The 60,948-nt window shown below is 52.5% G+C and overlaps 3 protein-coding genes across 3 annotated transcripts in view; 1 reads left to right on the top strand and 2 right to left on the bottom strand.

Moving 5' to 3' along the window:
- Nucleotides 1–1,813: 1,813 nt before the first annotated feature.
- Nucleotides 1,814–24,765, top strand: PITX3 (paired like homeodomain 3). The gene is made up of 4 exons (XM_076338636.1): nt 1,814–2,056; nt 16,579–16,719; nt 21,997–22,202; nt 23,212–24,765. The coding sequence occupies exons 2-4, from the start codon at nt 16,611–16,613 to the stop codon at nt 23,773–23,775; spliced, it is 879 nt and encodes a 292-aa protein (XP_076194751.1). The 5' UTR covers nt 1,814–2,056; nt 16,579–16,610; the 3' UTR covers nt 23,776–24,765.
- A 7,824-nt stretch (nt 24,766–32,589) lies between these two features.
- Nucleotides 32,590–36,467, bottom strand: ELOVL3 (ELOVL fatty acid elongase 3). The gene is made up of 4 exons (XM_076338065.1): nt 36,355–36,467; nt 35,464–35,595; nt 33,604–33,755; nt 32,590–33,011 (listed from the first exon to the last, which is right to left on the bottom strand). Exons 1-4 carry the CDS (start codon nt 36,465–36,467, stop codon nt 32,590–32,592), a joined length of 819 nt encoding a protein of 272 aa, XP_076194180.1.
- A 13,232-nt stretch (nt 36,468–49,699) lies between these two features.
- The window catches only part of LOC143160343 (2-hydroxyacylsphingosine 1-beta-galactosyltransferase-like), a 13,392-nt gene continuing 2,143 nt past the window's right edge, over nt 49,700–60,948 (bottom strand). The window contains exons 2-6 of the mRNA XM_076338064.1: nt 55,467–56,314; nt 52,483–52,622; nt 52,225–52,301; nt 51,623–51,842; nt 49,700–50,654 (exon numbers count right to left, since the gene is read on the bottom strand). Of these exons, the coding sequence (XP_076194179.1) occupies nt 50,339–50,654; nt 51,623–51,842; nt 52,225–52,301; nt 52,483–52,622; nt 55,467–56,312 (1,599 nt within the window). The 5' untranslated portion in view covers nt 56,313–56,314 and the 3' untranslated portion in view covers nt 49,700–50,338. The remainder of the gene's footprint in view (nt 50,655–51,622; nt 51,843–52,224; nt 52,302–52,482; nt 52,623–55,466; nt 56,315–60,948) is intronic.

Below are 60,948 nucleotides of genomic sequence, written 5' to 3'. Positions count from 1 at the left end.
TTCGTATTTCCAATTGCCCAAGGGAAATAGGTAAAAATACCTTTGTTTCATTATTACTTGAAAGCGTAAGTACTAACTGTATTTGCTGCGGGCTGCTGATGGTGAAAGGTTTGGGGGGAGGGGGAGGCAATTCAAAATACGGTCCCTTCGTTGCTGCAGACCTTGAGCAGGGGTTTCAGCTTCCCTGCGGCATGTGGTGATAGAGATGGACTGCACCGTGGAAAGTGCTAGTGCTGCTATACTGTGTCTGCTTCTCTTGACGGAGACAAGCCTATGCTGGGATGGATTAAAATCTGGGCTGGGAAAAGATGTGGTCTAGCTTGCTGTCATTTTTGGCGGGCAAAAAAGCAGTAAGGCAAACACAAACCCCAGATTACTACCATTAAAAAAACAATGGTAATTTCTCATAAGCATGTCAACATTGTGGCTCCTTTTAAACTCTCCGCGTTTCTACTGAATTAACGTGTTTGTGCATGTTTTTGAACTGTAATCCATAATGCCTGGGTCTACTTAACCTTTCTTTACATCCTGTGCTTCTTCGTGTGCATTTTTCTTCCCATACACATCTATATGCCACGTTATGCATTTAGCAGGCTCCCTAAATACGGTCCGTAAATCACCCAGGGTTAAAATTCACTCCTCAATTCTCACAACATTATTTCCTAATCTCTAAAACATGTCAGTGGAAGAGCTTGAGGGTGACCTTTGGCATCATAAATCGGAGAGCAGGTTGACATGGAAATGACCTCAAGAAAATCAGACCGTAGAGTCACGCATCCAACTCGGTAAGAGCCTGGCAGGGATAAACCTCTCCCCTGGGCTCAGGCATCCCCGGGCCGGACGGAGAGGCTAAGCCCGACTTCTGCAAACCTCTCCCCGGGAGCACTGGGAGAGAGGGGACGTGTCTGCTTGGAGTGAAATGTGAGTGCAAACACGTCCGAGGCTTGCTCGCAGGGGGGACGAGCGTTCGGGAACATTTCGGGGAGGGATCGCACCCTGCACCACCGCACCGGGATTTTGCCGTGAACTTCGGTAGGAGCCAGGCTGGAGCCTAAATTACATGTGGCTTCCCGGAGAGCCATCAGCGGGCGGGAGCGCGGCGTTTCCCGCACAGCCGGCAGCCCCCGCGTCCCGGGAAAAGCGGCACGGTATTGCCAGAGAAGCGCTTCTCGGTACGGCCGAGAGCCGGGACAGAGCGTGCGGTAATTAGCCCGTAATTAGCATCCCCTGCAACTGCTGCTCCGTCGTGCAGGGGAACGCTTCCAGCAGCCGACTACGGACTCGGCTCCCCCCAGAAAACTCTGCCTGGCTGGTGGCTCTAACTGTACAGCCCGAACAGGCTCGCCGCGCCGGTACTGAGCGGATGCCCAGCACGGGCTCCAGGGTACCGGATCGCCAAGCGGTGAACAACGCACGCGGGCAACGGGGACGGCAGCGGTAACAACAATATATGTGTACATATACCTATATACATGGACACCCCCTATGTGCCCTCAGGGCTGGCAGAGCAGGGAGCCCAGCGCCCGGGAGATGCCCCCGGCCCGCCGCTCGCCCTGCCCGGCGCGGCCGGGGCGGCGGCCCCGGCGGGGCGGGACGGGGGCGGGGCCAGCGGGACGGGGGCGGGGCCTGCCGCCCTCCTCGGCGAGTCCGGGGGCCCGGGCTGCGGCGGGATGTAAATGAGGCGCGGGGCGATTGGGCGGTGGGAGCGCCGGGCGGGGCGCGGGGCGGGGCCGGGGCGGGCGGTGCTGGACGGGGCGGGCGGCGGCGGGCGCGCAGCTGGAATGGGGCGGGCGGGAGCGGGGCGCCCGGTGCAGCTGGCGGGGGGCGCCGGCCGCCCGCCATAAAGTGAATGGCCAGGGTGAATGGGAGGCAGTCGGCCGGCGCCCTCCGCCCTCCCCGTGAGCCGCGGGCCGGCAAGCGAGGCGCAGAGTGCCCGGGGAGCCGGGGGGATTTACTTTCTGACAGCGGCAGAGCAGCCCGGGCCGCGGGGCGGGGGCCAGCTTCGACCCTCTCGCAGGATTAAGGCCGCCCAGCCGAGCCCGCATCTGGAGCCGCTGTAAGTGCCTCTCCGTCCCCGGCCTCCCGGGCAGGGTTCTCCCCTTATTTCCCCGTGAGCCCCTCGGTGCCAGTCCGGGCGTGCGGCGCCGGCCGCCCGCAGCCCTTCCGACGCCGGCGCAGGGTAAGAGCATCCCCGGCGGGGCGGCTCGGCGCGCTCTGCCCGGCAGCGCGGGGGCAGCCCCGCTCCCGCCCGGGGCCCGCTTTCCGCCGCCTCCCGCGGGGCAAGGGGCGGCAGCCGGGGTCAGGGGGAGAGCGGGCGGATCGAGCCCTGCCCCGCCATCCAGAAGGGGTCCCGGGGCCGTGTGCGGCGGAGCTGCCCCCCCCCCCCCCCTCGCGCCCCGGCGCTGCCGGGACCGCTGCCCGCCCGGCGGCGGGGCGCGGCGCCTCCCCCACTCTGCCCTTGCAGGGCCCGTCGGTCCCCTGCCCGCCGCCGCCGCCGGGGTGCCGCAGCTCCGGCCGTCCCCTCGGGGCCGCCGCGGGCCCCTCCCGGCAAGCGCTGCCGGAGCTTCTCGCCGTTGCTAAACTTAGTCATTTTCCACTCGGGCGAGCGGGGCAGCGGCTGTTTAAATTAGCCGGGGCTCGCTGTAAATAACGGCGCTGCGGGCTGCGGCTCAGCTGTCTGCAGGGTCCGGGGGAGAAGGGCGCGGGGAGCAGAGGCGGGGAGACGCCGCCGGAGGAAAGGAAGGCAGCCCGACGGCTTTTGGACAGTTGGATAAATGATATTTATGTAACGGGCTGGCTCCTGTTTACAACACAGCCGACCTCCCTGCAGCGCCGGGGAGAGGGCGAGCCGGCCCCCGCGGACGGGGCGAACCTGCCCCGGGACGCCGCTGGCTGCTGCTCCCCGGCGTCCGGGGGCCCGACCGGGAATAACAGACCTGGCCGGGCTGCGGGGGAAGGAGCGGGGGGGGGGGGAGGGGAGCGCCGACCTCCGCGGCGGCTCCGCCGGGAGCTCCGAGCCGCCCCGGCGGAGCGCGGCCGCCCGGCGCTGGGAGGCTGCGGGCAGAGCCGGCTGTCGGGCCTCCGGGCGCTTGTGCGGGCTCCGCCGCCTCCCCGGCGCCGGGGGCACGGTGCAAACCGGCGTTCCTCCGTCCCGCCGGGTGCCCGGGAAGCCCGGCCGACCGCAGCGGGCGCCCGACGGAGCCCGGCACCGGCCGCTCCCCCGGCTATTCCCCGCTCAACGAGTGCGGCCCCGGGGGAAGCGCTAGCCCGCCAGCGCGGCACCCGCATGTCCTTCCCCCCGTCCTCCTCCTCGGAGCGGAGGAGAGGGACGGCTTCGCCGCGGCTCTGGCGGGGGAGGGCGGCCGAGGCGGGGGCCGACGCCCGCGCTCCGCCGCAGCTGCTGGAGCGGCCCCGGGGGGGCGGCGGGGCCCCGGGGGGCGGCGGGCCCGGTGCCGCCGAGCGGGGCACACCTGTCGGCCCCTCTCCCGGCGCCCCCGCGGCTGGACAGCTGAGGGGACGGGCTGGGGAGGGGGGGCGGGGAGCGGCTCTGCCCCCCCAGCAGCGCCAGGGCCCTGCAGAGGCGCTGGCGGGGGTCGGTGCAGCCCCCCCCTCCCCGCCGGGGCTGAGCAGCCCGGAGCAGCAGTCCCCCGGCCGGAGCTCCCGGGGCTCCGCACACCTTTCCCACCCGGCCCGGCGGGTTGTGAGATGCAGAGTTTGGCTCTGCGCAGGCGGCCGCAGAGAGGCACGCTGTTGCAGGACCCCGGGGCCCGGCAGAGCCCGGGTGTAAGCCCCCAGTCACCGCACCCAGATGATGCTTTGAGCTGGCGGTGCAGGAATCAAAACCAGTTCCTCACCTGCCTCCCCATTCCTTCGCCTTAGAGGGAGGCAGCCTCCCGACCGATGGGCCCACGATCCGTGCACTTTCCAAGTGGAGACTAGTGCTGAAGGCAAGGAGGGGAATTTGGCATCCCCCAGACAAGCTTGTGGGTCCTCCACGCCTGGCCCGTGGCCTGGAGGATGCTAGGGATGAAATGGCTCTATCCCCTCTGCAATTTTGGGAGATGCTAAAAGCAACAGCTCAGGAAGGTGCCTTTCAGGAGCGTCACCCCCGTTCCTGTCCCGCCTTCCAAAGGCAGGGAAAGGACCACCTTTCTGGTGATGGGATCAGGGTCTCCCTGGCTCCCCGCACTCCCTTCCAACCCCTCGGCCTGTTGGTGAGCCGGAGGGATGGGTGTTTGTGCAGGCTTCGATGGTGCCTTCCTGTGAGGGACAAAGAGCTGCCTGCTGGCTCCTGAGGGACCAGCAGAGCATGGTAGCTGCTTTCAGTCTCCACAAATGTCTGCAGAAGCAGAGCAGGGTTTGATTTTTTTTTTTTCATTAGCTAACGGTCGCACCATGCCCGGTACTCTTTACAGGGAGCCCTCGCGGGGAGATGTCTTTCCCCGACAGCCTGGAGCAGGGTCTGGGCAAGGGCAGTGTTGTTTCTGGTGTTACTGGGTTTGCGTGACCTGCAGCCCAGGCTCCCCCCATGAAAGCCCACCTATATTCCTGAGTTGTCTCCTGTCCGAGGCACTGGTTTAAAAAACGTATCTCTCTCTGGCAGAGAAACTGTTGCAAGCCTCACTTAATATCTATTACATTTCTATAAGGGCTTAATTCAGGCAATTAATAGATCTGAAAATTGTGACTGGATTGCAAAAGTATTGGTTAATGTACCCTATGGAGAGCTGGCAAAAAAGAGTGGCACCTTCTCTCTCTGTCAGATGCTACCCAGACCCTTGAGATTGAGAGGTGAGGCTGACTTTGGAGACTGCCAAAAAGAAAAAGCCAGAAACCTGATCTAGGAGACCGCTCCAAAAGGAAGATGAGATGAGCTGGGGACATGAGGTCTGTCTCGTGACCTGGCACATGTGCCCCGGCTCCGGGGACAGGGGAGGTACCTGGGCTGGGAATGAAGTCCCAGATGGGGAGAACCGGTGGTTTCATGCTGTGTGCCCTGTGTTGGGAAGGCAGCGGGATGAGACCGCGGGGCCGTGGAGGGAGGGGTGTCAGAAACGGGAGGCTGTGGCGTCTCCGAGCAGGCTCAGCGATTATATGGCTGTTTGAAAATGGGAGATTGCTATTTACTTAGGGCTTGACGGCAGAGGGGGCAAAGCTCTCCCTCTTGCCGTGGGCCGCCAGGGCCGAGGGCATCGGGCTGTGCCAAGCCTGGGCATTTGCTGTTGGCAGGGGGACAGCCTCCACCAACTGGCATCGAAGTTAGTGCTGAGACCGTAAGAAAAACCCTCTCTTGTCAACACCCGGCTGAAATGGGCTGGGGTTTCAGACAGCTGGAGAAAAAGGATTTCTGAGGCCAGCCCGCTGCGCTTCCCTTCCTCCCCTTTGTGTGCCGCTCCCCCTCGCCAGCACCCCTGCCCTCCTCCTGCCTCACCTCTGAATATTAATGCCTCTGGCAGATTGGATAATAATGTGACTGGGAATTGAATGAAGCTGGTTATTAGCTCTGGGCTTCCTTGGGGCATTTAAGGGAGTCCACAGGCTGTTCCTGGAGGCTCGGCAGCGTAAGTGACCGGGGCCAGACTCAGCGCAGAGGGGTTGCTTCTGTGGGAAAGGATTTGCTTGAAATCCTCGTCTCTGACCCTGGAGGAGGACAGGTATGGCAGCCTGGCTAGAGCCGCAAATTCCCGTGGGATGGTTAGCGATGGATCTGCCATTTTTCAGCAACAATTAAATATTAAAAGTTGTTTTCAGGAAGGAACTAGGAGATCTAGCTGGGCAGAAGCTGAGAAACGTTTCTGTTGTTATTAGGCTTTAAAAAGAGATGGGGAGTGAGTGCGGGAGGTCCCCCTCTTCCCCCCCACCGGTGTCGGAGTATTGCCCAGCAGATTCGGGAAGAGGGCCAATCCCCCGCACACTGAACAGGAAATTTCCTGCTAATTTGCAGGGTACAAGTTCAAGCTCGGAGCCCCCATTTCTGAAGAGCTGCACCTTACGATGTCTCTCCTCGGGAGCTCCCTAGCCTTTTCATAGGTGGATCTCTGGATGCTTTAGCACGAAGGGAAATATCCCTGTTGCGCAGAGGAGAAACTGAGCTCTGGCAGAATTACCTGATCTGATCTGAGCCAAAAATACAACCTCTGTCCCTTGACCCTCAATCCGACGCTCTTTGCTATCTCCCAAACCGCAGCTCCACCAGAAAATAAATATTTACACCCTGTTAACTAGTGCAAAAGAGGAGGGAAACCAGAGCTGAATTTGCAGAAGCTGCTATTAATTTAGTCCATCTGATTTTTCAACCGTTCCAAGTGTTCAGAGATGCATTAATGGGGCTGTAGCTGCTGGGGATCTCAGCTGATGTGGGGAGCTGGGTCCTGCCTGCATTAAATTAACCCCTCAAAAATCACCATCAGAGCTACTGTGATTGAGACACCAGTTTGTAAACCCCTGTCAAAGAAGTTCCATAATCCCAAATCTGAGAGCCTAAGAAACGCTTCTGTCTGCAGGATGTAGCACGTATGCTGCTCTATTTCACATAGCCCTGATCCTGCAGACTACTCTTACTAAATAAATGCATTTATTTGCTACTTAGGGAGCTTCAGTGGGTTGGCACGGGCTGGAAGGCTCAGTGCCTGCAGAGCTGCCTGTAAAAACTGAAAAAGTACAAAGATGAAATAAAACGAATGACGGGGGAGTTCGCAGTTACTTTCGCCTCTCTTTCTCCCTCTTCGTTCCTTCGTCCTCCCAACCTCATTTCACGCAGAAGCACCCCCCCCCATTGCCTTTTCTCCCCCTTCCAGTGCTGCTATTTATGCAAATCTAATTTTCTTAAAAAAGCTTATTATAAATGACCAGCAAGAAGCATGAGGATTTAACTGTAAATCAAGTTGACCTGTCTGTGTGTGGACATTTTTATTTACTCCTCTTTCTGAAAAACAAATAAACAGAGAATCCCTCCCAAATAAAGCAGCAGCTCCCCACTTAGATTTGAACACACTTTAAAAGAAATCTCTTTTGTTTTAGCCATTTTTATTTCCTGTTTGTTTCTGAGCTTAGACTTGACAATGAAAACCACATGAAATTCCCTTTTTGTTCCATCAGTTTTATTTTTGGTGCCACAATATCCCAACTTCTTTTTTGTTTTGTATGCACTTATTGCAAGGTTATTTTTTAAAGTAAATTCATGGAAGTTTTCCTCCAAAATAAAATAAGTAAGACTTTCTAGAGGACAGGAGGTACCAGGATGATTAAAAAAATAAAATCTAAATCTTTAAGCTAAATTAATCGATCCATAAAGGTCAGTCTGGGTATGGATCCATACCTAACCGGGGAGAAATTCCAAAGTGATGAACAATACGCACTTTTGTGTCCCATTTTAAAAGGGTTTTGCAGCTTAATTTGTGTCGGGTGGGTTTTAATAACGGTGTTTAAAAAACCCAGTGCTTGAGCTCAGATGTGCCCCCCGGTCCCAGGCCACGGTGGCCGTTCCCGCTGCCCTGGAGCTGCAGGTGGGGTTTGCTGGCAGGCGGGGGGGGGGGGAGGCAGAGGTATTTCTGGGTGTAAGGTCCCTGTCCCCAGAGCAGGCAGGCTGGGCCGGGCAGCTGAAGGGAGGCGGTGTGACCCAAGCGGCAGCGTTTTGAGACAGCTCGCTTCCCTCTGCCCCATCCCTTTTCTCTCTGAACCGCTTTGATGGGATTGCCCGGGGGCCAGGCTGGATGAGTAATTAGGCCTCTGCAGCTTGCTTTCCTACCCACCCAAACTGCCTACCTCCCAAGGCTCCGCATGGGATGCAGCCTCTAGCAGATGGAAAAACTAAGGATTTGGGGGGGGGGGGGGGGGGGGGGGGAGAAGAGACAGACTTTGTACACAGTCCTTAGGCAGCACAGTGCATTTCAGGATCCTGAAATTCAAACCTCTCGTTTTGCTGCTTGCGATGTCTGTTGTGACCCCAAATTTAGGGACGTGGGGCAGTTTGCCACGGCCCCGAGCGGGGCACCTGGGCGAGAGGCTGCGGGCTGCCAGCCCTCCCTGCTCGCCCACCTGCCGTTCCTCCTCATTGCCCCCGATACGCGCAATTTAACCGTTCACTGCGGGCACACGGCACGAAAACCAGGCGATGTGTGGGCCTGATCCTGCCAGCGCAGGCCGTTTGCAAACCGCTGCAGGATCGGACCCAGCGGTGTTTGCGGTGGGGAGGGCTAATTGCCTCCCTCGGCCCCCTTCAAACAATGTCTGGGTAAACAGGCTGACCTTCAGGGCATGTTGCAAGGTCCATAAAGGCGGAGTGGGGGAGAACGAGCTCCAGCATCCCTCCCAGAGCCACCGTCCCCCTGCCCCAGCCCTACCAGCCGCAGTATCCCGAGGAAGAGGGGAGGGATACTGTGGGCTGAGATCATCCGCTTGTTTTATTTACGGCAGCCTGCGTCCTGCAAGGGTTTTCCTGCCAGAGAGCTTTAAAAAAAAAATTTAAATATAAATTGCTTGGGGGGGAAAAAAAAAGAAAAAGACAAATCATGAGGAAACCTTACAGCCAGGCGCAGCAGACATCGGCTCCCTCCGGCGCTGCGGGTTTGCACTGTGAGGCAACACATCCCTCGGAGCGAGCCAGCTGCTTCTGGGCTCTTGCTGCCTTAACCAACAGAGCCGCTCGTTGGCCATGGTGGCTGGTGGGGCCGTCACGGCACCCTTAGCAGTCGCTACTTTTCCCTTTGCAGCCCTGCAACCCTCTGGGTTCCAGCACCACCACCACCACCCCCCCCCCCAAAAAAAAAAAAAAAGCTCCTTTCTAGCTGCTGGTTTTGCCAAGTTTTGTCACAGAACAAATGTTTATGATCAAGTCGAACTTCTCCAGAAAGGATTTCTAGCAGAAGTGCTGACGGATGGCAGACGCGGGCAGCTCTACGGTGCACTGAGGTCAGCCAGCCGTAAGGGTGTGACGTGCCGACGGCATGGCGGGATCCTTCCTGACCTTCAACCCCCTGCATCACCCGCTTGATTAGGGGCTTTCTTGAGCTTGTTTACTAATTGTGAGAATCATTTACATCTTCGGTAATATCTGAGTCATCCGCCGCCCTCCATCTGCATACAAAACTCCTGACAGCAGCTGGAGTCATAGAGCTCCAGTCCTTGATCTCACTATCTGAGTGTCCCTAAAATGAGCCAACTTTATGGCCGCAGAGATACAGAAATGACCCTGCCATGCTGCTGCGAGCACAGCCCCCACGGGAATCGGGCCAGTTTCCTTTGACTGCTGGAATAATTAGTCAAATTCATACAATCGCCCAAATAAATACAGCAACGCATACCGATCTGCTGATGCCAGCCCCTGCTGTCCTTTGCTGCTGCGCGAGCAGCGCGTGCCCAGCGCCCGAGCTGCAGGCAGGCTGCCTGTGCCTCTCACTCCTGCCTGGGATCCTAGTTTGCAGCTGTCTCGTCTCATTCCCGGCTCTGCTTCTGCTCAGCTTGCAGGTGCAAGGGGAGATCACAGTCCCTTGTACGCTGGGGCTGTGCAGCTATTTCTCCCGTGCAGACGCAGGCAGATCACGCAGCGCTGGCACGGGTCGCTTTGGAGCCAGCCTGCCGGGGCTGCAGGAGTGGGCAAGGGCAGGCAGGGACAAGCAGCATCGGTACGTCCGGGCCAGGCAAACACCGGTGCTCTGCTTTAGCGGGTCCTTTGTTTCGGTTGTGAGATTCTCCCAGGTAGAGTTTCTTACTGAAATCAGTCTCTTTTCTCCCTTCCCTAAAGCAAAGGGATTAATTTCTCCAAAGGACTTTTCTCCCCCTGTGCTCACACTCCCAGCACTCCTGTGCTGTGGAGCCTCACTGTGCCAGCAACTTTGTGCGATCGCAATTTGTTCGGGCAAAACTGAGCCTTTGCTGATTTATTTTGTTCCAGATGCCTAACAAACAAAATAAGCCATAACAAAGCACGGCTTTATTAATATAACTGCATAGCCTGTCAGAAAGAAAAAACCTAGTCCTGGCTGACGGAGCCAAGGTGCCGAAAGCCTCACCGAGGCAGGGCATTCAAGGGATACCAGAAACCCAGCTGGACACAGCAAGACCTGCTGTGCAATGCTTACAAGAGTGCAAGAAGCATGAACATTTAGTTTAGGAAAAAAACAACTTTGCAGAAAGTCTGGCAGGACTTTCCTTCTGTGTTAGCATTAGCTCTTCGTTTCCAAATTGCGGGCGCCATTTTGAAAACCAACCAGGTAGGCTAAGGGCAGCACTGGGGTCCAAAGATACTAAGGCAAATAGCTTAATTTAAGCCAAGCCCAAGTGTGTTGCCCTGTCTCTGCAGGCCCCCATGCTTTAGCTCAGCGGGGTCTGCACCGGTCCAGTCCGGGGGCTGCAGATGCACCCGTTGGGGAGGACAATGAGTTATGTATGGTGCACGGTTACAGCAGGGCGCTTCCCCGGCGCAGCCCATCAAATAAGCGAACGGGACACATTCCATTGTGGGCTTTTTTTGCTGTGGACATGGGTATGGAGCTGTCAATCCTTGGGACGTTTCCACTGTGATAATCCTCCGGAATACAGGCGATTTATTAACCCTCTGCTGCTCAGAGCAGAGGTTTTGGCCATCACCCTCCTCCACAGCTGGAGGCTCCTGCCGAAGCAGAGGAAGCAAGCGGCTTGCTCTCACCTTGCAGGCTGCTGCCAGCCCCCAGGGAAAGCATTAGGCAGTGTCCAGCAAGGCTGGGCATTTCCCTAGCACCTCTTATCTGAGGATCTGGAAGCACTTAGAGGAATTTTGCTTCATTGCCTCTACCAGCTCAGATAGGCTCATTAGCATCATTTCTGAGATGAAGGATGGAGTCTCAGAACAGCCGAGTGGTTTTACTTACATCATAAGCCAAGTCAGCGACAGTGCCTTATCTCCCCATCCTCTCACCACCTCGCCGTTATCAGGAACTTCTCCGTGGAGCCATGCACAAAAAGAGAAGAGAGTGGAAACAACCTGGACACCCTCCTCAGAAAGCCAGCCTGTGCCGCTGGCTGCGGGTAGGAAGCCCAGCAGCAAGGGCCCGGGGCTGCTGCGGTTAGCGTGGCACCACGCACTGCTGGCGACACTCTTGCAGCCCACACTGTGTGCGGGGTAGCGCCAGCCAAGCCAGGCAACTTGCTCTGACAGCAATAAGACACCAAGCACCTCAGGGAGCTTTGGCAATGCCTACTGATGGGAGGAAAAAAAACCCAAACCACGTTCCAGACTTCAAAGCAGCACACACTGCTACGAAACCACCTAGCGCCAGAGTTCAGGGGTTAGTGCCCAACTGCAAGGACTAAATCGAGAAATAAAGTTTATTATAACCTGTGACTCAGTGCTTGCTGGAGGTCGATGATCCATTTCTGAGTGTGCGCCCGAAAGTGCTGCTCAGCCAGCCTGGGGCTGTGCACAGCCTGAAGTTTTTGGAGGCAGGCAGCTTGCTCTCCTGTCCCGTAATGGCTCTGTGCTCTGGGTCACCAGTTGGCTGCTGCTGTTTATCTTCCAGTGATTAATGGTCACTCTTGGTTCCTGCTGCAATTCCATTAAGATTAGAGACTTAAAGCTACACCGAGACATTTAGCAGTGGGTAACCCTGTCTCCCCATAGCTGTATTTCTGTAGTCTTGAGAAAACGAAGATTAACTCTTGTCTTGTGTCCCATCCTTTTTGCTTTCTAGCTGCAGGGAAAGAGCCCCTCACAGGCAGCACTTGTGTCAGACAGCAAAGAGAGCCTGGCTCTCAGGTCATCGTGCGATTCATGTGCTGTGCACGCTGTGGCATTTGAAATCCCAGACTGCAGGCACTCTGATGGCACCATCCCCTGAACAAATGCATGGATCCGGAGAACAAAATGCCCTTCCAGGAGGGGACAGGCACAGCCTCAGCCCCTTCCCCTTTAACATGGGGCAGAGGAAGAGGCAGGGGCTGCTCCACCTTAGCTCAGCCTCCCCGGGGACCAAAGTACAGAGGCAGATCATCTTCCTGAAAATGTACAGTCAAAGAGAGTCCCAAATGTTTATCTCTGCTGAAAGTAAGCCAGCACACAGGGAGTGCGAGTATGAGAGGAGTGAAGCAATCGGCCAGACTCCATTGGGAATCTAGTTACTCCCAGCAGTTTGACTTCTGGGATTGATGGAGCAGGAAGAGACAGCTCTGACCCTAAGACATCTAGTGTAACATCATACCTTCACCTCAGGGGATGGAAGAAAGAAAAGACACCGCCTGCCCCCCCCCCCCCCCCCCCCCAAACTGGTTGCAGAGCACCTTTCAGCCTGAGGGATAACCCTGAACCCTTTGTGGAGATCAGCAATCCCAAGCAGAGGCTGCGGCTACCGCGGCCCTGGCTGGAGGCACAGGCGGTGGGGGAAGCTCACAGGTCTGCGGGGCAGTGCCGATCTGCTGGAGGGAGCCCGGCTGGCTGGGCTTCCCCCCTGCCCACAGGTCACCAGCGGTCCGTGTGCTGCTGCCTAGGGATCCCAAGTACCAGGTCCCTGCTGAAGCACCCCTGCTTGCCCATGGGAAGCCAAATAACATCAAAACAACCCAAGAGACAGCTTTTCCCCTTCAGATCAACCTGCAGAAGCAGGTTCAGCCGGTAGCCTGCTCCCTGACGGTAGCGCAGGGAGTTGAGCAGCACGCACTTGTCAATCTGAAGGCAGCTCTCAGCAGGCAACATCCACATCACAAAAGCCACCACTATAATTAGCCTTACTTGGCTCGCAGTCAGCCTTTATGTTTCCTTCCCGCCCCTCCAAAAAAAACAAGCAAAGGCATCTTTGCTCCCGGGTGATGGAGCAGCGTGTTACTGAGAATCAGGAGAGAGGTCACGGGGACCCTCGCTTGCTCTTTTTGGGTAAACAAGGTTGCCCTCCTCGTGTAGAAGTGCCCTCCTCCTCCTGCCCCAATGGCCCTGGCTTGGGCAGCCTGGCACTGATGCAGAAATAGAAAGGGGGTGAATTTGAAAGGAGAAAAAGCCTAGAGCCAGAGCTGCTCTCTTCCCCCTGCCCTCTACCGTGCCCGCGGGGCAGGGACGGCAGCTCCCCATCAGCTGGAGGGACCTGCAGAGGCAGCCACCGGCACCATCGCACAGGAGCCAGGGAAAGGATGCACACGGGTAGTGACTGGAAGAAAAGGCGTGTTTGTTACAGAGTTGGGAACCTTTATCTTGGGAGCAATTACATATGTCAATGGAAGGAGTTACAGGTGCCAGAGCAGGCTAGGAGCCAGGGCTAGTGTTACAAAACTGAAACCTCTGAGCAAGCCTGGCTGCATGTTGCTAGTACAGGAGCTGTCCCTAAAGAAACCGTTCTTTTACGTTAAAAGAAAGTGAGATGAAGACTCAGATGGAGATGATAAATTCGATTTTGTTGAAAGACATTTCTGAGGTGCCTGCCAATATCAGTAACTCCCTGAGACCAGGCAAACAACTTGGTAGAAATACCATGAAGGTTTAGCGCTGACTCTCAATGTCTCTGCCTACAGTGAGATCTAGCCAATGTGGAAGAAAGCTCCTTTAATTAAATCCGAAAAGGCTGTATAATCTAGAATAATACCTACAGCCTTTTGCGTCAGTGGCATGGGGTTGCCTTTGGGTAAATACATTGGTACAGAGCTCACGTGCTGTCCCCATTGCCGACTTTTCCTGCGGTCCTTCATAACCGTGCTGAGCAGATCCCCCTCTCCCTTTGCTTTTGCTTCTCTGTGACCTGCTCACAGCGAGCTGAGAAGGCCTTCCTTGATGCCACCATGTAGGGCACATGCAATAGGTATGTAATTATATATACGTACAAAATCTCCTCTCTGAAATCCTCCTAGTTTTAAATTCAGTTCAAAAAGCCAACTTGTTCTGAGCCGCAAGTCCCAGTTTCAACTTGAATATGGGCCACACTTTAAAATCAGTTTCAAACTAGGTGCCCACTGCATCTCTGAGGCAGGCCAAGCACGCTATGTTGTGCCCAGCGGCTTGGATCAACCTCATAACCACTGCACGGCTGCGGTTCAGGATGGGGCATGAATTTTCAATACTGGGACTGGGTTCCCCTGAGCCTTGTACCTTGTGTTGTCATTTACATGTATGGAACCAGCTGTAAAATACTCCCCCCTGGTTTTCCCATCTCTGCTCTAGTTTGCACAGATCAAAGCAATGCAAGATGTGCAAAAAGAGTCTCAAAGCAAACAGGACCCTGTGCAGGAGGACACTGTCCTTCAGTTACAGCAAGGCAGGAGTCTGAATTCCTCCTTAAATCTGGTCCAGTACAGAGTCAAGCCCTAGAAGAGAGGAAATTGTGCTTGACAGATGCAATCATATGCAAATGGCTGTAGAAGAGGGGAAATTATCATCTACAAACATTGGGCAGAAATTCCATCTGCCGCCGCCTCAAGAAGGGCTCTTAATAAATTCTGAGACAGCAAAGTGACACACATCTTAATCAAGACTTAATCCATGGAATTAATTCACTGCGCGTTTCTGCATAATTCCGAGAGTAATGCTAAAAGCCATGGCAATATCAGCAGCAGATGGACTCCCCCTACTCCATGCAAAGGTATTAAAGAAAACACAGCCCCTATCACATCACTTCATGTACGTACACATGGCAAAAAGCAACAGGGCTGTGCCCTGCTTGCTGCCAGGAGCTCACGCAGCCGGCGGACATCAAAGGTCAGGCTCGCCGTGGGGTAGAAATGGAAACCAGCCTCCCGGCAAAGATGGAGCCCCTGCTACTTCTCTCCCACAGGAGAGGAGAAGCCTGGAGCAAGGCAAAGGTCTGGGAAACCAGCACCAGGTCCCTTCATTAGATGCTGCTTTCGAAGAGCGCTGATTGAGGCCAGTGTCAAGACAGATTCGTCGGCACCTGGGAAAGGCTGGGGATGGAGGTCAAGTGAAAGGGAGAGCGAGGGAAACTGCTGGGGGTTTTGTGAGCAAGATCTGCTGCAGAAACCAGGCGGATAACCATTAGAAACGGCTCCCTGCCCTCTCACCACGGCCTGGGAAGCACGCTGCAGGTTTTGGGGTCAGCCTTGCCAAGGGCCCTAGCGGCAGCCCTGCTCAAATTGGCAGGAGGTTTTAGACAGCTCTGAAAATACATTCTTAGTCACTGTCATCCATCTCCAAAGGAGGTGCAACAGCTATGTGATTAATCTCTTGTTTACATGTCTAAATGCTAGCGCAGTCCAGACGAAATACTGCCTTCAGCAGGCACCCTCCCCAACACGTAAGGATTCGAGGGGCCGAGCAATCCTTCACCAGCCAGAATCCAGTCTTCACAACTGACCTCCACCTGCAGTTTGGAAGTCCCAAACCTAAACCCAGGGGTCCCAGATCCTGGCATGGTGCATCAGCTGCTGTTATGTTTTAGAGTGAGAGGCTCCCTAGCTGGGAAGGTGAGGTATTAGCTGGGATGACCAGAGTTTCAGGAGCTGCTGTGACCCCCTCAAAGCGGTCCAGACTTCAGAAACCATTGCACCTGCACTGGTGGCAATGCATAGTCCTGTATACGGCAGGGTTATGATCTGAAACCCAGATCATAACACAGGGCCAGCTCACCTTTCCAAGGTGATGTGGCTGGGCTTGTAGCACTTACTGCTTCATGCCTGCCTCTTCAAGAGCGCCCAGTGTGGTCCAGAACAAAGTGGTGCTCTCAGCCGAGCTCTTCTGGGCAATACAGGTGGAGAATGCGGGGGCCTCGAGGAAGAGCATGGTGAGAATAATTGATCCTGGGACAGAGAGGTGTGGAAAGAGGTGGTAGAGGAACCCCAGTGGTGCCTGCAGTTGTGGGGAGCAGCACTGCCAGCTTCCCAGCTGGGATACTTTCAGCCAGGGGACGTGGCTCATGGGCACAGGACAGTCACTTGAGGGGACACGGGGAGCCTTCAGCCAGGATGACCTAAGGCTGGAAGCAAGCTGCTGCTGCAGCCAGGATCACTCATTCCCAGTCACCCAAGGGCGTGTAATGTGATTCCCATGTTAATTCAGGCTCCAGAGGTCCTTATGCACCCCAAAGGAGTCCACTTGCGCTGCCCCAGGTCCCTGCTCGCAGCAGCGGCTGTGCAGGCAGACGTGCCCTTCCTATCAGTGCCACGCACAGGACTGCTTTTCTTTTGGGATGTGCGCGTGTACATCTGCGTTAGTGCTCTCTGGACAGCTTTACTTGGGCTTGACCGGTTTATGGAGAAGCGAGGGAGAAAGAGGAGTGAAGCTGGGCAGGGAGGATGGGAGAGGCGGGATGTCTGGGGAAGGTGCTAACAGCCCTTGGCTGGCCCAGAACCACTTCCTCAGATCTCCGTTACACAGCATGCTCCCGGCGTTGCTATTTCAGTCTGAATGTCACCTATAAATTGGAGGATCTTTCTCTGAAGGCTGCAAATAGAAGTGTCACTAGATGATCTTTGATTTATAGGGAAGCTCAGCAGAAAGCCTGGCATGTCCATTTTCCAGCCAGGAAACTCAAAGGGGTCCAAGGATCACGCAGAGATCCTTTGCTTTTCCTAGACCTTTCCTCAAGGGTTGGCAAGTCCCTCCCAGGGCGGGTGGGGAGAGGTCACACACAGAGATTCATCTCCCTAATCAGCCTGTGCCTGCTGCTTTTTCAGATTCCTCCTCCTCCGCCACCCATCCCTGCCCCATGGATTTCAACCTGCTGGCAGATGCGGAGGCTCGCAGCCCAGCCTTGTCTCTCTCGGACTCCGGAACCCCTCAACACGAGCACAGCTGCAAAGGACAGGACCACAGCGGTGAGTGCAAGGCTTAAGATGCAAGAGAGGCCCCGACCCGTCCTTGCGGGTGGATCCGGGTGGCCAGTGGCTTGCAGGAGCTGGCTGCGGTTCTCCCGGGGACATGCTGAGCTTCCTCTTGTACCGCGAGCCAGCACAGTGCCGCAGCCACACAGCCGTCCCAGCAAGCAGGGGGAAGGCATAGGGGTGCGTATCACAATGACAGCCATCGGGAGGGCAAGAGCACCATCCTGGCGATGGGGTTGCCTGTCCCCAGCTGCAGGAAGCCACAGCTGACAGAGGGCGTGAGTCAGGCAAGCCGGGTCACTGCCCAACCAAGATTTTATTGTATTTGCCTCAACTGGGTCCCCAGAGCAGGAGAGCTCTCCCCGCAACATTGGAAATCTCATCCAAGGCACAGAAGGCTGCACCTAGTTACAAACTGCCCTTTTGTTTTTTTAAACTCTGTTTAAATTGCTTAGCTTGAAACTTTCCATGCTGCGGGTTAACCTTGGGCTGAACTTTCCAGGTTCAGGCAATAAGAAGGAAGAGAAATACTGTCTTGCCCCTGCTTTAATTGAAAAAGCCTGGTTGTCTGTGCCTTGGTGCAAGGCTCCACAGTGGGCTGCTCTTGTCCCAAGGAGGTGCCTCTGACCATTCCCAAAGGCTGAACAAACCCCAAGCCTACCGCATTCTTTATCAGGCTCTGAAGAAGAAACACCACCATTCACACCTGCTCAGAAATCAGCTACCAAATGCTATGGCTTCCCCTGGATTTTGCATCTGTCCTGTGACTGCTCCATCCCTTGTTGCTCTGGATGCAGCAGGACAATGCAAAGCTGCCAGCGCGAGGGGAGGCGAGGGCCGGGGACAGCCTGCTGCTCCCCACGTAAAGCCTCCAGGCTCACCTGTGTGCAAAAGCTAATAAGCAGAATCATAGAATCATTGAGGTTGGAAAAGACCTCTAAGATCGAGTCCAACCATCAACCCAACACCACCATGCCCACTAAACCATGTCCCTAAGTGCCTCATCTACTCGTCTTTTAAATACCTCCAGGGATGGGGACTCCACCACTTCCCTGGGCAGCCTGTTCCAATGTTTCACCACTCTTTCAGTAAAGACATTTTTCCTCATGTCCAATCTAAACCTCCCCTGGCGCAACTTGAGGCCATTTCCTCTCGTCCTATCGCTTGTTACTTGGGAGAAGAGACCGACACCCACCTCGCTACAACCTCCTTTCAGGTAGTTGTAGAGAGCGATGAGGTCTCCCCTCAGCCTCCTTTTCTGCAGGCTGAACAACCCCAGTTCCCTCAGCCGCTCCTCATCAGACTTGTTCTCCAGACCCCTCACCAGCCTCGTTGCCCTTCTCTGGACACGCTCCAGCACCTCAACGTCCTTCTTGTAGTGAGGGGCCCGAATGAATGATGCAGATTAGAATTCTCCAGAGCAAGTATCATGAACAGAGTTACGCTGGGATAACTATGGTCAGAGAATCCACCCGCCGAATTCCCCAGTGCACACGTACCTTAGTTGGGCACATCCCCAAGCTCAGTGGCTCCTCGTCAGCTGCTTTGGATGCACGGCGGTCGTCTCCATTCAAGTGGCCTTCCCGATCAAGCCCACCCTGGCACGCCGCAGAACTGCCAATTTAGGAGCTGATTTTTTTTTCCATTAGGCATGAGCAGCTAATTCCAGCTATGACTGCAGTCGTTTCATTGAGTGGGCGAACGTGCACGAGATATATTCCACAACCTATTTTGGGTTGACAATAAAGGCTGGGTGCCTGGCTATGTCACTCCCCACTGTCTTAAACGGTCTAGAAGTAAAATGGTTCCGGGAGGTGGGTGTTTGCCAGCGCTACCTGCATGCAGAGGCTGGCAGCTTGTGCATTCGCACCAGGCAGGCCAACGGCAGCCACAAGTCACCGGTGTCAGGCAGAGCAGAGCACACCACCGAGGGCTGCCCGGGACGGGGCAGGGCTGTGCTTCTGGCACTTCTTGCCTCTCCTCAAGAGAGCAGCCTCCCTGCTCCTCCTTGACTCTGAGGATGAAGGAAGCAGAGCAAGAGATCCTGAGGAAGGGAGCACAAACCTTGTTTGTCTGGGCTCAGCTCTCGGAGATCCCAAGTGTCCTCCGATGGCGTGGCGTGGTTTGTCACACCTTCTGTCAGGTTTCAGGTCAGGGGGAGAGCGAGGATGAGGAGGGAGGAGGTGAGGAACTGCCCTGCATCTGCCCGTATTCTGCTCCTCAGCATGGATTCAGGGCACCCACAGGGTCTCTCCTTCTTGCGAGGTCCCTTGTTTCCCTGTATTGCCACACTTTTGGTCCCCGCTGCGACGCCTAAGCTCTGCACCATTTACAGAGGGCGCTTTTCCCCTGCCTAGAGAAGAAGCAGAAGCAGACATGACACTCCCTATAAGCAATGCTCAGGAAGAGCCACAGGTAGCAGGTACGGAAACGGAGAGGACAATAAGAAGAATGTGTAGCTGCAGAGATTTTTCCAGGCTCAAAGTCAGGATTCCTACATCTCCTTGGACTTCACAAGATTTATGGAAAGTTCTACACCAGAAGGTGTGGAGAAGACAAATACCAAAGCAAGATACTTAGTGAGCTCTTCCACCCAGATGCAGCCCATAAGCCAGTGGTACCTCCGCTCCGTTCTCCTTCCCTCTTGGTATAGTTTCTTCCTGCGTGAAGAAGGGCCGTCCTGAGCAGGAGCTCCTGATTAGGGCACAGCCTCCTGCTTCGCAGCAGCCCCTTTGGAAATCCGCATTTGTCAGGGGCTCTTGTGGGAACATATCCCCTGGATGTATCAGGCTCTTAATTAACCCAGACTTAGCAGATGAACAAACAAACCAAATGTTGTCCCTTCATCTGTACTGAGCCATTCCTAATAACTAGCTCAAATGTGGTGGCATCGCTCCCCTTTTAATCTGTTTTAGAGTTGGATAATGCAGGAATCTCCCTCTTCCAACACTGGCTTAGAGCACTGAGCTAGAGAAATCAGTTTTATCTCTTTGGCAAGAACCACTGTAAAAAAGATCCCCATTAAGAGCGTGCTTCCAAGAGTTCTGCTGAACGTGGGATCCCCACATGAAGATGCTCATGGGAACAAGGAGAGTACCACGAGACCACAGCCAGCTCCTACCGTTCCACTTTTCAGGCCCTATGGCTTCGTCTGTTTCAAGAGTGCACTGGGAAAGTTCTCTTGCGGGTACACCCTGGATGGAAACACAAACTGGTCCTGGCACTGGGAACAGCAGACAGCACCTTCCTGCTCAGCAGAACCAGCTTGCACCCTGCTGTTGTGAGCAACAGCCAGCTCGCTCTCCTTGCGTTAGCTTTCCTGCTGGTGGATAGCATTAAACGTGCCACAGAAGCGGAGGCGGTTGGTGGGGAGCCTGCGGGGAATCCACATTGCTTCAGTCAATGCAACGCATACCCGTAGAAACAAACCTTTTCTGACCGCACACAGGTTTTCCTCCATGAAGAGCTAGTGCATGTCCTGCAAACGCTCTCTGCGACTCCAGCGTTGCTCCCTTTGGAGAAAAGCGGGTGCAAGGAGGGTTTTCCCAGGAACAACAGGGAGAGGATTCTGAATTAACACGCTGCCACGGGAATGGGGTAGTGGCACCAGGTTCCTGGGACAGGAGTGTCTCCCAGGGCCGGGCTCCATTAAAGCACCTGCTGTTGGGTACGGCGCTGCCCTGCAGCAGAGTCCTTTCTCTGTCGGGGCTCAGATGCTTTTCAGCCTCTCTCTTAGGCTCTCTCTTTCCCATTTAGCTTTTATGGGGCATATTTTTCCAGAGCACATCCATCTGACTTGAGGAACCCTTTTTTTCCTCCCCCAGCTGTATTCCAGGTTACTGTTTTCTCGCCTCCCTGCTTTTTAAGGGGCTGTACAAGACACCTTCCACGTTAGGATTTTTCTGAACTTTGAAGCCTTTTAAGCTAGCTTCCACTTAAAAAAAACCACAACCAAACAAAAAAAATCCTTTTAATCTGAATCTCAGCAGAATGATGCCAGAATTTTTTAAAGGTTCTTCTCCCGGATGCAACAGTTTGGCAACTGTTTGCAAGGATTTCTACTTAGTTTAGCTGAGTATTTCCCACTGTAAAAGACTACCTCCCCTCCCTGCTGAAAACCTGATTTTCAGTTGGAACTGCTTCACCTTGCTTCTAGATCAGAGGAAGGAGGCGGCAAACATCAGAAATTATTTATTTTCACTGGAATAATTTTCTTCTGTGGTGACTTGTCTTGGTTCCCAGCAGAATTAAACACGAGCTATAGCTTTCCTCCTTGTCGTTGTCCTCCATAGATTGCCCAAGTGCTCAAATGTGACATTTTCTTTTGATGATGGAAGATATTTATATTTGCATTCTGCCCCTGTTTGCAGAGTACCGACAGGCCCAGGAGGGGCTGTGGCACAGAGAAGTACCTGGCTGCCCACCTCCAGCCACGGCAGCCCAAGGCTCAGCATTAAGGCCCGGGCTTAATGCCTAGGAGGAGGCTGAGCTGTACTTTTCATTTAGGTACCAGCGTGAACGCTGGAGAGTTTAAAGATGTTCATTTAAGGGGCAACGAAATGAGGGATCTCCGAGTGAGGAGGTGGGCAGGGGCAGAAGGACAGGGAGATGCTGGAGTACTTCATGGCAAGGTCTAGGAGAGGCCTTTTCCTACTTTTAAAAAATAAAAATACGTGCACCTAAGTAAGGAGGTAGAGGAGTAAGAAGGGAGGAAGGATAAAAATTTGTGCTCCTCAGGTTTAGGCAATTTAAGAACCTCAACTTGCTATCATTGGCAATTTGCCTTTTCCCATCACTTGTCCACAAAACCACTACTGGATCTTTTGCTGTGTCATAAGTGGCAATTTCCATTCAGTTTTTCTAAAGGGCGCCTTAGGCAGAGAGTTTTAAGCAGAGTAGGAAACTGCCAGCCTGGGTAAGTTCTGCCACTATCACCCATCTTAACTGCGACTACTGAAAACCAGCGATTGGAAGTTTGGAAAATCCAAATCCAGTCACTTGGAAGCTGACATCCATTACAGCAGTTAAATGAGGGCAAGCCGTGCTGCATCAAGGGGCCGTGGGTTTTGGTGCAGGGTGGATGCCTGCTCGCAAGGGCGAGGGAGGGAGACAGGACCACTCCTGTGGGTGCAGCTGGAGCTGCTGGTGGCCGCAGCAGAGGGGGACCTCACTGAGCACGCTCTGGTTGCCCCAAGGACGGGCTTCCCAAATGCATCCAAGCCTCCGAGTTAACTCAGGGGATCTCTCCCACCTTTCTGTTTTCTCGCACAGACACTGAGAAGTCCCAGCAAAACCAGACGGACGACTCCAACCCTGAAGACGGCTCGCTCAAGAAGAAGCAGCGGAGGCAGAGGACGCACTTCACCAGCCAGCAGCTCCAGGAGCTGGAAGCCACTTTCCAGAGAAACCGTTACCCAGACATGAGCACCAGGGAGGAGATTGCAGTCTGGACCAACCTGACAGAGGCACGAGTTCGGGTAGGACTGCAGCCCTCCCACCTTCCCGGGCTCGAGCTTGTGGGGAGGAAGCCAGCTGTGATACAAGCCACCAAGCTGTCCCCAAACCAAGGAAGGAATTAGGGGCACTAGAAAATGTCCCTGTCCTGAAAACACCTCACCAGGCTCTACACCCAAGATTTGACACATCCAGCCACGCACACACCCCGTGCTGGTGGTGCCTTCCCCATCCAGTGCCACCTTGCAATAACACAGGGAGATGCAAAGCCCAGGCTCTGCCCCACAGAGCCCCACCAGCTGGCTGCCCCGACCCGGCAGACCCCTTCCTTGCAGTGCCATCGTCCCCCAGCCTTAGCCTTGCTGGAGGGCACTCTTTGGCGTTCCCAAACCACTGTGCAGTCACAGGCATAGCGTGGCAGGGCTCCAGCTGGAATGAGAGCTTCTCTCTGCTACTAGAAATATGAGATAGCACCATGAATAGCCTTCCAGCAGCTTCCACACTCTAGGAAGTTATATTGTTTGAGTCCCTCCAACACTAACAGATTTTCCTGTTAGAAGATAGACTTCTAACACCCCACCCCAAGCTGGTCCTGAGGTGAAGTCAAAACAAGAGAGGTTATTTCCTCCACTCAGCAGCTCTCAAACCACATCCCCCAAATACTTTGCTCCCAAGTCACACAACCCCAACCCCTCCTCTTGGGCTGTGGTCACTTGGAAATATGGCAAGTATTTTCCTCCCTTTTCCCCTTGTAAAGGGCATCCGTTTGTTGAGTGAGGTGGGTTATTCTGTGCGTTGTAAAATGGTAGTGGTTGGATTTTGATCTAGGTGGTGACTCTCACTGGGAGATGACCCTGCAGCCCAGACATCTTGCTGCAACACTTCCCTGATGCTCAGCTTCCCAGGTCCCTGGGAGCATCCCCGGCCCTTCAACAGCTCTTGCCTTGCTGGGCAAAGGGACTGGGGCAAGGCCCCTTCCAGGGACAGCCCAGAGCGATTCCCATCCCCTCCCTCTCTCTCTCTCTCTCTCAGGTCTGGTTCAAAAACCGCAGAGCTAAGTGGAGGAAACGGGAGAGGAACCAACAGGCCGAACTGTGCAAGAACAGCTTTGGAGCCCAGTTCAACGGACTGATGCAGCCTTACGACGACATGTATTCTAGCTATTCCTACAACAACTGGGCCACCAAGGGGCTCGCCACCAGCCCGCTCTCAGCCAAGAGCTTCCCGTTCTTCAACTCCATGAACGTCAGTCCCCTCTCCTCCCAGCCCATGTTCTCCCCACCCAGCTCCATCGCCTCGATGACCATGCCTTCATCCATGGTCCCTTCCGCGGTGACTGGAGTACCGGCCTCCAGCCTCAACAACCTGGGAAACATCAACAACCTGAACAGCCCGAGCCTCAACTCTGCTGTCTCATCCAGTGCCTGTCCTTACGCCTCAACAGCCAGCCCCTACATGTACAGGGACACATGCAACTCCAGCCTGGCCAGCCTGCGGCTGAAGGCCAAGCAGCACGCTAACTTCACCTACCCGGCGGTGCAGACGGCAGCTTCCAATCTGAGCCCTTGCCAATACGCCGTGGACAGGCCCGTATGAAGGGCTGCCCTCCGCCAACCAGGGACTTGACCTTAGCCTGATAAAAGGAGACCTTTAGCCCTACAACAGCGTACGTCCTGCAGAGAATGAGAGTGAACATGAGAGAGCAAGAGAGCGAGAGAGAGCGAGAGCGAGCGGTGAGCAGGCAGACGGACCTCTATGAAGATTTGTCTAACTATCGTATGGTGAATTTTGACTGTCTTTCCCCTCCCAAACCCCTTCCCCTCTTGCCCACCAAACCTCCTCCTTCGTGGTAAAGAAACCAAAACAGTCTACTGGAAGCCCCATGGGGAAATAGGAGCCCCGACGTGCGGGGTGCCTGACCCATGGGCAGCAGAACCAAGTGTGTTTCAATCTGCCCCCCCAAGACCCCAGGGGTGAGCTCCCCAGATCCCCAGGACAGCACGGGCAGCCAGATGCCACCCCTGCAGGGAACAGCCAGGGACAGGGCAACGCAGGGGCTGCCATTTGGTGCTTGGCTGACCCCTTCTCCCTGCATGCGTGCGAGATTTCAGTTAAAGAAGTCTTGCCCACTTATTTATCACACAGCCAGTAAGGAAAGCCGTGTCTCAATCGATTGGCATCTCTTTTTATAATGCATATATACACATGGCCCTTCAGACTTGAAGCCTTTAGGAACTGGGAGTTGTAAGGATATAAAATATGTGTGTGTATATATATCTTACATATATACAAATACATATATAGACATTAAAATATGCTTTTTTGTTTTGTACGTGAAATAACCTACAAAGTAGACCTTAAAACAAAAAACCCATAAAGCAAGCACATCCACCGAGGCAGCATCCTGCCTGTCATGCTTTACTGCTTCAGTCATTTCCAGTCAGACAGGAACACCTTTGCCAGTGTACATCCAAAGCATCCCCTTTTGCAACAATCAGCTCCCCCTTGCAATCTCCTTCCCTTCCCTTCTCCAAATCCCATTTCCAAAAAAAGATAATAAAATAAAAGTTGGCACAATCCCTTTAAGGCTTCTGCCTGTCTGGTTATTGAGAGCACAAACCTGCATCTGAAGACTCAGAAATCAAGCGCCAGCAGCCCAGGCGAGAGCGAGCATCCTTGGGAGCGCCAGCACGAGGCAGCCCGAGTCAGAACAGGGGCCTGGGGTTTGGAGGGGCCATCTCTCTTCCTCACTTACAAATCAAACACCTGGCTCCTCAGGACAGCAAAAGCCCGTGGAGGGAAAACAAGCCTGCTCCCTGTCTGCGTGCACCCACTGCGGCAGGAAGGTCCAGCCTCTCCTGGCTCAGGCTTCCCCGCCGTGCGGGATGGGGCCAGTGCCTTTGATCTCCTGGCAGCCCAGGGCAGGGGAGCCCCTACAGGCACTCCCACTCTGAACAGCCGTCCCCAGTTCCCCCTGCGCAGTTTCTGTTGGGAAAGCTGTAAAACAGAGGTGGCTCTCCTGAGATGTACAGGCACCAGGGGGACCTGCTGCTTCAGCCAATGCAGAGGGATGCAAGCGGGTTCCACCAAGGGCCCAAGGAAGCTCCACGGGCAGCAGGGGAGCAGGACATCCCTACCCAGTGCAGCTTCCTTTCCCTTCATCAGGCACACGCTCCAAGGGGAAAGCACAGCCCCAATATTTTACTTTTCTCTTAGGAAAAAAAAAAAACCAAACAAAAACACATCACCACAACAAACTATGTTCTTTGGATGAATGGACAGGCAAACCTGGCATAAACCAGGTTTCTGCAATGTTGTTAACATGCAGAGAGGAAGTAAGTTCTTCGCTAAGAAGGGATCCTCACTAGGACGCAGTAAGAGGTCCCTCACAAGCAAATCATATGAACCACTCAGTCTTTGCCAAAGCCTATTCCACAGGGAGCCGCTGCTGCTGAAGGTATTGATGAGCAGATGCTGAAAGCAGTCACAGATGTCAGCCCAGCTTCACTGTAACAAAATTATTCTTTGCTCTGAGTTAATCCAAAATGAGGGAGCCAAGTTACCCTGCACTGGAACAGCTACTGCTGGAAGCACGACCCTATCTGCAACGTGCATTCAAAGATCAAGCATAAACATCTAAAACATAGACATAGCGCATCCAAGACAAGACCATTCATTGTAACCTGGATCCTACCTTGCCGCTGGGCACCAGTGCTGCTGAGGTAGCTTCAGTGGTTAGTCTCCATTCTGTGCTGGAGCCTCCATCCAGCAGCCTTCCACCAAACACATGCCTTGTCTTGGTGCTATTGTGCTTAACTCCCTTCTCTGCTATGGCTCTTCCCCCTAAGGGAAGAAAGAAGGACCTGGGCTTCTCTCTAATACCCTCTCCTCCACTGAGCCTGACTCGCAGCTGAGTCTAACTCCTCTCCCTGATAACCCAAGCCAGGTGGTGCCACAACCCTCTCCTACTCCTTGATGAAGGAGCTGAGCTCTTTACACACCTGGTCCTTCCCCTACACCCTTTCCACCCACCCTGCCCCTCCACTCCGTGCTGGTCTCAAGCACAGGTGGGAACATGGCAAAGCCAGAACAAGCATCTCTCAAAAAGACGCAGCTTTGCCTGGAGAAGAAATTGAAGGGAGACCCAGCTTCCCTTTCACTTGGGTGATGTGTCTATGGAGGGAAAGAAAATTCTCCCTTCTCTTCTCCCCAGCTGAAGCCAAGAGCAACACGAGCTCCTCCTTCCCTTTTAACCTGCTCTAGTAGCTGCGCTTTGCCTTGAGCAGTTTCTGTGCAGCTTTGGTTGTTCTCCGTGTTGCTATGATGCTTGTGAAGATCCTCGACTTGTCCTGCAGAGAAGATGAGGTTCAGTTGGGGTGGGGGTGTATGAGGCTGGCTGCTGCTGACCGTTGCAGGATTCAGCCGATGAAAGATATGCCCAAATATACAGAGCAGAAGGCCAACTCCAGCACACTGTTCTCATAAGCTCCTGTTGGAGCCAGTGGGGAAAAGTCAAACCTAGTTTAGGTACTGATTTTTCAGCCTGAGGTTTTCCATGCAGTTACTTCAATTAATGTTATGCCAGACCAGACTGATTTCTGAGCAGGACAGACTCGGTCAGTACCCACATGAGGCAACTGGTGTATGCAAGTGTGTGGCCAGTGGCTCTGCAGGCTGGCTAGTTGGTTCAAGTTTCTCCTTCCCAATCCTGTACGGAGAAGATGGTGGGGTCTGTTTCTGCAGTCAGAGGTATTGCAGCATGTAGGATCCAGACCAGATGGCAAACCACGCACCAGCTCTGAGCTGAGAGCGCTTTGTACAATGGCACCAAATAACTGACACAACCTCGGGAAAACCTTAAAATCTGCAGACACCAGAGATGGCCAACAGTAAATAAAGAAGTGAGCAAGTTGGCAGCAGAGAGCTCTGGGAGACGTCCCCTGCTTTCCAAATGCCACCTGCCTTCCTGATGCAGCTGAGCCAGTACAGCCTCCTACATTTGGCTCCCTCCCTGTGGGGCCAGGACATAGACATCACGCTCTCTGGTCCAGCACAAATACAGCAGGTGTCCTACAGATCTTCTCCAGGACCTCTCTCTCTCACAAGTCCCCAGTACCTCCCTAGCTGTATCTCCTTGGTACTGCAACCCAAGCAGGTGGTTTTTAGCAGGGTCCTGCTAAAGTAACTTTGGGTGGGGTCCCGGCAAGTAACTTTGTCACTGGATGCTTCCCAATCTGCAGATTTAGCAAGTGCACATTCTCCTCCATCATCCAGGTCATTAATGGAAATGCTGAACAAAACCAGACCCGGAACAGTTGTCCCTGAACTTCATTCAACAGACCCCTTCCTTTTCAACAGTGAACCATAGATAACTCTCTGGGTATAATTATCGAATGGATTTTGTACCTACCCAACATCCCACCTACATCATCCTTAAGAGCCACTTAAATGGCAGCCAGGGCTCTTCTTCACCATGCCCTTACCCTGTCATAGAGGAAAATCAGATTATTTTGACCAGATTCTGTTCTTGATGGGTCCATACGGCTCCTGCTCATCTCCAGTGCTTACAAGTAGTCATATTATTTGTTCCAGCATTTTTTGGACTGTGGGTGGGTGAGGGGATTTAACTGTCAGCAGTTCCTGGCTTTTGACCCCAGTCCCCATTTTGAAGGGGGGGTACAAAGCTTGCATTTTACAGTCTTTCCATGCCTCACTGTCCCCCAGTAGTTCTCAAAGATAACAGCAAATATTTCTGGGATTGCTTTGCGTGAAGTTCACCACGCCCAGATGGTCTGAAAAATTCCCATTTACCTAAATACTCTCTTACTTGCGCTTTCCTTATTCAAGGCCAGTATTTTAGCCCCCAACACTGGCATGGCTTGTGCTATCCATTTCCTCATAGCTGTCTTTATCTGAAGGCTAATGCAAAGTGCACCCAACAGTTGGGTCTCCTCAGTGGCTGCCGTCAGCGTTTCCCCTCTCTGCTGAAAAGCAGCACACCACCGTCTTTGGCTAGTCTCCTACCGTCAACACAATGGGGACCTGTTCTCTGCCATCTCTTGCTTGGTGCATGCTAGCTTTTACCAGGGTCTCTCAATAGAGCTCCAAACTGCAGACTGGATGTGAGCATCCAAGCTCCTGCTGGAGAGACTAAAAGCTGGGCTGAGGTAGATAGAGAGCTGTAAGAGGCGGCTCTAATTTCTGTCTTAATCGCCTTGTAGGACCTGGTTGCAGCCAGGCACGGGAAAGCCTGGGGCGGGGGGTTACGTTCCTCACCGCCCGCAGCAGCGCTGGGGCCAGACCCCCGCGGGGCGAGCCGGGCTGCCGCGCCGCAGCGCGCCGGGAGCGGGCGGCGTCCCCCCCGCCAGCCGGGCCGGGCCGGGCCGGGCCGGGCCGGGCCGCCGGTGGAAGCAGGTGAGGTGGTGTCACCTAGCGGCTGCTAGCACCCAGGGCAGCCCGGGGCTGGCCCCGCCGCTCACCGCCGGCGGCAGCGCCCGGGCAGCGCAGGGCTGAGGGGTGCCGCGCTCCTGCCCGCGTCCGGAGGAGGGGAAAAGCCTCCGGAAAAATCCTTCGCCTCTCCCGGTCCCCGCCGGCTCTCCAAGCCCTGCTTCACCGCTTCTTGCAGCCTGGGGCTCCGTCTCCTCCTGCTCTTGAAGTCTTTCCCCTCTGCAGCGCGTCCCCCGCCCGGCCTGCGCCGGAGCTGCAGGGCTGCTCTCCTGCACCCCGCGTCCGCCCCACATCCCTTCAGCCGCCCCTAAGCCAAGCTGCTCCGGCTGCACAGGGGTCCTCAAAGGCGCCTTCAGTGGGGACCAGGGCTCCCCCTGAGCAACAACTCCCGCACAAGAGCGGCAACTAATTGCTGTCTGTGCCCTCAAAGTAAAAAAATAACAAAAAGAGACAAAAACTCAAGATACATCCCTTCCAAAACAGGCCTGCCAGCTATTTCAGCTCACCAGCAACACGTAACAAAGACTTTTCTCTTCTTCACAGAGTACCAGGAGGAGTCATTTCCACAAAGCTTCAGGGAAATAGCACTTACCTGGGGAAGGACGCCGTTATTAGCTCCCCGAGCCCCAGCAAGCGCCGTCACTTTCCTCACACCCACAGCTCAGCACTCCAGACAACTTGCCAAACAGCAGCAGCAGCAATATAAAACACGGGAGAAATCAAAGTCTTCCCCTGCCTAGGTCTGGGCAATTTATTGTTATTTCTTGTTTAGCCAGAAAGAACAGCAGGGCGAAGGGGCTGATGCTGGGCCCACGGCGTGCATTCCCTGGGGAGGGCATAGGGCGGGCAGGGTAAGGCAAGCCCTCCTGGCAGCGATGGAAAGGGGGTACCCTCATTCTGGGAGGAGGGATGTGGCCATTTGAAAAGCTGCAATGCCTCTTGGAGGGGGAGAGAGGGTCCCTGCAAGACCTTCCTTCTGCTGGGATGATTCCTGTGCCGTGGAAGATACTTCCCACCCCAGCAGCCTGCACAGATGGACCGGCAGCAAAGAGCTCTTCCAGAGATAAAGCCTTCTGGAGATGCAGAGCCCTGCCTCCAGTGCCCTGCTCTGCACCGCTGAGCAGGGCAGTTCCAGCAGAGCAAGGGCAGTTGGGCAGCTGACCTCATCCCACAGAGCATCACCTCTGAAGCACCAAGACCACGGCAGGCAGTTTAGGCGGACAAGAGCAACTGTGGAAATACAACTTCTTCAATGCTCTTGTGCTTGCGGGGATGCCTGGTGCAGCTGAGGGAGCGCTGTTGCGGCAGCCGTAGGCACATGTGAGGAGAGAGCTGGAGGCTGCCTCACCGGGACCACGGCTGTCACAGAAAGTGCCCCAAATAGCACCATGCAGGAGAGCGGTCACCCCATTACTCCCATGTGTTCACCATCCCCCCTCTAAAGAGAGCTTCCAAACATGGAGGCCAGTTTATCCCTCTTCCCCAAACACCATCACCTCAGCTGCCTGCTTCTGCACTTCCCAAAGCCGGGGAAGGTGCTGCTCCGCTCCTACCCACCACACTGGAGTGGGTAGTAAAGTCCAGAGCGGGAGCCCTGCTCGTCAGGGAAGGCTGGGCAGGGCACAGGCTGCTGCCATCTCCCGGGGTGGGAAGTGCAGCCCACAGCCCTGCGGCAGCTTTCCAGCCCACTGCCTCAAAAGGCCAACTCTCATTCACCAGGTAGGAGCCACCACCCACCCAGAGGCACGGGCGCTGGGGTGCTCCTGGCCAGACTCAGGCTCCGAGGCTCGTCTTGGCTTTATGAAGCACAGTGCCTTCGAGCAGCCACACGCTCAGTTAGGATGGTAAAACAAAAGCCTGATTTTTTACCATCTCCCTCTCATTTCTAGTTCCCTGGTGGTGAGCAAAGGGGCTTGGGCAGCAGGACCAGCTGCTGGTGACTGCAGAAGGGGGAAGCACAGAGGGACAGAGCCTGTGGGACACCTCGCTGTTGCTAACCCTCAGGAAGACGCAGGATCAAGATGGAGAAAGCAATGCTTCTCTCACAGTTCAGAACAAAGGTCAGGTATGAAAAAGGCATCAAATAAATCAATATATACATGACAGCATTTATTAGTCATTTTTACACATCACACAGTGGCAGACGCACCCTGAGAGGAGCTGGCTTTTGGACCCTTCTGCCTCCAGCCCGCGGGGCTGGCCCTAGGGCTGGGACCATAGGCAATGTCTGACACGTTCTGCAGGGCAGAGCTGGGTCCTGCTCAGCTCCCAGGATCAAGTTAAATAGACTGTTTAATATCGTACAAGGGGCACACCCTGGATAATAGCCATTAGAGTTGATGGGATTCAGTTCCTTGCACCACAGAGGAGAAGGGAGAGCCCAGGCAGAGCCCCTCACGTCTCACTGGATAACCCCATCGCCCAGAAGCTCCTTTCAAGCTGGATCACCGGTATGAAGGGCAACATTTCAACCTGTGTCTGCCAGTTCAGCATTTACAGCAGATCAGGTAAGGCACTAGTCAGGTCATTGCTTGGACTCAATTCACAGCCTTGGTGTTGCTGTACGTTTGTGCTCCTATGAGCAGAGGATGGGATTTGGCTGCAGGAGGCACCACCGCTCATCTCCTCACCCAGGGCCCTCCTGTGGAGCTCCAGGGAGTGTGTGGCACTTGGGAAGGACCCCACTGAGCCCCTGCTGGGGCTATGGGTCACAAGCTCCTCCCACGGGGTCCTGTCAGCCTCCTGCTACCAGCTCAGCCCAGGCAGATGCCAGTGGGGACAGCACTTATCCCAGTCCCAGGGGAAGGGAGCTGAGGGAGGGGCAGGGACTGAGGGCCAACATCACTGCTACGCTGGTAAAGCCCAAACTGGTGTAAACTAGGGAAGGGAAGCATCCCGGCAGGGCTTCACCTGCTAGCCAAGAAGCTTGAGGCTCTCATCCTCTGTTTGAGGACACAGGTTACTTTTGGGGTTGGAAGAGGCTTCTTCTGGCCACAAAATGCTCTTTAAGCAGCCCCTGTCCCCACAGATTGGTGCGAAGGGGTCAGTGCTACTCCAAGCTAGGAGGAGAAGCTGAGGCACAGAGATGACAGGGAAGACTTGTGCAAGGCCGTGGTACAAACGTGTGACAAGGTTGGTCCCAGGGCACGTGAGTGCCTTGGCCCACGTCCTGCCCTCCTAGTACCAGCATACAGAGGCAGAGTGGGATCTTCATCATGGCCCAGAACCAAGAGGGTCACTGAATGAGGTAGGGAATGGTTCCTCCTCTCCCTACGTTAACAGGGTGAGCCTAAAACCAGGCAGCATCATATTGGCCAGAAGAAGCTGCTGGTCTGAAGGGGAAGAGCAGCTCTGAAGGAGCCTTACAAGTTTGGTTCCAGAATGAAAAAGACGTTCTGTTTCCCCTCCCTACACAACCTTAAAAAACAGCAGGGATTCTCCAGTTCAGTGCTGTTCCCACTGGCAACCTACCGGGGCTACCCCGCACACAGAGTAGCAGCAGGTTTGGGCTCTGCTCTCCCGCTCTCCCCCAGAATTGGGGACCATGGAGTGGGCAGTGCTGTTTCGAGAAGAGTTTCCTTACCTTTTCCCAAGGAGAGACTTGGCACATGCAGGATCCAAGCAGTCCCTGGGAAGGAGGCAAGGCACAAGGCAAACCCGAGCGATGCAGAGAAGAGGAAAAAGCAGAACCACGGCTCTGAGGTCTCCAGCCCCTGGCCACCTCCCCTCTCCTCCTGCTATCAGCCTGCGACAACCCGCACCTCACTCTGGCATGCCACCCACTGCAAGGCAGACACACCAAAGGCCAATGCGCAAGTTAATCTGAAGGCTGTTATCCAGAGTGACCTCCTCCTAACCCCCATCACACCTGTCCCATCAGGCATCTGAGCTCCAGACAGGAGTAAAAGTTTCCCCTTTCCCTCTCCCCCCCCTCCACCCCAGTCTCCTCTTCCCTCCCTGGTTTTATTCCCCCTTTGATTTCTGGGTGTTCCTCAGGTAAGTCTTGAAGAAGAAGTTGCAGAAGAGCCCCAGGAAAGTGAAATACGACAGGAATGAAAAGAAAATAATTGTCCAGGTGGTGTGGCAGACGTTATCCTCCATCCAGAAGATGATCAAGATATTCATTATTACATATGCCAGCATCTGCAGCATCTGTGAAATGGTGATTGCCATGGCAATGAAGCGGGATACCTTGAAGCCTGCAGCTCGCACGGTGTAGTAGGAGTACATGACAGCATGGATACTGAAGTTCAAGACTGCAACCCAGCCGCTGCCAGCCACCATATCCTTATAGCTATACCAGGTCAGGACCATCGTGGTAACGTGGTGGTACCAGTGGAGGAAGATGAGCTGCTTTTTCCGGAGAACAATGAACACGGTGTCACCTTGGGTCAGGGGAGAGGTGCATTGTTAGTCAGGTAAAAGCACAGCAGTTGCGCAAGTTTTCATGTGAGGCAGAATGAGCGAGCTGCAATGCTGAGGCCATTATGTGGCTTGATCCCACCAAAACCTTGGTTCCCATCGGAATTGTCTGTATTGATAAAGCCCATGTAGGCACCTACCTGCTGGCACGTTTGTGGTACAAGAGCCCCTTGCCCCAGGCTTGCTTACCTAGCTCTACCTACACAGCACTTCAGACCAGCTCTTCTGTAGTTTTTTGGATGGAAACTGGGTGGAAAGCCCAGCCCTCCCCTGCCTGCCTGCCATCCCCTTGTCACAGTCATCCCAGTGCAGAATTGCCTAGTCCAGGTGCTGGCCTGGGGATCAAACCAGAGCGATAACATCAGCCTGCAACCCTGTGGAGACAGAGCATGTCGTCTGGGTTGAGCAACAGGGAGAGAGAAAATGAGTGACACGTGCAAGGCTAGACAGCCCTGTTCTCCGAATAACATTTGGGCAGAGACCTGTAAAAAAAACCCTACTTGTAAAAGCAAAGGAGTTACGAACACATGGGATAAGGAGACGTTTCAGACTCACCAAGTTCCAGGAGTTTGCTCAGCACGAATAAATAGGTCCAAAGCTTGGAGATGGGGTGGACGTAGAAGGACGGACTACACACCGATTGCTTAAATCCCTTGGTAGAGAGGATGAAGGCCATTTGCTTCCAGACCCGATGGGCCCCCATGGCACTGCAAGAAAAACAGAGGAGAGCTGAACACTGTGCCCAAGGCTTCACCAGAGCCTCCGACAGCTCTGCACCCAAGAATGTTTAGCTAACTCCACCTCGATGCCCAGGGCAGTCCTGGGGACATCTAAACAAACTGTTGTCTTCTTAGACTTTCGAGCAGGTTTCAGCCCCCTGTTCACTGGGCACAGGCTTGCCCAAGACCTCTTGGCCAGGATTTCAAACACACATATTTCTGCAAGACAAAGCAGGGAAGGGCTGCTGCCCACACCAGAACAACAGCAAGGCACAAGGAGTAAGTAGGTTGTGAGCCACCAACATGGCCCTTTGGCTTGCCTGGCACCATGCGGCAGCTCCTGGAGGATGGCAGCACCCACGGTCTGAGCAGCAAAGAATGCTCCCTCATTACACCCCCTGCTTCCACTGCTTGAAGAGGCACTCAAGAGTAAGAGCTGCCATGTCTGGTCAGAAAAGGGGGACAATTGTCCTGGTGTCCCATCTCCTGACAGGGGCCAACAGTGCATGCCCAGGGAGCATTTACAACCTCCTGTGGCAGGCAGTTCCTACAGCTTATGAGAAGAAACATCCCTTTTTCTTTGTTATCAACCTGTACGTTTCATTCGCATGAGCTTGTCTCCGAACAGACCGTGAACAGTCATGCCCTGAACCCCCCTTTCCCACAACTTGTGATTTTACAGACCACTGCCATGCCCTACCCTCACAGAGGGCAACCAGCGTCCCTCAGACTTGACCAAAGCCAACTTGTGCACGTAGGCAGAGACACTCCTCTGGAGTTATGGAGGCAGTAGTCTAGTTTTGCTCTCTTCCACCAAACAGACTGAAAAGGTGTGGAGATGAGGGGAACGTTGGAAAATTGACATCTGCTTGTTTAATTACAGAGCATGGGCTGAATCATTCTCATGGTCACTGCAGGAAACCAGTACCGTAAGACTGGACAGTTTGAAAACAGATATTTTAGATTGATCTTCACATCTTGCATGGCTGGGGAGGGGGGGAAAATCAGAGCTAGAACCTGGCAGTAGTACCAGGCTGTTCTTAAAAGATGTCTCTAAAAAATGGGCAGGAAAATAACCCTGTCTTTGTACCATCATTCTCCTGCCATTGCAACTACTCATTCTTTTTTCCCCTATATAAAAGCATACTGGAAAGACAACCCAAGGACTGGTGATTGTCAGCAACTTTGATACATTCAACCAGTTTATGCTACCGGCCAGAGAGGACCTCCCAGCCTCTTTCATGCTTTTCTTCAGATTTACAGTAAGAAAGGTGCTTCTGTGAGCGTACCAGAATTTTTCCCCACCTCCTACACAACAGGGTTAGAAAAAGGTGGGAAAAAAATCCCCAAACATCTCAATTTTTAAAAGTAATAGACCTCAAATCAAACTTATAATTATCAGGCACCCTTTGAACGAGGATCTCTGCTCTTGCAGACTTCACATTCAAATCTACCCACTAATGATTTTCAAGCACAGTCCCCAGTGGTCCTTCTGCAACTCATTTGACTTGCTGGAGTATTTCTGGTGGGGAACCAACCACCTGTATGAGCAGCTCGCTTCCCCTTACGGGAAAGGGCCTCCAAGGGGAAAAAAACATTTATTTCCCTAATGACATAGTGGATACCCAGAACTTCCTATAAATCCATTCCTGAGGGAAGGTCTACAGCTGTCTCCGGCTTTAGCAAAGGCTCTTACCTGAACAAGGCCAGACTGAGGGACCACAGGGTCAGTGGTGCTTGCAGTTTGTAGCCTCTCCGTTCCTTCATGAAATGCTGGATTCCAAAGATCAGGATCACATAAGCCACAGCAAAAAATAAAGACTTGTGCCTGCAAGTAGAGGAGAGGCAGCAGTCAGGGGAAGACCCAGGCTGACCTAGTTCCAGCCGGGCTTCTGTAGAGCCAGCAGAGCGCTCTCACAAGAAACAAAAGATCTCCCATTCTCATGTTAAGGTTGGGCTTGGTCACAAGAAGCCTACCCTGACAGCGAGCAGAGCTGACGAGGAAAAACCCTGGGGATTGCAGAAAAGAAAGCGAGCTGTTACATCGTGGAGATTTCCACAGGACCCTGATGGGACGAGGCGGGATCTGGTAACCTGCGAGCAGGGTCGCGAGCAAACACATCAATGCATTTTATCCACTTACACATGATACCCTACAGGCAGAGGATGCTCTTTGCCTAAAGAGGCCAGTTGCACCAGAAAGCTAGAGCCTCAAGGGCCATGTGTTATGTTCCACTCCTTTCCAAGGCTTTGGGGCAGCACAGCAGGGCTGAGCGCCCTGTTTGCCGGTGCAAGGGCTGCGGTGGCCATCTGTGGCTGCTCCTTGCCCTCTTGCCACATCACAACCTCCCTACACACTGCAGCACGACCTCAACCACCGTTTGCTCTGCTCGATGTGCTGCCGCAGCCCTTCCCTGACAGCCGCAAGCGTGCAGCCGGCACCTGCACCATCGCTGCAACAGGAGCCCCCCAACCTCCTCCTCCTTGGGGCTGAGGACCCCAGGCCCGCTCCGCTAGAAACAGCAGGACCCGACCAGGCTACCCGGGGTCCGGGATGCACCAGAGCCGCAACCTCCTCTCCTCTCACCAATTCTGCCTCATCCATTCCCTAGCTTCCCGGACGTTGAAGTTCTTCTCGAAGTCGTACTCCCCCAGTGGCTGCAGCTCCGACGGGTCACAGCTCAGCTCCATGTCGAGCATCCCCGGGAGCGAGCCGAAACGAGCCGCTCCCCTACCCCGCACCGGTGGATACAGTCCCGGGGCTGAGCTCCGCCCCGGCATCGCACCGGGGGGGGCGGGACCGGGAGCCGCCCGGCCCGACCGGAGCCTCCCCCCCGTGCCCGGAGGCGGTGGGCACGGAGCGGGAGGCTTCGGTCGCCCCGTCAGTCTGGGGGGGGGGGGGGAGGTCCTGCCGCCCGCTGGGTACCAGCCCCATCCAGCCCAGCTCACCCCCCAGTAGATGGGCAGGGTGTTTCCAACACTGTCATCAACGGCAGGCAGAAACACCCTTACCCCGGCTGCGGTTAGCTGTTGCGTCTTCTTCACCATAGACTGAAGCATCTGGCCACTGCTGCTGGGGACTAGACGGGCTCTGGATAATCCCCTACTTAAGTTCCTGCAGATGAAAATGGCTACGGAATAGTCAAAATCCCCTGAACACAGCATATCTCATTGCACCCTCCGGTCACTTCACTCAACTTGGTGTTTCACCCAAGTATCATGTCTTTACACACGTCCGACAGGAACATCCTACAAAGCTCACAGACTTGGGTGAGGGTTTTGCTTCATGCAGACGTCACTGCACCTGTACACAAGTCACCTGCTTAACTGCTGCCTCTTCAAACAGGAGGCAAACATCTGTCCAGATGAGACATTTGCTCTGTATTCTACAAGGCAGCAGTGGGAGGTCATCAGGAAAGAGTCTGACATGTGGGAATGAAAATCCCCTGGTGATTTTTACACCATCCCTGACTTACACTCCCCATTTTCCAGAGCACTTGCAAGTTTCTCCAGAAAGGCCAGCTTATACGTTTCTTAACAGGGTTTTGCCACACCCTGCACAGGGACAACACCCTGTACATAGCATGGGCTCCCACTGTGCCTTGCACAGCTCTCACCTTAGTATTCCCAGCTCCCAGGAGGTCCTGCCCTGACTGGAGGACTGCAGCTCAAGGACTGCACAGAGTCTGCTCCCCATCGCTCTTCCCTTCCCCCTCCTGCTTGCATCCTTGGCAGAACCAAGCTCCAATGCTTTGCTGAGTTTTCCTGCGCTCCAATCTTTAGCTGCCCTGGTGAAAAAAAAAAAAAAATTGGGGCGGTTATACTACCATTTTCAGAGGAAAAGCCTTTGCTAGTGTGTGACATGAAAGGACAGGGCAGAAAATGCTGCCCATTAATTTGCTGCTACACAGGACCTATGCTGGAACCGCTGCATCCTTTACACTCTTCCACTCCACGTAGGTCACGCCAACATCATTTCCCTCTAACAGCGGTGACCTTAATCATCCTTAAGGGAAGTATGGGTGATGAGATTGCAGTCACACATTTATAAAAGGCTACCCTTTGAGCTGAAAAGGGAACATTACCAGATCCAGTCTTGTTGACCGTGGAGCACTCTGTGAGCAGATGCCCTGAAGTTACACTACCGCAGGGTCAAGATTATCTCATGGCATAAAAGAGGCTGTACAGAACAGTCTGTAGAAGGACTGAAACGCAGTGGATGTGTAGGGGGAGACAAGAAAGCAGCTACACTAACTAGGACAGTGGCAAAATGTTATCAGCATGGGGAACAGGGGCAGTGTGGCCACCAAGGTCTTCACTTGCTCATTGGCTAGCTGGCTCTGTAGCTGTACTGTCACCAGTTACCTACCTGCTCCACACAGGTGGGGACATGGAAACAAGGAGGCATAGTAGTTGATTTTTAAAAATTATTTTATTCATTTTAATTCCAGATAGGATATGCCAGTTCAGGCTGGCCTTAAATAAGAGAGCCCTGACAGTCTCTGCAGGACAAGAGAGTGCGTGCACAAAGCCAGCCTCGCTCGGACAGACCCACGCTGGTCTGAGCTACACTGCCGTCCCTACCAGTGCCCAGGCCAGCCAGTTTTCTGCACAGGAGGCAAGGCTGAGCAGGCCAAGATGGCACATAACCACCTCCAAATCAGTTTGTCGTACTGCCTGTGATTGTTACTTGTGGTTTACACATCAGAGCACAGTGGAAACCATTGTGGGATCTCCTTGCACAAGCACTGCAAGCTTTCATTAAAGCTTAGGATAATGCCCTGATTCCATATGTCCCTCTTGACTGCGGAGAATATGATATCATACATAGGCCCTCCCAGGGGCAGCTTCTCCACCACACTGACCACACTGTGAAAACAAAGAACAATCCCTGTGTTCTCGATCAAAATATCTTTTAACCCTTTTGACGCCAACAGAGGTGGCGTGGCAGGTAAGCCATGATTTTGTTACACATGCTGCAGTTTGGTTTAAGTAGGTTTAAGAGGTGGGAAGAAATGGTAAGGATAAGGAAACAAACTTCCTCTCCTGGCTGATTCCCTAACTTTGGAAAGCAACCTCGGTTTAACACATGTTGCAGCAAAGAGCTCGACAGAAGATGCTGGAGGTATTACGCTGGGCTGTTAGGCTTACATTCAGCTAACGCAAAGCTTATGCCCACATAAGTGGTGAAACACTGGCCCAGGTTGCCCAGAGAGGTGGTGGATGCCCCATCCCTGGAAACATTCCAGGTCAGGCTGGACGGGGCTCTGAGCAACCTGATCTAGTTGAAGATGTCCCTGCCCAGGGCAGGGGGGGTTGGACTAGATGACCTTTAGAGGTCCCTTCCAACCCAAACTATTCTATGATTCTATAATAAACTCTAGATGCAAAAGCTGATGCAAAATGAGGTATTACTTACATTTTCTGACACTTCAAATGTGGGCAGCTCTGAAGAGCTGTTTTTAAAAAGGGCAACAGCAGGTAATGCAACACAATAAATAGCATAGCTGTGTTGTGGTTTAACCTCAGCCGACAACTGAGCACCACCCAGCTGCTCGCTCACTCCCCGCCCCCCCGGTGGGATGGGGAAGAGAATTGGAAGAGTAGAAGTGAGAAAAACTTGTGGGTTGAGATAAAAACAGTTTAATAATTGAAATATAATAATAATAATGTAATAGTAATAATACACAAAAACAAGTGATGCACAGTGCAATTGCTTATCACCCACCCACCGATGCCCAGCCAGTCCCCGAGCAGCGGCCCCCCCGGCCAGCTTTCCCCAGTTTATGTACTGAGCATGACGTCCCATGGTATGGAATGTCCCTTTGGCCAGTTTGGCTGTGCCCCCTCCCAGCTTCTTGTGCACCTCCAGCCTTCTCAGTCGGTAGAGCATGGGAAGCTGAAAAGTCCTTGGCTAGTGTAAGCATTACCTAGCAACAACTAAAACATCGATGTGTTATCAACTTTCTTCTCCTCCTAAATCCAAAACACAGCACTGTACCAGCTACTAGGAAGGAAATTAAATCTATCCCTGCCGAAACCAGGACAAGCTGTTCGAAAGCCAAAGCTCCAAGCACATGAACATGCACATTTCTGCATAGATTGAGGCCTCATAAGCACCAGTCTGCAAAAGACTGTTTATAGCTGGTTTGGGTAAAACCCAGGGAATGGGCATAACTTGTTCCAAAGAGAGGGAAGAGCTGCAGTGCAAGCTCTTTACCGTCAAAGGTAGAGAGCTTCAGTTAGTGGTGTAGGCAGGAGGTGGCGCTGACTCAGGGCTAAGACTCTGAGATCTGTGCGGATTTACCAATTTGTCTGCATTGCCCCTCTTTCTCAAGTTTAGCTGTAAACCTTCCTCCCAGCCACCATGACACAGGTGCATTTCTTGGGAGGTGGAACAGAAAACAAGGAGGGTAAAACCCAGCAATCAGCGGAGCTGCAGGAAGAGCTGGGGGAGACGTCGGCCCCATGATCAACGCAGTGCTGGGTAAACCCTGAGCCTGCCTGGAGCTGAATTCGGCTCGGTGCCTCACAGGTCTGCTAGCACAGGGGCACCCTCTGGCACCAGTCACCAGAGCTTGTGACACCATGGTCTCCAGCAAAGGGGCTCTCAGCTTTTTGGCCATTAGAGGGGAGCAAAAGCCCGTGGAAGTGCAGGGAGGCATCACCCACGGAGCAGAGCCCTTCACTCCCCAAAAGCAAGAGCAGGCAGGAGGCTGGCTGTGCTCCTTCCTGAGACTCCTGAGCTGTTAGCTCTCCTCCCCTGGAGAAGCAGGGCCCTCAGACCCAGGGAGAAGAGAGGATTCCTTGCTCCTTGCAAGCAGTCCATCTGTCTTCCTTCTGCTTCCCCAGCCTCAGGTCAGCTGCTTTGCCTTGCAAGAGTCACCCAAATAGGCTGATACAAACAGTTTAGGTTCAAATTCTTCACAGTACCAGAGGAACTAGTCCTTCCTTGCAGCTCCCCGAATGGCGTTTGACTGGCAGTCATTAAGAGACACAGCTCAGCAATAATGTCTCTTCTTTACCCTGGCAAGATACAGCCGTAAGAAACAGCCCTCACATCTGTACAGTGTTTTGGCATGGTCCTTCTGAAGGATGTGTATGATGATCGAGAAAGTTGGACATTTTAGAACAATTTTGCATGGAGCTAGCCAAAGTGTTATCTCCTTGATGCATATGTACTCTAAAAGATTGCTTCTGGGGAACACGCTGGACGGGACGGCCTTCCCCCTGCCAGGCAAGACAGTGTTTCCCAACAGGACAAAACCAAAGCAGACCCACTAAATGGGAGGATGAGGACTCTCAGAAGGGACTACTTGGAGTCCTTACTAGTGCACCAAGTTATATCTTGCTCTCTGACCTAGTTGCTCTTACCACTGTGAAACATCTCCAAAGAGAAAATAACATAAAGGGTAGCTAATGTCCTAAGGGTTAAACAAAATGATGGTGACATCAAGAGCTATTATGACAAAGATGTCACAATCTGCAATCACCCTTTGGATGAATGCTATCACAGCTCTAAGCTACGGGTTACAAATCCCATGTGAAACACCAATGGTGGAAATCACCTCTAAGGAGCTTTATTGTTGGCTTTGTGGTAGCATGTACCATTTACAAAACCTTTTGTTCTTTGAAGCCTGTAAGTAGGCCAACTGGTTTTTGGAAACGGTGAAGAAGACAAGTGCACTAAGTGAGCAGCTGGGATTTTGCCTAGCGTTGTTACGTCTTCAAACTTTGTTCTGAAAACAACAGTTGAATACACATGCAGAAACGGGAGAACCTGAGGTTGGTAGAGAATTTGTCAATTTAATTAATCAATTCATCAGCTGTTTTCACAGCTGAAAATTCAGAGGCTGAAGGAGACCAGTCTGTCTACCTAACAAGTTCTTGAACAAATACATGTACGAAAATCCTATTGAAGGACTTCTGATTAAGATCGAAGGTGTCCTTTAAACAAGCTGATCAGCTACATCTTTATCACAGAAGTCTCAAAGCTCAGGCTGAGTTTAAAAAACATCTATAGGCATTCATGCCTGTACCTATTTGTGTTTTCTGAACTGTTCGTTAAAGAGAGACTTTGTACAAAACAACGCTCAGAATTTCTCAGCCAGAACAGGTTCGGTGCTTTAAACAAGAGTAAAATAAACCACAGCACAATAACAACATCATTGCATTAACCAAATTGTCATCGTGAGTTGTTGCCTATGTTGGTTACAGCGTGTAAGAGCTCTCTACCATACATTCTCAAACATACAAAGCACCTTCCCCTTTGCGAAGCCAAACAGATTGTGCCCAGAGTCATTCACACAGCCAGACCTTGCCAATGGCTCTATGGCGGCCCTTCTCCACTTCATCATTCTCCTGCTCCAAAGCCCAATGAAGTCACCTGCACTTGCCGTTAGTAGTAGTTACAGCAACACCAGGCACACACAAAACTTCATGTCTTTCCTCCAGATGAAGTCTATCAAGGCTGCAGAGTCTTGGTCTATTTGCCAATCCCAGGCAAAGTTGAGAGAGCAAAATGAAAGTTCAGCACGTTGCTTTGTAAAACCCACTGGCTACAGAAGTGGGACTAAAATGCTATTCCTGTAACCAGAGCAGAAAGTGCTCGTTTCTGCCTTTTCACAAAAATAAAATAAAATAAAATAATCAGCATTCACCCTACTTGATTCTGTCTCGGGGACTATTTTGATCCCTGGTAAAGCTTTGCTCGCCACCGCCAGCTACTTGCCTTCTTTTTTGCAGCTTTTTGGAGAACCCCTCGTGAAATGTCTTTGGAAAGTCCTGCTAATGAGAACCCACTTTCCTTCATCTGGCACTGAACTGTTACAGTCAGAGGGTTCCTTGGTTGGCAAGGGGTGACCTGCAAAGGAGGACAGTCTTCAAGCCTTTGGTTTGACATCTGGGGTTTTTTTGAACCTATTAGGTGCAAGGCTTACTCTAATACAACTTCCCTGATCGGACTCAACCTCTTCTTACAATATAGGTGCTCCATTTGCTGCTGGGCAGTCCTGACAAACTGTGGATTGGTTGCAATCCAAACACTGGACTGTGAAAGGTATCTGCGTGCTGCCCAAAAGGTCTGCAGTTGTTTCTTCAAGTCCTCCCTACTTCCTAACCCAAACTACAGGCGGGAAAATGATGGCCCATTTGACTCAGAGGAGCTAAGGCTGAATGATAAAGCAGCTTTGCATCCAGAGCCGAGGCCTGAGGGAATGCACACAGGTCTGGACGTGGGGGTATTATAAAAACATGTTTCTTCTGAAACAAGAACATGGCCCTGAAGGCCACCTCAGCCAGACCTGGGACAAGAAGGGGGGATATTTTTACTGTTACGCAGTTGCGGGCAGTGGAGGGCAGCGGCAGCAGCACAGCACGCAGGCTCACGCGTGGCTTGAAGGGCTCTCCTCCCCGCTGGCTCCAGCCCTGTGCTACTTGTAACTTCCCACCCCAGCCATGCCGCTTACAATTAATTATTTCAGACTTCCTCTGAGATGCCTCCAGGCCTGATCTTAATTCAGCCAATTTTTTACTACCCATAGTTAGTCTCAGCTTCATTCCTTCATCTCTTGCCAAAATATGTCTTTAGCACCATCCCTCACTGCCGATCCAGGGGCCAAGTGCAAGAGAAAAGAGAGCAAAGCAATTAGTTTTTAAGATCACCTTTTACCAATCTCTGTCTTTTGTTCTTGCTGAGGCCCTTAGCTTCTTGCCAGTTTAGTTTTAATGAAAATAATTAACCATTCAACTCTTCTTCCCAGTTAGTTTAGATTTTAGAAAGACTGGCCTTGATAGCAGTCCATGCACTTCAGTGGTGGGTTCAGGGCACAGCCATTAATGTTTCTCTGCCTAGAGTCCAAAATCCAGCATTACCACGGCTTGAATTGATAGATCACCTCACCCGAAGCTTTGCACGAAGGGCACTGAAGTTTAACTCCAGCCAAAGCCTCTGTTGAACTCATATCATTGGGATAATAACACTGAGTTTACCACTTGCAGAGCATGTAATGTTGTTTCTATTTTTTTTTTTTCTCTTTTTTGGCAAGATACACAGGTTAATCTGTGTTGCTTTCAATAATGGTTTAGCTATTCTTCTTCTATCATACTTTTCTAAGAGCAGACATTAGATATATGGGGCTGTCCTTACCGTCATGAATGCTACTATTCTGTTTTCAGTAACTCCTCCAAGCTTCCTTGTTCTCTCGGATTTCATAAAAACAAAAAGTCATCTTGTTTCCTTTGAACTACTGCTAAATGGTTCTACATACCACTTTGAGCACACTCACCTCTTCACAATCAAGCAGGATCACTCTGGTCTTCCAGGATTACCAATAACAGAAGAAAACTCAACTCTGCAAAACTCTTTACTGAGATTGCCGAGTTTTACGTCAGCACATGGTTTGATCTCAGAAGAGCTTGCCTTACAAGAACACGTATAACTGAATTCAAAGGAGATACGGATTAGGTTAGTCAACAGCATCGCTACCATAGCACTGGTACAAATTTATTATTAAATAGTAATTCAAAAGTTTTCCTTAAGAAAATTGCTACACAGCCATTACTGCTACAGACACCACCAAGGGTAGCTGTGAGAAGCTGAGAAGAAACTAGCCCCAGCTGCATCACACCTGGAGTCTTTTATAGCAGCAGGTAGAGTGGCCCTGATGGGGGTAAACAGGCTCAGCTAGAGGGTGAGAGGCATCTTACCCAGCAGAAGTCCCTGAGCAAGAGGGAAGAGGCTGAGCGAGGAAGGAGGAGCTTCCTGAACCCCAATAGATCTGCCAGCCTTTAGGAGCAATTGGCTGCCCTCAGCTGTCCTGAAAGGCACGGTGCCCAGCTCCCAGCTGGCTGGGTGGTGCGGGAGCACCCGTGGTGTGTGTAATGTCTCCCTGGTATTTGCAAGCCTTTGGGGAGCCCTCCCAAAGCACAGCTTGGGAGGGACCACGGGTCTTTCTGTTGTTTGAGATCATGCCTTGCCTGAGCGCCCACGAGAACAGCTGCTTTCCATTGCACTGCCTTCAGGACTCGCTTCCTTTGCTCTCCAGACAAGCAGGGGCTGCTATGAGTGTCAGGGCCCTGCATGAGCTTCCCCCATCCTGCAGTTTGGCTGGCCCTGGCAAGGAGGTGCTGCCCCGCTGACCTTGCCATCACAACTGGGCTCCCTGAGCTTCGCAGAGCAGCTGGTCCTTCCTGCACCCCAACAAGGAGTAGCCCATTCACATATCCCCCATAGGATGATGCACGTTGTGACCTGTAGTTTATGCTACATCTCTCCTCTCTGAAAGGCACCAAATCTGATTTACAAGCCCCAAAGTGTCAGTGCATCCACTAAAGCCTGCCAAAAATTCATCACCTCACTGTCCAAAAGTTTCGCCCTGTTTGCAGATGGAATTTCTCTCACTTCCAGTACCAGGAGAGGGCACAGACCACCTGAGGACCTGCTGTTGCAGGGTCCCCGCACAGTGTGACCGAGCAGGCTTTTGCTGTAAGCCAACCGCAGAGGAGCACCCCTGTGCCACCATGCCTGCTGCTGCTCTGCAGCTCGCCTCCATCTCCCATCCCTGCCTGACACCACTGCCTAGGCGGGACAGTGGGAGTACTCCTGTCGGGTACCGCTGGTGGCTTGTGTCACATTGTCCCTTATGCACCTGGCTGGGAACTCGTGCCAAGCTTAGCAGCTGGCTTTTCTCTGCCAGGAACGAGGAATAGCGATCTGCAAACTGATGTTGGGGAAAGCGGTGCTTTACTTTGGAATATCCCTTCCCGTGTGTTGCCCTTTGGACTGACACCACACTCCGGCCCCTGCAACACAGCTGGCGAGCCACGTAATCCCCACCACTGAAATACAGCTCGTCCCTCAAAGGAAACCTCCTTCCTCAAATAAATCAGGGTTGGGACCTTTGCACCAATCTGATAATTCCCTGCTCCCGGGAACAGGGGTGGTTATAGGTATCAGGAGAAAGCCCTGCTGTACAGCTCCACCTGCCATGACACAGCCCCAGGGAGGTCCCTGTGGGGACAGGGGGACTTGCCCGCTCCAACAGCCGTCTTGATGGCAAATGGCCACTGCTGGGGAGTGGACACCAACAGAACTTGGGCTCATTTCCTTCCTCTGTGGGAAGTATTTGCAACATGGAAGCATCAGAGGAAGGCATTGCCCACGATCTCAAGAGCATCGAAGAGGTGCATGGAGGCCACGAGGGAGAGGTCCAGGGGCAGAGCCCTCCCGTTGGGGGCGAGTGGCTGGGGCTGAGCCATGCACAGGTCCCTGCATGAGTCAAAGAGAAGGGTTTCCTGGCATGGAGGTGCTCTGTGCTCACTGTCATTTAATGGTGGCGTGAGTCAAAATCATTGTCTTCAAGGAGCCCGTCCTCCTCGAGGCTTTCCTCTCACAGCTGGAGCGATTTCACACTCGCCTGCAGAGGGAGACAGCTCCTCTTTATTAGCTAAATTTTGTTGACACAGTTTGATGCCACCACCTTACCAGGCTAGTAAAACCAGTTGCGGAGCTGACGTGGCCCTGCTGTAGCCCATGAACAGGCTCTCCGGTAGGGATGCTGCCAGGGGGACACGTGAGGACCCTCCCACATACAAAAGCACTGGGGATGAAGCAGCAGTAGCTTATTAGCTGTTTGCAAAGTCCTGCAGGAGAGCAGCATTTGAGGCAGTGCCAGGCCCTCCTGTGTGCTCCAGCAGTGGTACGGCCACTGATGCTGGCCTAAGAGAGTGGTTGCAACAGGAGCGGTGTGAGCACGTGGCTTCACCCCTTCCCGGTCACCAGCAAGGAGCTGCTCCCAGCAAAGGTGCTGCCCCCAGCCCAGGGTTTGGGCAGAGCTGCATGGCCATCACCTGGAAAACACACTCATTTGCAAACCCAGGGTGTCTCAAACGCTGGGACGGCTCCCGCTCGCAGGGCTGCCATGCCTCATGCGTTGAGCAGGTTTGTGAGGAGCTGCCGGAGCTGGGCAAACCTGAAAAGCTGGCTCACAAGCGCCCCGAATGCCTTCCTGCCCGCAGAGCCACTCGGGGCCCTCACAGGGAGTTTTGCACGCAGTTGCAAGACTGCTGATGTTTCGGCACCCTGCTCAGGCTCCCCCATGCCTTGCCAAGAGCAAGACGGAGAGGCAGAAGGCAGCTTTGCACTGCCCAGGGCTCAACTGGGGTTGCAGCTCCTGGGTGAGGCTTCTTCGGCCCTCCGAAAAGTATTGACTCATGTCCTACTTTTCCTTGAGGGGAGAACAGAAGAGGGAAAAAAAAAAAAAAAAAAAAGAAGGATTGTTTCCTGCTTGCTGCCTCATGAACCACGATTTTAGTTTCCTAAGTTATGCCACAGCCCTACCTGCCCGCCTCAGTGCCTGTGACAAGGGAGGGCACACCGTATCCGAGAGGCACCATGCCCAGAGGTCGGATACCAAGCTGAAGGCAGAGCTGCCTGAAGAATAAAGCTCACCTCCATCCCTTCCCCCACCAAGGCTTTTAATGTGTGCGACAGGCTACTCATTATTCATAAGAGAACTTAATAACTAGCTTAAGGCTTTGTTATACTTTTTCTTCGGTATTCAATACTGAAAGAATAACAAGGAGAAAAGTAAAGAAAGCTATGCGTTTAATAGGGAGAGAGAAGATTTACAGAGGATGGGAATAAAGCTGGAAAAGCTAGAGGAGCCCTCATCTTTAATGAGTATATCCAAATACTTCCAGACCCACCCCCCACCCCCCAGAACTCAAAGAATGGATCCTGACAGTTTCTAAGCCTGTACGCAGCCCTTCCTGGGGAAGACTCTTTTCACTTCAGGGATGCTTTTTGAATGTCCGCTTCTTACTCACAGGATCCTTGGGCAGGTTTGTGCTTTACTCCATTAAAAGTAGTTCTCACCAAATTGTTGAATCATTTTTTAATACACTACATATATTTTGACTCCCTGGATAGACATGCCTCCTAACTCTGCTATACATTTGGAAGTGAAAGTAGTCATGAAAAGCTCAAGGAGTTAACTTGAGCTTGAACTTCTTTCTGAAACTGTGAACAGCAAGAAGGCAGCATCCTCAGTAAGCCGGAAAATAGACTCACATCTTCATAAGCCTGCACAGGCTCCTTGGGTCTCAAACATTTCTCTCTGCTCTTTTACTTGCAAGCAAAACAACATGCAGGTCTCTGGCCCCATCAGGCTATGGTGCCCATTTCCTCTGCAGTGCCAGCACTGGTGATCCGCATATGACCTGGAGGATTTCGCTGGGCAAGGCTGATGCTGGTACCCTCTCCTGCAGCTCTTCCAAGGCCAGAGATGACTGCTGTGGGGCACAGCCAAACTGAAGCAGCCCCTCACCTCTAGTGTGTTTTGCTATACAGCTGGGCTGTGGGAGATGGAGACAAGCCTCTCTGCTGAGGCATCAGTTTGCAGACATGGTGCATTTGTCCTCTCGCTCTTTTTTCTTCTCTTTAAGTTCAAAGCAATCCAACGCTTTCACCAAGCCACAAGCTTCCCAACTCGCTTGCTATATTCAGCCTAATCTAAATAGCCAAACTCTCACGTAGGCAGCAGTAATGACCTCCCTCTTCCACCCCAGAGATGACAAAGAACTGAGCAAAATGCCCCACCTCCACCCCCTTGTCCACACTCATCTGCTAGGAGATGACCACAAAGCCACCATAGTGCAACTGGCAACGGGCAGGCATGCTGCAAGACTTGTGCCAATATCTTCCCCCCCAAAAAAAACCCCCACACCCAAACTCCATTAACTTTTAAATTTCAACTCTCAGGCAGAAAGGTGCCAGGTGGCCAGTGTTTCTACCACTTATCTACAACCCCTCCTTTCCCCCTACTATCTGTTAGCAGTTCACCTTGCTCCAATCTCCCCCCCATCCCCCACTGGGGACAATTAGACTCCACATACTCAGCTGAGAGGGCACAAAGCCACATGGGACTGCTACAGAGCAAGACCAATGGGTTGCCATGCCCACTGACCATAGTCAGGCTTGGGCATCTCAGGAGGCAGCAAGAAACTCCAGGAAGAGCAACTTCTGCCATGGGATAGTTACAGGTCCCAGCTTAGGTCTACGGGCTCTTCTCATCTGTCCTCGATGCAAATGAGATTCTTGTCCAAAGCCTTCTTCACTGCAGCCCCTCTGCAAGCTGAGGGTTGGGGAGGAAAGGCAGCACTGTTGAGCCTCAGAGGAGCCACCCAGTCAGAGCTGGGCACTGTCCCAATCCAGAGCATCCCAGGAGCCCAGCCAAACCGCTGTTCGCTAGGTTGCACATGGCAACACGCCTTTCATCTGGAAAGAGAAACACGTGCAATAGCAAGCAAGAGCAGAGCCTGGAAACACCAGCAAGGGCAGCCGTGGCAATGAGGTTACTCTGCAGCTTGTGATGGCCCCAGCTGAAAGCATGGAGCACAGCCCTCAGTTCTTGGCATGGGGCATCACCAGTTGGACCATCAGCCAATGCTGCGGGTGGGTTGTGCAACTGCACCCAAGCATGGATTTGCCTTAGAGCCCAGGTTGAGTAGAAACACATGGGTATCGCTCCATACCATGGCCCCAAGTGGGGCAACAGCATGCCTGTTCACGTTGAAATGAGCAGGCATTTCTGTTTTCTTCAGAAAGAGCAGAGCTTGTTGTTTCTATAAATGAGCTGTATGGCCCATTGCCTATGACCAGCTCTCCAAGCTACTGACTGCTCTTCCTGTGGTCCTGACACTTGCATCTGTTCCAAATTCTTCTTTTATCACAGGTTTGGAGGCTCCATGGGCATGGGTGTGTCACGTGCTGGCAGAGGAGGGAAGGCACTGCCTGAAACCCTGCGGGAAGACCAAAACGAGTTGCTGACAGAGGTTTGTAGGGATCCAGAGGTACATGGAGACCTTAGCAGCAGTGACAAGAAGAAAAAGCACTTTAATCTTGCTTGAACAACATCCTGAGAGAACTGCCACACAGGGGAAAGAATATAACTTTATTTAAAAAAAAAATAATAATAATTTAGCTCAAACACAAACAGGATTGCAGAGGGTTGATGGAGGCAGGAAGGACAATATTTACCCACAGAACTTAAAACAGACCAATTTCATTCTCTTGTAGCCAATACTTTCAGAGCCCTTCCCTGTCCACAGCTCTACTGCAGGTCCTCACCTGCACATAAAGGAATCCTGACTCCTGGGGCTCTTGGTAACAAGGAAGAGGAGAAACGGTGTCTGCCACACATGAAATGCTATTCCTACCTCCAGAGCCCCCACGGAGATCCAAAAAGCCAGAAGAGCAACACCAGCATCTAAACCAACGTGCAATAAAAAGGGAACAACTCGCAGTCCTCCCTGGAAGTCTACCTACCCATGCCCCATTCCCAGCACCCTGGCCAAGTGCTTCCACCCATGCCTGAATTCGCGCCCCCGCCCACAGGTGCTGTACACAGAGGTGTGCACGCAGGACTTTGCAATACTCCTCCCTCCCCATCCTCTTCTCATCCAGACCTGCTGATCTTTCACCTCTCTCCGTGCCTGCGCGCCATACATTTCGTGGCACAGCAGCAGTTCGTTTCACAGTGACAGGATGTGTCCTGGAACATGCTGAGCCACTACTGCAATTTCTTTGCTTCTGTGAAGTGGCCTTTCATGCAATTGCCGTTCTGATACACAGGGCTGGCCCCCTTCCTTCTGCACCACACCACAGATTTGTAGAGGACGAATCCAATACTGGCCAGACACAGCAAGAGAAGAGCCAAGATGTCCAGGCAGAAGTACTCGTATAAGGAGAGGTCGTAGACAGCAGGGCGAAGATACGGTGCCCCATCGTGACGAAGGATGTACTCCAGCCAGTACACTGTCCTGTTGAGAGCATGCATTGGTCTGTCCAGGTGCAGAGCTGAGATGAGCTTGGCTGCTTTTCTGTAGCTGCAAGGTAAGAAGACAAGAAGTTATCCTTCTGACAGGAGCTTCATAGCTGAGAAGTGGTCTGAGGTGTCAAGTCCCAAATGATACCTTGGGAGAGTGGCAAATTCCTTCCACAATTCTCGTCCTATCTACCTCTGAAAGCCACTCTGATGGCAATCACTAGCCATGGCAGCCCAAGCCAGAGCGCATTTACTTTGTGTTTTGTTAACAAGACTGGCAGTTCAGCTCCCAAGTCCCTGCTCAGTGGGTTCATGTGGATTGTTGCTTTCTGAGGGGAGTCTGCACCCAAAGACCTCACTCAGCATCAAGCAACAGTCGCTCGCTTGATGATTGGCCAAATCCTTCAAGGTACTGAGTGACAACACCTTAACAGCTGACACTGGAGGTTAGCAGTTGAGAGCTCCTAATAGCTAACAAAACCAAGCCAAACGAACGAAAAAATAAAGCTCTCGGACAGCATTTCAACCACCAGCAGTTGCATGGGTCCTGTTGGGAAGCATCACTGTACTGCAGCAGATCTAGGAAAGGGCAGAGCATCCGGCTGTCAGAAGGAACAGATGGAGCATTACCTGCAGTCCACTCTCTGCGCTAACTGTTTCTACAGGAAGCTGTTTGGACAAGGCCAGGGAGATCCCAAGGTGAGGTTGTGATCTCACTCTCCCTAATGACAGGCTGGCGTTAAAAGGAGAAGAGGTTTGTGCCTCAGCATCTCATAAAGCTTTCTAAGAAAACTACAGTCAGAGCCAAACAGGACTAGATCACACTCTCTGACAGCAAATGGTGGAGTATCTCCTCCTGGACGCATCTCAGGATTTCGAGGCACTAATACGTCTGGCCAGCTGAGCAATGCTTGCAGCTCTGCTTGGTCCAGAAGCCACCACAGGCTGTGTAGGGGACAACACAAAGACACGCTGGTTCCTACATACAGCCTGCACCAACGAAGAGTTCGATGCTTTTGGACGCCTCACCTGGGATCAGAGATAACTGTGACGACAGCCTGGTAAAGATCCTCTTCTTTTACTCTGCTCCAGTCCATGAGGATACCCATGCCCTTCGCCTGCACTCTGGTCATGATGTCAAACTGGTCCCCGTAGAAAGGAAATCCCACCACTGGCACACCGTGATAAATTGCCTCAAATACACCGTTCATCCCGCAGTGGCTGACGAAGGCTTTCACGTTGGGATGGCCTGCAGGCAAAGAAATGGCAGCAGGTCAGTGCCTTCCATGCTGAAACAGGGCTACCGGTGGCTTCCTCAACACACAGTGTTGATGTATGTTTGGGGAAAACCAGGCATGCTGAGCAGAGAGGATGTTACTCTTTGGGAACACACCTGGCTTTTGGAAGCCCAAAACTTGCCGAGTAGTGCCTGGAGGAGAGATATGGGGGCCAAGATGCAGCTTCAAGCAGGTGTTAGGTGAGGACCATGTTTTGTATAGATCAGACTCGCAACAAGCAACAGACTGAGACCCACACAGGTGCTGTTGTCCTTGTATGCCTTTGCTGTGGTTTGGGCTAAACTCCAGGGATGTTGCTAGCAGCACACACACACACACAGAGCCCAGCCTTACCTAGCAGGTCGTTCTGGGGCAGCCACCCCATCATCAGCGTATTCTCACCCAGGTTTCTTGGCTTCTGCCCAAAGTATCTGTGGGAGAAGAGAAAGGAAGGGGGGGGAAAAAAAGGGGGGGGAAAGAAACACACAGAAAACAATTATAAATTCAATCAGATCAAGAGATGGAAAGCAAATTCTGTGTTTTGAGATGAATCACCCCTTGACATCGATTTCCATCCAACTCGAGTTAAGAGGAGTCCCATTCCCTCCTCACCTCCACACCACCCTCTGTGGGAGGCGAGCGAACGCGCCAGCCATCTTCTCCACCAAATTGCTCGGAAGAGCTCGGATGCCGATGCCAAAGGAGACAACAACAACACCCGCATCTGCTGCTTCCACCCAGAGACGCAGACCCTGCAGGCAAAACACACACAGGTGCCTTGAAGTCTTATTGGAGAAAGGCCCTTCCCACTGTTGCCTCTGCCAGTAGAAAGTTGTCTACGGAGAGGATGAAGCCAAATCCACCGGGAGCACAAAGCTACGTGGTTTTCACCAGACAACGAACTCTAAAACCGCTGTGATTTCTGCACCCAGCCAGGCAGAAGTTACTTAAGCACCTGCTGGGCTTGGGAGCTCTGCAGGGAGGTATCCAAAACTTGCATTTCATAGCATTACCTCCTGCTTTGGAGGTAACGCAATTACTTTTTGGCAAGGAGGGCTCTGAAAACATAAGGCCCACACAGGAGCAGCCAGAGCAGAGAAGGAAATTGGAGTAAAAAGAGGAAGGCTATTTTCCATCACCACTAAGGCAGGAGGCCTGTCAAGGTCTCTAGCTGTAGGCTGATACAACGGATGAAACATCACGCAGGCAGAGTCGGGAACATCTCACTGGAGATTCCCCACAAACTCTCCAACGTTGAAGGCTCCTGGAGGTGGCAGAAGGTTTTGCCATCTTGCCAGGAGACTTCTACCCATCCTTGATAGCTACTTGCAGGTAGCAGATTTACTTTTTGGTCACTAGGCAGAGAGGTAGCTACAGCTCCAGCAAAAACCACAGTTGTCTGTCCTCCATTTAGAGGCTACCTGTAATGCTACATAAACAGGTGTGTATCTAGAACAGAGTCCGTACTTTTTTCAAGGACCAGAAGGCTGCAGGGAGAAGAAATCAGCCACCACAGCTGCCGTGGAGCAAACACCAAGTATCCCCTTTTATGGCAGGCTGGGCTGAGCCTATTTCTCATTATGGATTCTGTCCTGCTTCAAGTTTCCTATCTATCACAGGAGCATTTTCGGGAAGTTTCCTAAAATCTGTCTTTGAATATGAATACTTCCTTGAAATAAACACCGTAGAAGAACACGAAGGGCAAAAAAATAGTTCTTCCTGTTATTAAAGGAGAAAAATAGGATGATTAGTTCAGAATACCTTATTAGTAGTAGTCTACAGGTTGGGGAATCATGGTACAGAAGAGTTACAAAGCACATTTTAGTGTTACTCTCTGGGGATATTTGTCCTTTGTTATATGCTTCAGGGACTCAAACCTATCCTTGCCGAAATGCTTAAAAAGCCCTAAAACAACCCAACAACCAAGAATCAAAAATTTTTCAACTAAGGGATTTTGATTTCTCCATTCTCTTGAGTTTCACATCGTTTGAGCAATACAACCGCTAAAACTGCTAAAGAAAAGAAACTGCTAATTTTACTTTTCTAAATAAAAGTACGATGACTCATAAAACAGATGATTACGTTATCCATTATAATTGGGCCTTAACATTTGACTTTCAGAAACAGCATGAAAGTTACTAGGGAAGCATGGTTGACCACCAAAAGTTCTCACCATCTCTCAGATACATATCTATATTTCACCGAGTCCTAATTAGAGGAATTCGCAATCATAGTGTTTCAAATATGAGGAAATAAACACCTTAATTATATAACTCTGCTCCAGTTCAGATGGGAGATTCCTTAAGCTACTCCTAGACGTACAGAGGCCCCCTCTTCTGCTGGTATCCCGTAACCTGGACACAGACATGCCTGCCTTCTAGCACGACAGCCACCGCCCACTGCAGGGCTCCGGACTTATCTCCATCATTCTTCCCTTAGGCGCCCTGGGATCTGTTCTGGAAGCTGTGAAGCACATGAGTAATGCCCTAGCAAACAACTCCCTTCTTTATAAGGCAGGTGTGTACACGGCCAGAATGGACCAAGCCAGTGTTTTGCAAGACCTCTGAGGTAGCCGCTCTCTGACACAGCTTTTGGAGCACCCTACATGCGTTGCATTACCTGCATGCTGTGCCACATGGGACAGGGTGATGTGCAGCCATACACATCTGGAGAACTTCCATTCTAAAGGACCTGACCTCACTTCTTCCTTTTAACTAGAAAACATTGGCACCCACCGTCTCAATAAAAGCTGCCATCAGAGATCTTGACAGGCCTCTAATAATTTGAAACTTGAATCTTATCTCCATTTCAGTCCCTTATTCAGGACACCAGGACAACATCACTGCTCGAGTGTCATTATCCAGGTCTTTTTCCCCCCAGTGTTCGTAAAAGCGGTAAGGCAATGGGAGGAATGGCAGACAGGTCCTGCTCTGTTCCAATATTGTCTTCAGCTGGAGGTTTTAAGAGCTTGTCCCTCTGAACTTATCCCTGGGGATAGTGAGGTACAGGCCAGAGAAAGCCTCTGGGATGCCTGTGGAGTTTTCCCTCAGGGCTGGACCTTGAGAAAAAGGGGATGACACACTTCAGTTTTGTACGCTTTGGGATTCCACACTGAATTTGATGAGGGAACAAACACAGCTCTCTCCTATGGGTTCTTAAGAATACAAGCTCAAGGGCAGAAATGCCCTGCGAGAAATAGGATTAAGGAGGAAATTCTGGATTGACATAAATGACTGATGAAGCAATGAAGACTAATTGTTCTTCCCATTTCTGCTTCAAGTATAGGAACAAAGAAACTACTCATGATCAAGTCCCAGGGGCAACACTGCCAATTTAGGACTTCCACACACCATCTTAAATGGACAGTGAAGCCAAATCCTGCTTCAGGGTGGACAGCTTAATTCTACATCTTCCCTGCAACCCCACAGTCCTGAGTGTTCCCTGTCTCCCTGCTGCACCCAAGCACCAAGCGCCACCCACACCAGCTTTCCAGACTCCTGGGGCTTCAGAGCATTTACAAGGTTCTTCAAAAGATTTGCACTGAGTAACTCCCCAGGTTAATGTGCAATCACAGCTCAAAGCTTTCCTGCACTTACCACTGGAAGGGGCTTTGCAGGCTCGGCAAGGATGCCCCCTGTGAAAACAACATGAGGGAGCGTCGGACGGGGAAAGTCCAACACGACATCGTTACAGAGGAAGAAGAGACTAGTTCCATGAACAAGGTCCAACATGGATATCTTGGGCTCCACCCTATGCTTCTCCATGAGACGTTCAAACTTGGGCAGGATGACCAGCTTTGTAGCCACACGAGTGATCATGTAGACTAGGAGGTTCCAAGTCCTACCAAAGAAGCTCATCCTGTCTGTCATCAGGGAGTTGAACTCGGGGACATAGGCAATGGGGGAAGTGGCACCAATCTCCGCTGGGAACCAGAAACCAGTGGAGATCACAGCATATTTGACACGGAGGATGTGGGCCAGGATAAAGCCGCACATCTCATTGGGGTCCACCAACAGCAGGTCAAAGTGCTCACGCTGGAGTTTCTGCAGAAGGGTAGAGTTTCCCAGCACCAGGTCACAGTTTTCCAGGTACTTCTCCAAAAAGGAAAACATCTCCAGAGATGTCATCTTCCCTTGGAAGACACGCTTTATCTTCTCCTGCACCCAGGCATCCGCACTCTCTGTGCTGAATATACCCCAGTAACTCTGCACACGGAAGCCAGGCAGGTAGGTTTCCACATCCCGACCCTCATGAAGTAGCAGCACGGGGTCATGGCCCCGGTCAGTCAGTGCCTCTGCCACTCTCATGAAGACTCGCAAGTGGCTGTCAAAGACTATGGTGGGCATGATCAGCACCTTGGCACAGTGAAATGACTCCAGGGTGAATGCAGCCATTAGGAAGAGAAGAGCAGCAGGGCACAGTAGCACCTTCATCATCTTCATCACTGCAAGGAAAGAAACGTGCCATTAATATAGTATGAAATGCTCTGTCACGTACGTGAGCAACTAACAACCAGGATTGTAGCTGCAAGCCAGAAACTCACGAGCTGGGAGAGGAGAGCAGTCTGGAGTTCATCACTGGAAAACAACAACCACCACCACCACTAAACAAAAAAAGCCACAAAAAAAAAAAAACCAAATCAACCCCAAACAGTCAGGTATCAGGGTGTATCAGGGGAGTTTTCCAGAAATTCAAAACCTCTCCTCTGTGCTCCTAAGGCTCAAAAACTAGCAGACTGACTTGCCAAGAGTTAGAGAGGGAGAGCCGCTGGAGGAGCTCTGCTGGGTCACAGCACCAGCAGAGACGCTCGCTGCTCAGTCCCCAGTTATCGCTACAGAACCAGCACAGCTGGATTTCATTTCTATTTCTGCCCAGCCAGAATGGCTGGTTCCCTCTAAGCCCTTGATTTCTGTGCAAGCTCACTGGGAGGCCCACAGAGCCCAGTGGGAATGCCAAGAGACACGCTCCGGCTTTGGCCCTCACAAGGCTGGCGAGCCACCTTGCTCAGCGCAAACGGGGCGAGAGCAAGCCCAGGTCACAGCAGGACCCTTCGAGAGGAACCGCAATCCCAGAGAGCACAGCAGGTGTCTGGACGGAGAGCTGCTCCGCTACGGATCAGCCGTGGGAGGATGGGGAGGCTCTGGGGAAAGGGCTGGGAAGGGAAAGCAGGTACCAGGATACTGATGCACTGGAAGAAGGCAAACCCAGAAAGCAGCCCCAGAGATAATGTGCAATACCCATGGCACACTGATGCCCCTTAGTCACACTCCTACGGCCGCCATCCCATTCCCAGTTTGGTGAAACACCCAGCACTTCTGTTGTGTAAGGGGTGTTGCTACATCACTGGAAGTGAACGCGCCTCACCCACACCTTACATTATTTTGGGAGAATAATTACGAGATAATTATTTGGGAACAGTCAGAAGCAGAGCCGTGTCCTGAGGACCCAGTTCAGACATGCTAGGAAGGGGGTGGGGGGAAGAAGTTACAATAGGAACAATTACAAGTGGATTTTGGATGGCCCCACACGCTAAGCCCCAGGGGGGCTGCAGGGATGTGGTAGAGCAGAATTTGGTCCAAGATTTTTCTGCCAGCCTCTCCACTATTGCTTAATCAATTAAGAGGCAGGAAAGAAAGTCCCAGATAAGATCTTGCTAAATACAATCTTCAGACTCCCCTCAGCAGCTGGATATCTCTGGCCAGAGGTAGCGTGTGGAGGTGCCAACACGGGAGAGTAAAAGTGCCATACTCCCCTCCACATCGCTTTCCTGTCCCATGTGGGGACAGGACATGGGAAAGAAACAGAGCAGCCGCTGGCTGAGACCCCCCCTCAGTTTCAAAGGCAACTCCTACAAGGGCTTGGACTGCCACCCTTCCCACCCAGGGACAGCTGGGTGGCTGTGCCTGCAGGAGTGATGAGAAGCATGAGAAATGCTAGCAGCTACTAAAGGAGTGGTTGGACCCTCAGAGCAAAAGCTCCAGGAGGATGGAGACAAAGGTGACGGCCTTGAGAGAAGAGAGCAGAAGCCCTGCAAGGAAAGTAAGGATCTGCCCAGGATCCTGCCTCCCTGCCAGCAGGAGCAGGCTTGGCTCATGCTGGCAGCGCTGGCCACTGTGGAGCTACAGCCCATGAAGCTGGTCTGGTTCTCAGCTTACTTGAGAGGCCCAAAAGGGATTTGTCCTGCTCAACACTAAGGGAGGCAAAGCATTTGGCTATGACATTGTGTAGCAGATCCAGAGAGCATGCAGCTTCCAGGGAGAGAGGGAGGGACGGCAGCCCCGTACTGCTGGCCTTCTCCAGCACAGCAGGGAGCTCAGGACAGGCTCCATGACAGGAACAGGTATAGGCTTGTCCTGGGGCACCTGGTGGGTCATAAGTGTGCTGAGAAGAGCAGAAGAGGTGGTTTTATATGTGGGGTGGGGTGTTTTCTCATTGGGCAACAAGTAAAAGGTGAAGAAACAGTGCAGGTGAAAGGAATAGTTATTTAAAGAAAAATTGTCACCCATCTTCAGCAAGGACCGTGTCCTGCCATGGACCGACGTGCCAGGCATTGCTGAGACCCTCAGCTCTGCTGGGACCCTCTGGGGGCTACCAAAATCCAAATGACAAGTAAAGTGTCAATCTCAGCCCTGAGGCCAGGGACAGATGCTGACACAGGAGACTTGCAGACTGCTCTTGGCTGCTTCATCCTTTCCAACATCAGGAGCAATCCCTAAAGGTGCTGGCTCAGGAATCCCTTGTCCCTGCCCAGGCACAGAAGAGGCTGTAAATCTTCCTAAGTGGTGGGAAGACGCCAGGCTGCAGGAAGGGACCTTTTTTCCTACCCCAGCTCTTGCCACCAGCACAAATCTCTGCTCTATCCACGCCCAGAGAGGTAGCCTGGCCAAGGAATCGGCTCCAGCCCTAGATCTGTGCTGGATGCATCAGACAGGTTTTTAACCAGGCACATTCCTGCTTTTTAGTGCTCCTGGGATATAATGAAGGCGTAACTACCAGCTCAAAAGGCAGCACTCTGCTGGCTCCATCCCTTGTTCAGCAGCTAGTCACTGTTAGGATCTCAGGTTGACAGCAAAGGGGAAAGGAGAGAAGACCCAAATCTTATACACACAAGGGCTAGATGAGGGAAGGCTCAAAATCCACCTGCTCACCTCCCCGCTTTACCTCTTGCCAAGACTGGACATGTAGCTACAGCTGCCCCATGAGCTTTGCAGCAGGATCCTCCAGCAATGGTGGGTACTGTGGCCGGTGCAGCTCTGTCCGCAGCGTGGGGCACTGGCTGCAGCCCAGCCCTCTGGCTACAGGAGCTCAGTTGCCTGCACCCACTGTCAGGCTGCAGACGGGTGGTCTTTGATGGAAACCTCCAAACTGCTAGGCACGGGAACATGTTTCTGCTGGGAGGCAAATTCACAGCCTGCGCCTCAGCAGAGGTGCAAAATCCAAGTAAATGACAGATCCCACACTAGATCCGAGAGCAGAGCAGACAGAACCACCTCCTCATTTGCGGTCTGAAGTCCTGGGCTAGGGGCTAAATCAGATAAATATTGCAAGAAATAGCACTGCCACTGAAAGGAGAAGGCTTGTAGAGAGAGAATATACCCTTCCCTGTTTTCATGACATGCGCTCAGTAAAGCCATGCCAACTGACTGATTTACGCAGAGGAATCCCGTTAACACCACAATTAACACTAACAGCCAGGAGTCAGGGTTCAAGAAAACTATTAAAAAGCCAGTGCCACAGAGGCTTTAACTTTCACCGCTGCAGCATGCAGGGCAGGGCAGGGATCTCGGTAAGAGCCAGGACCAGAGCCTGCTGCAGGAGGGGTGGGCAGGGGGAAGCCCTCACGTGACCGTCACTGCAGGCAGCAGCATCCCCGGCCACCCTCAGCTGCTGCGAGTTTGCTTTCAAAGCCCCAGCAAAGCATTGAAATTGAAATGGGAGGCAGCAGAAAGGAAGCAGAGAGAACATATCCCTCCGAAATCCCCCTGAGAATTTGCCCTATTTAACACATTTGACAGGGTATGATTTTGATATGAATGGAAGATTACACCAGTTTAACTTAAGTGAAGTAACTGAACAGCTACAGCTCTAAAGATAGATGTTTCTTTAATTCAGGTGCCTGTTATCAGGTTGAAGTACTAAAACCCCTGACAGCGAGCAGTCTAGGCAGAGAAGCCCATGAAGGCAGGGCGGTGAACAGACTCCAGCGCAAGGTCCTTGCCGTTTACATCTCTCCCTCTCCTCCAGTATTTTGTATTACCTAGTTCCTGCCTAGGACTTGGAAGCCCATATCCATGGGGCTGAATTATTTCCCCTCCTGTATCCTAGTCTCCATCCAGCTCTTGCCCACAGTAAGAAGAAATGTTTTCACTGTAAACTTCTCAAGAATTAACAAAGAAGCACAATTCATTTGAAGCCAAAAGGAAAGGGCATCTTCACTTGGATGCTCAAAACTCTTCCTGGAATAAGAAACCAAAGTTTGCCTCATCTGTTGGGTATGATCCAGAAAAAACAGGACCATCTGTTACCATCAAGTTGATGACAGCCAACCCAGTTGTGGCTAATTTATGGAAGCCAAAACTCCATGCAAGCAGGCAGGTATGCAGCTCTGAAAGCAACTCTGCCGCTGCAGGAAGATGTCGCACTACAAGCGGGAGCTGCCCAGGGAAATCTCTAGTAAAAACCTAGAAGATACAATGCTGTATAAAGTAAACTCAATAAAGCCTATGTTGAAGCAGGGAAGTCTAACCATCAATCACATCCAACCCAGTGCTTAGTGGGCTTCTGTGCTCTGGTTTTGGATTATCACAGACTCCTGCTTCACTAGAGTCACCTGGGTAAATAACACTAACACTGAAATACTAATATTAGTATTATGGTATACTAATATTAGTCTTACAGTATACAAATAGTAGTATTAGTATTTTAGTGTAGGAAACAATGAGCAAGGAAAAAACCTTCCCTTCAAATGTAAGCCTCCCCAGGGAGCCTACAGCCCTGAGTTTTTTAAAATGTTGTTCGCACACAGAGTGAATAGTGCACAGATGGTCTGCTCAAACCAGCGTACCTTTCTAGCATTTT

This window comes from Aptenodytes patagonicus, chromosome 5 (assembly GCF_965638725.1).
Source record: "Aptenodytes patagonicus chromosome 5, bAptPat1.pri.cur, whole genome shotgun sequence".
Classification (NCBI taxonomy): Eukaryota; Metazoa; Chordata; class Aves; order Sphenisciformes; family Spheniscidae; genus Aptenodytes; species Aptenodytes patagonicus.
This window is presented reverse-complemented; position numbering and strand designations above follow the sequence as displayed.

What these genes read in the sequence shown, in the direction of transcription:
- PITX3 (XM_076338636.1), top strand. Translation starts at nt 16,611, where the DNA reads ATGGATTTCAACCTGCTGGCAGATGCGGAGGCTCGCAGCCCAGCCTTG. An exon ending in CAAAGGACAGGACCACAGCG is followed by an intron (nt 16,720 to 21,996) that starts GTGAGTGCAAGG and finishes TTTCTCGCACAG; the next exon opens with ACACTGAGAAGTCCCAGCAA. An exon ending in TGACAGAGGCACGAGTTCGG is followed by an intron (nt 22,203 to 23,211) that starts GTAGGACTGCAG and finishes TCTCTCTCTCAG; the next exon opens with GTCTGGTTCAAAAACCGCAG.
- ELOVL3 (XM_076338065.1), bottom strand. Translation starts at nt 36,467, where the DNA reads ATGCTCGACATGGAGCTGAGCTGTGACCCGTCGGAGCTGCAGCCACTG. An exon ending in CTCAGTCTGGCCTTGTTCAG is followed by an intron (nt 33,756 to 35,463) that starts GTAAGAGCCTTT and finishes TTTTTCTTGCAG; the next exon opens with TGCCATGGGGGCCCATCGGG. An exon ending in GAGCAAACTCCTGGAACTTG is followed by an intron (nt 33,012 to 33,603) that starts GTGAGTCTGAAA and finishes CCCTGACCCAAG; the next exon opens with GTGACACCGTGTTCATTGTT.